The sequence below is a fragment of the Osmerus eperlanus genome, chromosome 26, assembly GCF_963692335.1.
Source record: "Osmerus eperlanus chromosome 26, fOsmEpe2.1, whole genome shotgun sequence".
Lineage (NCBI taxonomy): Eukaryota > Metazoa > Chordata > Actinopteri > Osmeriformes > Osmeridae > Osmerus > Osmerus eperlanus.
The window spans coordinates 7,680,306-7,744,144 of record NC_085043.1 but is presented as its reverse complement, the minus strand read 5'-3'; the positions used below and the strand labels follow the sequence as shown (position 1 = coordinate 7,744,144).

At 46.8% G+C, this 63,839-nt stretch overlaps 2 protein-coding genes across 5 annotated transcripts in view; both read right to left on the bottom strand.

The window, feature by feature from the left end:
* The window catches only part of nek7 (NIMA-related kinase 7), a 43,793-nt gene extending 19,538 nt beyond the window's left edge, over nucleotides 1-24,255 (bottom strand). Inside the window, exons 1-4 of the mRNA XM_062452558.1 lie at nucleotides 23,981-24,255; nucleotides 9,187-9,274; nucleotides 3,777-3,917; nucleotides 2,311-2,373 (exon numbers count right to left, since the gene is read on the bottom strand). Of these exons, the coding sequence (XP_062308542.1) occupies nucleotides 2,311-2,373; nucleotides 3,777-3,917; nucleotides 9,187-9,246 (264 nt within the window). The 5' untranslated portion in view covers nucleotides 9,247-9,274; nucleotides 23,981-24,255. The remainder of the gene's footprint in view (nucleotides 1-2,310; nucleotides 2,374-3,776; nucleotides 3,918-9,186; nucleotides 9,275-23,980) is intronic.
* A 4,691-nt stretch (nucleotides 24,256-28,946) lies between these two features.
* Nucleotides 28,947-40,911, bottom strand: lhx9 (LIM homeobox 9). Of its 4 annotated transcripts, XM_062452731.1 has the most exons (6): nucleotides 40,782-40,911; nucleotides 37,631-37,846; nucleotides 36,442-36,644; nucleotides 35,576-35,931; nucleotides 33,218-33,420; nucleotides 30,185-32,598 (listed from the first exon to the last, which is right to left on the bottom strand). In XM_062452731.1, the coding sequence occupies exons 2-6, from the start codon at nucleotides 37,802-37,804 to the stop codon at nucleotides 32,344-32,346; spliced, it is 1,191 nt and encodes a 396-aa protein (XP_062308715.1). In that variant the 5' UTR covers nucleotides 37,805-37,846; nucleotides 40,782-40,911; the 3' UTR covers nucleotides 30,185-32,343. The 4 variants fall into 4 exon arrangements, with proteins under 4 accessions (XP_062308717.1, XP_062308718.1, XP_062308715.1 ...); XM_062452733.1 differs by lacking the exons at nucleotides 30,185-32,598; nucleotides 40,782-40,911 and adding an exon at nucleotides 28,947-30,148 and having other exon boundaries at nucleotides 37,631-38,128; XM_062452734.1 differs by lacking the exon at nucleotides 40,782-40,911 and having other exon boundaries at nucleotides 30,183-32,598; nucleotides 37,631-37,832.
* Between the last annotated feature and the right edge of the window lie 22,928 nt (nucleotides 40,912-63,839).

The following is a 63,839-nucleotide window of genomic DNA, read 5'->3' as shown; positions in this document are numbered from 1 at the left end:
CCTCCCTCCTCTCTCTCCCCCTCCCCCCCTCCCTCCCTCCTCTCTCTCTCTCTCTCTCTCTCTCTCTCCCTCCTCTCTCTCCCCCCCTCCGCCTGTGAAGCCACATGTATTTCTGGCTCAGGGCTGCAGCTCAGTGTCGCAGCTCAGTGTCGCAGCTCAGTGTCGCGTCACACACCAGAGAGCTGGCCGTGGTGTGTTGACACCCCTCCCTTCACATCCAGCTGTCTTGGCCTGCTCCTGAACACACACACATACACACGCTCGCTCACTCACACACAGAGGCTCACACTCACACACACTCCTCACCTATGCCCTATCTCTCACACACACACACACGCACATTCAGAGGCTCGCCCCCACGCTCACACATCCTCACACACACGCTCACACACACACTCCCACCCCCATGCTCACACTCCCAGTAAGGACCCCTGTTGAGGGAGGTGTTGAAGGGGACAAACAGCAGCACTGGCTCATGGAGCGTACACACACACACACACACACACAGCTGTGTCTGGCGGGGTCTCGGGCCGACTTCAGAGAACACCAGGCTGGCCATGCACACACTGCAGCCCCACCAGGATCCAGGAAAATACGACTGAATCTGACTACAGGTCGGGTCTGTTCGTCATCCTTCACCTCAGGTCATTTAGTGGGGAAGCTCCATGGGAACACCTGGGCACACACGGGCAGAAACAGGGGGAGCAGAGCCTCAGGCAGACTGGGGGAGGGGTAACCAACAAGCAACCAGGTAAGAAACAGAGAAGAAAAGAGAGAGAGAGAGAGATAGGACAGAGACAGGAACGAGAAAGAGAGGATATCCTCCACGAGAGAGAGAGAGAGAGAGAGAGAGAGAGAGAGAGAGAGAGAGAGAGAGAGAGAGAGAGAGAGAGAGAGAGAGAGAGAGAGAGAGAGAGGAGAGGAGGACAGTGTGACAAGGAGAGAGAGGATTGAAAACGCTCCAGTTTCTGTGCCACAGTCAGCACAGATGGATGAACAGACAGACAGAGACAGACAGACAAATAAACAAACAGACCGATGCAGGGTCCTCTGTCAGTGTGTGTGTGTGTGTGTGTGTGTGTCTCATTATTCTGATTTGGTGCTGTGTCGCGTTGGAAGAACTCCATCACTCTCGGAGCCAGTGAGCTGGTCCAGCACAGCCATCAGCACTGAGCTAGAAGACATTGCTCAGCACACGAAAGAAACCAACATCCCACACTGAGAAGACGAGAAGAGGAGAAGGATGGAGGGGCATGACTTGGAGAGAGTTGGTATGGTGGGGTGTGGGGGTGGGGGGGTTGGAGAATGGGGTCAAGAAAGACACTACAGCACCCCCACCCCCCTCCCATCCCTGACCCCTCCTGTGGACACGCACACACACTGTCATACTCACACATTGTCACTCACACACACCCTGTCACACTCCCCATCATACTGACACCCTCCCCTCTCTCTCACACACACACCCCCACACAAACACACACCCACACACACCCACACTGTGTTGTTGTTGTTGGCATTAGTAGCAGATCCCTGTCTGAACACCCAGGGTCTCCCTGTCTCTGATTGGCTGGTCCAGCTCTCTGAGGCCCTCACTGAGGTGTCACAGTACTGAGGGTTTACAAGTAGCAGCATCTCCCTGTGTGTGTGTGTGTTCACATGGGCACACACACAACCTGAAGCATATGCAAACCTCTGATCTGTCTCTCACACACACACAGCACAGTCAGACACGCACACACTCACAGTCAGACACACACAACACCCTCCGATTTCAGAGACATGGATCACAGTTATTGAACCTGTCATTAATTTGTTCATTAGCATTTGAGGGCAGCAAAACCAAAGCGTGTTAAAGACAGTTTGATGAATCACAAAACGCTTCATTTGAAGACTAAAGGGGGGGGGGGGGTAGAAACAAAACATCAGAAAACACACAGGGGAAACTGCTACATTTCCATGGCGATGCACTGTTACCCCCCTCCCCCCCAGAACATTACCGAGATGAAAAATTGTTTAAAAAGAGGCTTTAAAAAAAAAAAAAAAAATTAAAAGTCAATGTGAGCCTGGAGGAATGACAGAGAAGCAAGGGATGTGTTTTGCTCACACACACACACACACACACACACCCACATACACCTTCTACACACACACACACACACACCTTCACACACCCGCACACACGACACCTTCACACACCCGCACACACATCCGTCTGGTACAGATCAATTGTTTTCCTGTGGTAGAAGGTCTCAGCTGAGCCGTGGTTAGCAGGAGCACGTGATGGCGCTCCCCCCCCCTGGTCTTTACCTTGAGGAGATCTATCTCTTTGATGCAATCTTGGCGAGCCTTGGCATCCATCAAGTCGAATATCTATCAGCAGATCAAAAGGAGAGAGAGGGACGGAGAGAGAGAGAGAGAGAGAGAGAGAGAGAGAGAGAGAGAGAGAGAGAGAGAGAGAGAGAGAGAGAGAGAGAGAGAGAGAGAGAGAGAGAGAGAGAGAGAGAGAGAGAAGAAAGAGAGGGAGGGAGGGAGAGAGAGAGAGGGAGAAAGAGAGAGGGAGGTAGAGAGGGGAGGGAGAAAGAGAGAGAGGGAGAGAGGAGGAGAGAGAGAGAGAGGAAGGAGAGAGAGAGAGAGAGAGAGAGAGAGAGAGAGAGAGAGAGAGAGAGAGAGAGAGAGAGAGGGGAAAGGGAAAGGAGAGAGACGGAGAGAGAAAGGGAGGGAGAAAGAGAGAGGGATGTTATGGTCTTTTTTATAAGAGAACAGTAGAGAGTTAGAAGAGACACAGCCCTCCCAGAAAGACAACAGAATACATGCTGGCTGAGCCACTAGCTGACAGTGTGTCCCTTTTTACATCTGAGTAGCACACACACACACCTACACACACCTGTGTGAGTGCCAGAAGAAGGGTGGCATACTTCCTTCCCATTAAAATGAAACAGAAATTCACTCTGAGACTTTTAGAAAAAAATATATGGTTAGGTTCCACTGAGCAACGATCCACAACCTGGTGAGCCTGTATTCCATCTGCGTGTGTGCGTGTGTGTGCGGGCGTGTGTGTGTGCGCGTCGGAGCATTGCAGAGTCTTCGTCTCTTCGGTCCTGTGAATCTGGCAGCAGCTCTTCCCTGTCAGACGATTCATTAGTGGTAATGAAGCATTGGGCTACCAATGATACAGACTAGTGTCTGTGTTTGTGTGTGTGTGTGTGTGAGTGTGTTTGTAGGGGGGGGGGGGGAATGTATTCATGACACTGTAAATGATCACACTGAAAATGTCCTTGGCCAGTTATAATTGTCTGTGATCTATTTTGCTTACACATACATAAACATACTACATGTACAGTATATACAAAACCTTTGTGTAACAAATGTTGTATTCAGCTCAGTAGTAATCTGAACTACTGATTTGTGGGGGCCATTCAAGTTAAAAGTATGTAAAAAATAAATGCCTGGCATTTAAATCAGACTTAAATCAGATTTAAATGTATTAAAATACAGCGTAATAAATTATATCCATCTTTTCTACAACTGGAAGTGTAGCAAAAATACAGATTTTGCATCTTCACATACTTATTGACAACTTTGAAACAATTCAAGTACATTTGGTCAGACAACCCCACCAGCTGAGCCTGGTTCAGCTGAGCCTGGTTCAGCTGAGCCCGGTTCAGCTGAGCCCGGTTCAGCTGAGCCCGGTTCAGCTGAGCCCGGTTCAGCTGAGCCCGGTTCAGCTGAGCCCGTTTCAGCTGAGCCCGGTTCAGGAGGGAGGCCATTCTCACCTGGACTTTCTTCAGAGCCATGGAGGTGTTGTCCAGCAGGTATCTGGCCCGGTACACCTCGCTGAACTGACCCCGGCCGATCTTCTTCTCGATCTGGAAGTTGGCCAGGGTGTTGTGGCCCATGTCCGGTTGCAGTGGCTTCTGGGAGATAGAGAGCGCACGCACACAACACAACGAGGGTCGTCAGTTGAGAAACCACAAGAAAAGCACATTTTCGCGATTTTCTGTTGTGTTTTTTCCCCCACGGAAGTGAGGGTGTTGATTACGAAAGGCAGGGAGAGCTTCTATCTGTTATGACAGGCTACCAATGAAGACAAACCAGCCGTGCACTCTTGAGGGATGAGCTTGACACCTGACTGAAAGTGTAAGACTAAAAGCTAGTCGTTTTCCAAACTGCCACACAAACACCTTGAAGTACAGTTCACCCTCATGAAATCAAAACAAAAGAGCATAATAGCAGAGAGAAAAAAACACAGTCTGCCAATCTACATGCATCCAGACCTCATAAGATCACGGGTTCTTTGTTGTTGGGAACGACATCTTGTTAGGTTCCTGGTTCTACAGACTTGAGAGAATCCTGTGGTTACACCCCCTCCCCCAACTCCCACTTCCCAGAATGCACTTCTCCCCCCCCCCCCCCACCTCCAACGCAGGGCTCCGTGTGCCCCGTGACACGCGGCGTCTAAAATTAAAAGCTAAGACGCAGCCTGGAATGAGCCCCTGGGATACGGGTGAAAAACACGCACGGAGCACGCCCTGACCTTTCCAGCCCTTTGGTAAACTCCCATCGCACTTGGGCGAAAGGAGAGGGGGTTGGGGGGGGGGGAGGGGAACAGGAAGTGACAGATATCAGAATGCCACATGTCACCAGCGCCCAGGGCCAGGGGGCGGGGAGCCACCGGGGGGCGTATGACTGAGGACTGTGCGCGGGAGAGGAAACGGGAGCGAGCCACGCTGGAGCACAAGAGACATGTTTGGTCCCCCCCCCACCCCCCGCCCCTCAGGGTCAGGGGTGAATAAAGGCAGCTTGAGAGCAGCAGAGGGAATGGGAAGGACAGTCCTGTGGGGGGGGAGCAGAGACCTCATCCCTGCAGCCACCTCCCAAGCTTTGATCCCCAGACCACAGCTGGAATCTGGGATCCTGCACATCGACGACAACTCGGCGGACAGGAGAAGGGGCCGCAATTTACCTCAGAGATACACGACGCGCCATTCACCTCAGGAGGTACACAACTCCCCATTCACCTCAGGAGGTACACAACTCCCCATTTACCTCAGGAGGTACACAACTCCCCATTTACCTCAGGAGGTACACAACTCCCCATTTACCTCAGGAGGTACACAACTCCCCATTTACCTCAGGAGGTACACAACTCCCCATTTACCTCAGGAGGTACACAACTCCCCATTTACCTCAGGAGGTACACAACTCCCCATTTACCTCAGGAGGTACACAACTCCCCATTTACCTCAGGAGGTACACAACTCCCCATTTACCTCAGGAGGTACACAACTCCCCATTTACCTCAGGAGGTACACAACTTCCCATTTACCTCAGGAGGTACACAACTCCCCATTTACCTCAGGAGGTACACAACTCCCCATTTACCTCAGGAGGTACACAACTCCTATTCCCAAACGAGGTCACCGGGTCGGCTCGCCGCCACAACAATGACAATGCTCCGCGCACTTCCCTCTGCGGTGAGTGACAAGAGAGGGGACAGGAGTAGAACCTAGAACCCTGCCGAACGCCATGGCGACGGTGCTGGGTACAGCCTAGCCTGGCGCGGGGGGCAGGAGGGGAGGGAGGGGGAAGGGGGTGTGGGCAGATCAGGGGGCCAGCCAATTTAAGCGTTTCATTGTTTTTTAAGCTGACAGCCCAGAGAGAGGAGGCGTGAGGCGGAGAGATGCCCCATCCAATTAACACCACGGAGGTGTGCGCTCGCCAGCGTGACACGACGATCAGCCGGAGAGGTCTGACACCGCTCGTGACATACTGCTGCAGTTACCGTTGTTCTGTGTCATTCTGGATATACGGGGAGAAGGAAGGAGGGGGGGGGGAGGGATGGAATGGGAAAAACCACAACGTAAAAATGTCTATGGCGTGTGCGTTTCGTGTGGCGATTCTGCTTGAAAAGAAAAACAACCATCGTCTTCTGTCTGAAGCTTCTAATGACATTAAGAAGAGAGCGGAGAGGAGGACATGAGACATGGAGGAGAGGAGAGCAGGAGAGAGAGGAAAGAGGAGAGAGAGAAAAGAGGAGAGGAGAGGAGAGGATAGACTAGGAGAGAAAAGCATAGAGCAGAGGAGAGGAGAGCAGGGGAGAGAGGAAAGAGGAGACGAGAGCAGGGGAGAGGAAAGAGGAGAGGAAAGAGGAGAGAGGAAAGAGGAGAGAGGACAGAGAAGAGGAGAGGAGAGAGGATAGACTAGGAGAGAAAAGCATAGAGCAGAGGAGAGGAGAGCAGGGGAGAGGAGAGCAGGGGAGAGAGGAAAGAGGAGAGAGGAAAGATAAGAGGAGAGAGGAAAGAGGAGAGGACGAGGGCATTGCTTTCACTCCCCGCACGGTAGCTTGACAAATGTTAGCATGAGCGCCGTAAAGCGCGGCGACAGCCCCCTGCTGAGAGCACAGTCTCACTAATGTGTTCTGGCACGCCAGCCCCGTAATCACACATTTACATATGCAATGACCTACATTTGCATGTCAGATCGCACACTGGGGGGGGCTTTTTTTTTTTTGGCAGCCGAGGGGCCGGCCTGCCAGGCAGGATTATGTCAGGCGACAGGCCTCAGCATTAGACACTTCATTAGAGCTAATCTGTTTAGCAGTGGGCAGTGGATGTAAACTTCACAGGCCATTTGAGGCACCTTTTCACCCTCCAGCCTGGCCTTCAAAGGGCAGCCGGGCCGCCTTGACTGACAGGCCCTCTCATCCACGGCACTGGGCTGTCACACGATGAGGAGCTTCCAGCTGACACACACGTGCTGACTCGCGCGCACACACACACACACACACACACACACACACACACACAGCACACAATGCCAGTGGGTTCAGAAGGCGAACAGCATAGAGGTGAAGTCTGTACAGATATTAGCTGAGGAAGGATTGTGTGTGTGTGTGTGTGTGTGTGTGTGCATGCGTGTGTGTGTGCGCATCAGGAGGGGAGGCAGGTTGGGCACAGAGAAGAAAGTGACCTAATGTCCATCACATCTCAGCAGAGGGAGAGTGAGATCAGCTAAGCTCCACACCTCCTCCATCCATCCATCTTCCATTCATCCTCCATCCATCCACCCATCCTGGCCTGCCATTGTCAGTGTTGAGCCCACATCATCCAGAGCCACTGGGATAATTCCAGCTCTATGGGAATAGTCTCTAGTAATGTGGTAATATGTGAATTCTCTGGTAATTGTCTCTAACTGTCAGAAAACTACACTTAGTCACATTTTTGAGAGGGAGACTTCAAGAGTGAGAGGGTGAGAATGAGAGAGTGAGAAAGAGACAGCGAGAGAGACAGTGAGAAAAAGAGAAAGAAAGAGAGAGTAAGCTAACGGGGCAGACAGAGGGACAGGAGCCAGAATGGAGGAGAAAGAGAGAGAGAGAGAGAGAGAGAGAGAGAGACAGAGAAAAAGAGACTGAGCAAGAGAGACAGAGAGACAGAGAGACAGAGAGACAGAGAGAGAGAGAGAGAGAGAGAAGAGAGAGAGAGAGAGAGAGAGAGAGAGAGAGAGAGAGAGAGAGAGAGAGAGAGAGAGAGAGAGAGAGAGAGAGAGAGAGACAGAGAAAAAGAGACTGAGCGAGAGAGACAGAGAGAGACACGGAGAGAGACAGAGGGACAGGAGGCAGAGTGGAGGAGTGACGTGGGATGACCAGTGGTGACACGACCACCACGCAGGGCTGACAGACGGAGGAGCACGGAGGGATGGGGGGGAGAAGGAGTGACAGAAGAAGAAAGAGAGGGGGGGAGGAGAGGGGGAGGAGGACGAGGCGTGATATGACAACCCTGCTATGCCAGCGGCTGCCAAGGAAAGGCCAGCGGGAGAGGAGGGAGACAGGAGGAGGGGAGGAAGAGAGGAGGGAGAGGAGATGGGAGGAGGGGAGGAAGAGAGGAGGGAGAGGGGGAGAGGAGATGGGAGGAGGAGAGGAGGGAGGGGGGGATGGGAGAAGACAGGAGGCGGGAGAAGGAGAGGAGAGGAAGAAAGGAGAAGGGGGAGCAGGAGGAGGAGGGAAGGAGAGGCGTCGCCTCCCTCACAGGGGGGCACAGGGGGATTCGAACAGAGGGCTCCCTTGCTCCCTATGCCACCCCTCAACACACCAGGCCCCTGCCAGCTTAGTACCCTTCAATATTCATCATGCCAGCCAGCCAGCCAGTCAACCAGCGAGGCAGCCAGTCAACCAGCCAGGCAACCACACTAGAGCCTCGACCCCAGCACACCCGCAGACCCGACTGTCAAAATCCGCCACGCCGATCAAAATCCCGTCTAAGGGCCTCGCCCTCCCACTCACTCAGAGAGCAAATGCACCATTAAAAATGCACATCTCCCCAGCTCATCTGGGCTCGGGCTAATGCATATGCATGACCCCTCCAGGACTAAGGGATGCGGGATCGCGAGCGCCGAACCCTTCATCGCATGTCCCATTCAGAGTTTTCAAAGGGGTGGGTGGGGTGGGGGTGTCGAGCGGAGGAGAACCTTCAGGAACGTGTGAAAGGGATTCAGGACTTGTTGAAAGGTGTCTATGTGGAAGCTCTTGACGTCGGGCATTACTGCACCCATACACCACCTGTCTCCTCCCGCTGAATAATCTGCGTTGAACGGCGCCCCGAAAATAAGGCTTTAACATGTTTTTCGGGTTAAAAATAAGAAGGCCTAACTAAGGCTTTGCCTAACTGCAATAAACAGTGCATCACAAAAAACTAAAGACAGCACTGGAAGAATGTTTTCATATATCGTTAGTGGTGGTAAAATCAGATCTCACTGGAATATCTATTCAATGTGGGAGACGTTGATAAAAAAACACGCTCAAATTAATCATTAAAACCTTCATCAGGCTTTATTTAATGCACAGCCTAATTATCCTTAATTTCACAATTACAAATCTTCGAATAAATTAACCCCTCTGGCAATTTCAGTGTTAATATTTCATTGCCCTTGTATACAGCGCACTGGGAAACAACAACTAAAGAACTCAGAGGAGTTTTTGTAGCAATGTGTGTGTGTGTGTGTGTGGGGGGGGGCAGCACTCCTTCTCCAGGTTCAGAGTCTAGGAGCCAGATTCATCCTTCCAGAGCACAATCAATGAGGCCCCATCTAGAAAGCTTGGCCCAAGTTGGACCCAACCTGTATGCTCTTATGACACCATGTGAGCTGAGCTTTAGAGTGTGTGTGTGTGTGTGTTGGGGAACACTGTACCTGAGACTGGAACACGGGCACGGCTGCGTGCTGTCCTTGTGGCTGTGCGTCCATGTCCATGGTGACAGGAACTTGATCCCTCACACGCCTGAGAAAATACACACACACAACCTCCGGTCAACATTTCCCTCAATATTCAGTCTTCACTTAACACCTCCTCTCGTCAACCTCCCGTCAACGTGAGCCCTCCAGCCCACACCACAAACCTCAGACAACGCAACTACAACTAATTATCAACGTGGCGTTGCCGTGGTGCTGCTGGAGACCGCTGGGTGCTCGGTAACGGCCTGGCTCGGTGTCATGTGGCTCCAGGACTTGACCCGAGTCACCTGACCCGAGTCACCTGACACCAGGAAGCTGAACAAACAGGGAACGCGTTTCTTAACCCAGGCAAGTCTGGTAGTTCTAAAGGCGTGCGCAGAAACTGAGAAGCGTTCTGGATCTGGTCCGTGACTGGTCTGTATCTGGGTCCATCTCTGGGCCGAGCCACCTGAATCCCCACACCCGAGACCCAGCTTCCAGACACCCTGTAGACCCTGACACCAGACACCCAGGGGAGCCGTCCGGTTTAGCCACTGTCACAGCCCTGGGAGGAATCTCAGGTTTCAAAGCCACACTCGCAGACAGAAGCAGGTAGGACCAGGACACTGTGTAAGAACCCACTCGCAGACAGAACTAGGTATGACCAGGACACTGTGTAAGAACCCACATGCAGACAGAAGCAGGTAGGACCAGGACACTGTGTAAGAACCCACATGCAGACAGAAGCAGGTAGGACCAGGACACTGTGTAAGAACCCACTCTCAGACAGAAGCAGGTAGGACCAGGACACTGTGTAAGAACCCACTCGCAGACAGAAGCAGGTAGGACCAGGACACTGTGTAAGAACCCACTCGCAGACAGAAGCAGGTAGGACCAGGACACTGTGTAAGAACCCACTCGCAGACAGAAGCAGGTAGGACCAGGACACTGTGTAAGAACCCACTCGCAGACAGAAGCAGGTAGGACCAGGACACTGTGTAAGAACCCACTCGCAGACAGAAGCAGGTAGGACCAGGACACTGTGTAAGAACCCACTCGCAGACAGAAGCAGGTAGGACCAGGACACTGTGTAAGAACCCACTCGCAGACAGAAGCAGGTATGACCAGGACACTGTGTAAGAACCCACTCGCAGACAGAAGCAGGTAGGACCAGGACACTGTGTAAGAACCCACTCTCAGACAGAAGCAGGTAGGACCAGGACACTGTGTAAGAACCCACATGCAGACAGAAGCAGGTAGGACCAGGACACTGTGTAAGAACCCACTCGCAGACAGAAGCAGGTAGGACCAGGACACTGTGTAAGAACCCACATGCAGACAGAAGCAGGTAGGACCAGGACACTGTGTAAGAACCCACTCGCAGACAGAAGCAGGTAGGACCAGGACACTGTGTAAGAACCCACATGCAGACAGAAGCAGGTAGGACCAGGACACTGTAAGAACCCACATGCAGACAGAAGCAGGTAGGACCAGGACACTGTAAGAACCCACATGCAGACAGAAGCAGGTAGGACCAGGACACTGTGTAAGAACCCACATGCAGACAGAAGCAGGTAGGACCAGGACACTGTATAAGAACCCACATGCAGACAGAAGCAGGTAGGACCAGGACACTGTGTAAGAACCCACTCGCAGACGGCGTCAGGCCCCTTCTGACAGGCGGTGTGTGCCCAGGAGGCTGTGTTCGTTTACACAGGCAACTCGGCTCGCTCTAAAAGACCTGAGGAAGCCGTGTATCCTGTCCCGGCTTGTTTGCGGGTGATTGCGTAAGATGTTCCGCTGGTGGCTCCTGGTGTTGCCTCCACGACACAGCCGGAGAAATGGGAACTATTGCCAAAAGGAATATTCTAAGATCCGTGTTGAGAGAATTGGAGGAAATCGGGGTATGATGCAAAAGTCCTGTTCAGTACCGCAATTACATTCGAATTCCAGTCTCACAACCTCCACCCATGTTCTCACATCCACGTTCTCACATCCACGTTCTCACATCCACGTTCTCACATCCACGTTCTCACATCCACGTTCTCACATCCACGTTCCCACATCCACGTTCTCACATCCACGTTCTCACATCCACGTTCCCACATCCACGTTCTCACATCCACGTTCTCACATCCACGTTCTCACATCCACGTTCTCACATCCACGTTCTCACATCCACGTTCTCGCAGTACATGATGGGACATCTTCATCCCACCTCACACAGACATGTCGTCGGGGGGACAGGATGGAGATACACACACAAACACACACCCCGAAGGGGCACAGGAAGAAGGATAATAAGTAGTTGTACTGTGACAGAGCCAACAAACCTTAAAAGGCTTATGTTCTTTTCCATCAGGTACAGTAGCATGGAGGTGGGGCAGGGTGATAGAAAAAGATGGAGAGATAGAGAGGGAGGTGAGATAGAGAGGGAGGGATAAATAGAGAGGGAGGGAGAGATAGAGAGGGGGGTGATAGAGGGAAGCATTTTAATGATTCAGTCACACACTGCATGGGTTTCACCAGCTCAATTACTGACTAAGAAATACACACACACACAGACACGTTTACGTCCTGAAAATCACAGTAACTGCTGCTTTTTTTCACCTCCCTCCTTATCTTTCTGCCCATCTGACCGTCTGTCTGTCTGCCTGTCCACCACCTCTGTCTCCCTGCCTGCCTGCCTGCCTGCCTGCCTGCCTGCCTGCCTGCCTGCCTGTCCGTCACCTTGTCAGACTGAGGGGACTACTCACGGCGTCTTGCTTCCCCAGCCAATTAAAACTCCCAGACAGTGCAGGAGAGCGGAATGACAAACGGGAAGCCATCTCCATGGCGACATAATCAGTCTGATTTAGCAAAGGTTAATAATGCTAATGAGACCGATGCGGTGTGTGTGTATGCGCATGTGTGTCCTCTGTGTGTGTCCATGAGCGTGCACGCATGTGTGTCTGTGCGCGTGCATGTGAGAGACAGAAAGAGACAGAGACAGACAGAGACAGAGACAGAGACAGAGACAGAGACAGAGACAGAGAGAGAGAGAGAGAGAGAGAGAGAGAGAGAGAGAGAGAGAGAGAGAGAGAGAGAGAGAAGAGAGAGAAGGCCAAGTCAGGCTGACTGACAGTGTCTCTAGCGCTCCCAGACGAAGCGCTTCTGTCTCCCAGCATCGCAAGGCTGACTGGCCGACCAACTCTGAAACTTAGGTCAAAAGCTCAGTAGGTTAGTTAGCTTATGGGCTAAATGTTTCTATTAGCGGATAGTTTTCTATTTGATGTTCCTCTTAGAGGCGAGGGAGTCCGAGAGTGAGGGGGGGGAGAAGGAATCAGAGAAACAGAGAGAAGAAGAGAGAGACACAGAGAGAGAGAGAGAGAGAGAGAGAGAGAGAGAGAGAGAGAGAGAGAGAGAGAGAGAGAGAGAGAGAGAGAGAGAGAGAGAGAGAGAGGGCGCCGTATGTTTGCTGGTTGCCATGGCGTTCGCACAGGAGGTTGTGATGGGGGTCCAAGCAGCCTCTGCAGCAGTTCATCGCATTTCATTCTCCAGCTCTGGAGATGGAGCCTGGCTCTCTCCCTGCCCCTTCTCTCCCCTGCCCCCTCTCACCGCCCCATGTCACAATACCCAGGGGGCATCTGGGCCCGCGCCCTGTCTTTGGCCCTCCCACACCCTCATTAACAGGATCAATTAAGACTGCCACATTCCATCAGCGCCCCGGTGACCACGGAGAAGAGACCAAGAGCTGCCTCAGACTGGGGTGACTAACCAAGCAGAAGGCACCAAGCCAGCAGTCACACTCTCAAGTCACACAAGCACGTACACACACACACTCGCACCTCAGACACACACAAACTCAAGACTCACAGTCACACACACACACACACTCACTCACTCACTCACAGGAAGCCGGTTAGAACAACATCCTTTTAAAAATGATTAAAATCATTCCTAAACGTTCCTAAAGGAGAAACTTGTTTCCGGTTTAAGACTCTAGGCTCGGCCGTTGTTGTTCGGACATGACAGTTTCCTTCCCAGGCTGGTCAGCAGCATAGCTAAACTTCATTTTCTCATATGCTTAGAAGTATAGGAGTATGCTTCTCTGCGATGTTTTGTTGCCCCCGCTGAGCTAAGTCAAAACAGGCCAGTCTAGACCGCCCCAGCGTAAACAAACACTGGGTTCTGACTGGGCTCCAGCTGGGCCCGCAGCCGAGCCAGACGGAGCCAATCACAGGCTGCCATAATCAGCTGTGGTGGTGCTCTTCCTGTGTGCGAACAGAACGGAGCTGGATCGAGTTGGGTCAGACTGGGTAGGGTAGAGTAGGGCAGGGCAGGGTAGGGAGGGAGAAGGAGGGGGATAGGAGAGAAGGAGAGGGGAAAAGAGAGAGGATGGGGGGGAGGGAGGGAGGGAGGGTGTGTGGGTGTTAACCAGCCTGGTAGAGTGGAGTGCAACATCAGCAGTACAACCAAGGACAGCCGACATGAAGAGACTGATGAGTCTGGCCGTCCTCAGATGGTGTTTAGAGAGAGAGGGAGAGGGGGGGAGAGATGGAGGGAGAGGGGGGGAGAGATGGAGGGAGAGGGGGTGAGAGATGGAGGGAGAGGGGGGGAGAGATGGAGGGAGAGGGGGGGGAGAGATGGAGGGAGAGGTAGAGGGAGAGGGGGGGAGAGATGGAGGGAAAGGGGGGGAGAGATGGAAGGAGAGGGGGAGAGGGGGAGAGATGGAGGGAAAGGGGGGAGAGATGGAAGGAGAGGTGGGAGGGGGAGAGATGGAGGGAGGAGAGATGGGGAGAGATGGGGGATCGACAGAGACAGAATAAAAGAAAAAGAGACTCAGACTGACAGAAAGAAAGGAGAAAGAAACAGAAAGTGAGACATGAGAGAGAGAGAGAGAGAGAGGTAGAGAGAGAGGTAGAGAGAGAGGTAGAGAGAGAGGTAGAGAGAGAGGTAGAGGTAGAGAGAGAGGTAGAGAGAGAGGTAGAGAGAGAGAGAGAGGTAGAGAGAGAGGTAGAGAGAGAGGTAGAGAGAGAGAGAGAGAGAGAGAGAGAGAGAGAGAGAGAGAGTCGATGGAGGGGGAGAGATATAGCAGTCTGAGACTGGGATGTGTGCTGTGTGGGAATCAAAGGCACCTTTGAGCAGGCCGAGACAGCCAGAGCGCTGGACGTGGTGTCCATGATTACAAGAAGCAGGGAAACCTTTGAGTTTGCTCTCATGAAAGCCAAGCAGGGCCCTTCTGATGGCTTTGCCGGGCCTGCGCAGGCAACACGAGCACACTAATGATGGAGTCGATCTGGAGAGGAACCCCAAGAAGCTCCAATTTATTTTAATCACTATTAAAAATCATTAGTTCTCGATCCGCGCGCGTGCAGTGGGGCCGTGTCTTTAAGCGGGAGTCTTAAACGGAACGGGAAATGGAGATGTGTTGTCACCGAGGCCCAGGGTGGAGGACAAACCTTTGAAAGCGTCTTTCAACAGCTCGCCGAACAAAAGTCAAACCTTTTTTTTCTTTCTTTCTTCACCCCGTCTCATCGCAAAAAGTTCAAACGGGGAACGAAAGGAAAACGCTGAACGCATCTCAGCGAGAGATCGCTCCCTGATCCTGCCCCGTCTACAAAGAGGGACAACAACAGGCGCTCGAATCAAATGCACCTTCCTACAATCAACAGACGCAGTTTGGCCTGCTAATTACCATCAGCCCACTTCACAACAGAACACCCATGTGTGTGTGTGTGTGTGTGTGTGTGTGTGTGTGTGTCTGAAGAACACACCCAACTTCAATCCCCCGGCCTTCCACTCTCATATAGATCCAGAACAACAAGACCTTCAGCCTCTGACGAGGCGATGGGAGCAGAGTGCAGAGGATGATGAAGAAGAGAAATGCTGAGGCCTTCAGGGAGCCCAGCCAGCGATCCATAGTCCTTCTCCCTCACTATTTATATCCTCCTTTACATCTTTCGCTTTCATATTTTATAGGCTAATGATTATTTCTAGAAGTAAACAGCACAGCACAATTGGCTGTGGCTGTATGTGAGGGCCTGCTTGATTTATACCTCCGTGCCCACACAAACTAGCTCACCGCTTCAGTGTGTGCGTGTGTGTGTCCACTGTCTTTTGTTGCAGCTTGTGAACTGTCTCTCCCGGTCCTGTCATAACCAAACAGTCCATTAACAACAGCTGGCCACGCCTGTTTCAAACCCGATTTCTGCTCCATCCACAGCCCAAATCTTGTGTGTGTGGTGCGTGTTTGTATGCGTGGTGCGTGTTTGTATGCGTGTTGGTGTGTGTGTGGTGCGTGTTTGTATGCGTGTTGGTGTGTGTGTGGTGCGTGTTTGTATGCGTGTTGGTGTGTGTGTGCGTGTGTTGGTGTGTGTGTGTCTTACTCCACCCCCCCCCCACACACACACACACACACACTTTCCAACCCAACTCTCCTCCCACCTCATCCTCCCACATGCAGTACAAATGTCTGCCATTCACCGAGTGAAAGCCTGAAGTACATGCAGGTGTCAGGCTCTCGTCTCCACCTCCTCCATCCTCTCCTCCTCATCCTCCTCTCCCCCTCCTCCTTCTCCTCCTACTCTCCTGCTCTCGAAGGGCTGTGCTCTGAGGAGCTGGCGCGAGGCTAAAGGCCCAGGCCACCTCTCCCTCCATTGTCCTCGCCCTCTCCACGCCAGCGTTGATGACTCACTTGAGGAAGCCTTTGTGGCGCTGCCGTCACTCCGGCAGGTGCCTCACAGCAGAAGGCACCAGCCAGAGAGGGGGGCGAGAGACAGCGAGAGACAGAGAGCGCCCCCGTGACCGGTACCGTTTGATGTGGTGCTTTCATCCGCGGAGCCAACGTCCATGCAAATAATCACTTGAAGAACAAACACACGCACACAAACACAAACACACACACACACACACAAAAACATTCCACTTGTGCTTGTAAAGATAAAGACGGCAAAGGCGTCCACGTGTTGCCCGTGACGACCCTCCCCCGTCTCCCCCGCCCGTGTTTGGACTGTCAATCACACGGCGCGGGATGCCGCCGATGCCATTCAGACGAACGTTTAACTAAAAGGCCTACTTTGAGATTTGAATCCGAATTGAGATCTGAAAGCCGGCGAACAAAAAGAGACTTCAATCAGGTCTTAAACGTGGTGTTTTGGTTTTTACAGAGAGAGAGAGAGAAAAGGAGAGGAAAAAGAAGGAAAAAAAGCTCGTTTCCCAGGAGAACCAAATTAACCGCAATTATCCACAACGTGGGTCTTATTAATTAGCTTGAAGACAGACACGCTTGTCCTAACAGTCGGCAAGTCTCACAGCCAACATTCAGAGGCCAAGGGGGCATTTTCCCTGGCTAAAAAAAGGTCACAACTTCCGATGTCAAACTAAATTTGCCATCGCCAGACCCCACGGGCATCATCAGATGACCGCCTGGCTGACTGCCTGCTTGGCTTGCTGCCTGCGTACACGGGGTCCATCCCAGCTGACCATGACAGCCCTCCCTGAACCAGTCAGGCAGGAAGTCTCAGCCAGGCTGTGGTGTTGTTCGGTATCGGAAGATCAGTTGAAGAGGTGAACCTGGTTCCCTGGGGAGTGTGGAGGCCAGTACCCCAGGATCTGAGTGCCCCTGGGGGACTGGAAGCCGAAGTCACACACCCCTCTCCCCTTCCCGGCTCCAGCACAGCGGACTGTCCTCCAGGTCTAATGAGGCCTTTGTTCGTTAGCCACGTCACTGACCACCACCCCCGGATTAGCTCCGTCACCTCGGGGACTGAGATGGGATGTGACACGCCGTGGCGCGGGGCTAAGCTAGGGCTCCAGAGTGAGTCAAGGCCACACCCCCCCCCCCCCCACCCCCACCTCCCCCGACTCACGACAGCCTAGCGATCATGCTAACACAAGTCTACAGTCTGAGGCATCCTCTCCTTCCTTCCTTCCCTCCCTCCCTCCCTCCGTCCGCCTCCCCCCTTATCCCTCTTTCTCTTTCTGTCTCTCCGCTCTTTGGGGGAAAGTGGGTGGTGAGGAGAAGGAGGAGGAGGGAGGGGGGCTAGGATAACAACAGTTCCGACACAGAGCGTGGAAGAATCTCAAAGTTGTTCTCGTTTCTTCGCGTCTGAAAACAACATCTGGTGTTCCGGGGGTCTCCCCCCCCCTCGGTTAAAGCGGTGGTTTCCACCGCGCTCCGTCCACGCTGCTGCTTGCTTCCCCCCCCCCCCCCCCTTTACCCTTGACAGTTCCGAGTGGCTCACTTCGCATCAGCGTTCGAGTCTGCATGAAACAGAATGACAAGAGCAAGATGTCCGAACCATTAGTAACACGAGAGGGAGCCGTTCGCAGGCCACGTCTCCGTGCATAGCTGAGCACCGACGCTCGTCTGCGGGCCCCCACCAGGCCTCGCCAGGCCGGGGCCTCGGAGACACTCTGCACCCCCAGAACCCTCACCCCGGCAGGGGTCACGACCCCTGCCCAACCTGACCCTAGACCTGGCCGAAATACTGAGAGAGGACGAGACCAAATAACATGGATACGTAAACGTATAAAACAAACACGCGTATACACCAAGACTCATAGAAAGATATACTGTGTACAAGCGCACACACACACATACAAAACCCCTGGGAACAAAACTGAAATCAAGTCTCAGTCTGGTTATGGTTCTATCCCAGCCTACTGTGGGTTCTGTGGTGGGCCCTGCTGACGGCCACAACACACACGCACACACACACACCCCTAACCAGATGCAGTGCAGAGCTTTACAATCAGAGGTCAAACAAAGTGTGTCTGTGTGCGTGTGCGCGCGCGTGTGTGTGTGTGTGAATTCTCAGACAATCAAAGGAGGAGACCTCGCCTGCTGTCAGAGTGAAGCACAGCGCGGCTACATGACTGGCTTGTTTCTGATGTCAGCAGCTCAGTATCAGTGTGTGGTGTGGCCTACGCATGTGTGTGTGCCAGCATCCTCCTTCTGCTGCTGGAGAAACAACATACGGCACACACACACACACACACAGCAGACACAGTCAAAAAAACGCACAAAAATGGGGACGGACACACATATGTATAAACACACACACACAGGAAAGGCTGCATATTTATTTTTACTCTGCTTTCCAGCCTCCTTCGCATGAGCGCATCTCCCTGTGTTTCTGCACTGCGTGTGTGTGTGTGTGTGTGTGTGTGCGCACGCGTGTGAGGAGCTGATGATCAAGAGGATTACAGTGGCCCTAAGGGGTCACACCTCTCACCCTCCTCCCTCTCCTCCCTCTCCTCCCTCTCCTCATGCCTGCGGGGACTTCCCTTTCCAGCTCTGCAGAGACATGTGCTCAACACCCCACGCTGAGCCCTGACATCCAGACCAACACAGCCCCAGTGTGCCATCAGCTCAGCCAAAACAAGGGCACCTCCAAACTCTGTCTCCCCCATCCTCCTCCTCGCTCTCTGCCCCTGCTCCTCACTCGCTCCCCCTCCTCCTCGCTCTCTCCCCCTCGCTCTCTCCCCCTCGTCCTCGCTCTCTCCCCCTCCTCCTCGCTCTCTCCCCCTCGTCCTCGCTCTCTCCCCCTCCTCCTCGCTCTCTCCCCCTCCTCCTCGCTCTCTCCCCCTCGTCCTCGCTCTCTCCCCCTCGCTCTCTCCCCCTCCTCCTCACTCTCTCTCCCTCCTCCCAAAGAAGATATATCGAGGGCAGATTACGTAGAAGTTACCACCTTATCGGCAAATTCAAACTCTTCTCCCTTTTCTACCCATCTCAAGCACTCATGCCTAGTCATCTCATCCAGTCATCCATTTCTCCTGGTCCCTTTCTCTCCTCATCCTTTCATCCCTTCCTACCTACCTCATCCCTCTCTCTCCATCCCCCATCTTCCTTCCTCCTCCTCCTCCTCCTCCTCCTACGAGTCGTAAACAGCTCTAGTTCACGGGGCTCCATCTCCCTGGATGTCACATGGCACATTGAGGAGCCTGCAGAAGCCAGTTCTGAACCTGGTCGGAGAGGAACACTCAGGCCCTCAACTGTCTATCCAGTGGCCTCTTTTAAAACGGCACCAGATAGTAAGTAAGCAAGCCTAGGCCTAATTACCCCTCTATCAAATAACACTTGACCTACAAGGTTAAAGTTTCTAGTTTCAATTAGCCTAGTATCATATCCAAAAAACACTTCATTAATGCATCATCCACTTAGGAATTTCCCAGGCCAATGAAACAAATTTGCAATATTGACCCGTCTACGTATTATGCTAATCTGGATGTGCTTGTGTTACAGTCGTGCGTTTTATGCCCTTTGGGTAGAGAGAATAAAAATCTTCATCACAAACAATGAGCCAATAATTAGCAACAGGCAGAGAGAGACACGTAATGTAAAACAGAGTTAGGCCTACCAATATGTTACATTCTCCTTAAGATACAAAGGAGAGGCCGATGCCTGAAGGAATTCTCATACACTGATTTGCAGGTTAGGCTATCGTTGTTAACCATGAAACAGACTATAGTGGCATTGTCTGAATCCCCCAAAATGTGAGTTTATTTGGCAGAACTCTCCGTATGCAAACCACTGACAGTTGCTGAGGAGGCAGAGACAAAGGAAGGGGGGGGGGGGGTACTCTTCACAACCAAAGAAAGAGGAAGGCAGGCCTGCTACAGACTAGAAAGATCTTCCCTTCCCACATTAAGATATTAATATTAATGTTTCCTGGGCTTTCTTTTTTGGACGATTTGAAACACGGAAAACTTAAAAAGCGCAAATTCCAGGAGTTCTGTGTGCAGTTTGACCCGGAGTCGCACTGACACCGAGCGTGACAGCATCGCTGTTCAAAGAGACCAAACTGCTTTCATCAGGGGATCCTTTTCTTGCCGAGACTCCGCCAGCCCATGCCATCTGCTTTAGTCTAAAATGGTAACTTCCAGGATGTTCTCTGCGTTTTTCAGGCGCTTCACAGGGCCTGGTAAACAGGCTGCGCTCCGATGTGCGCTCCCTGTTTGCAGACGCGTGTAGCGCTCTTAAATATTCACTGGTAAACTGTCAACCAGGAGCTGGCCTCCTGCCCAGCTTTCACAGTGTGGTGTAAAGGCCCCTCCGAGCCAGGCCCATCCCCAACTACCCCTGAACAACCCTCCAACTACCCCTGAACAACCCCCCAACTACCCCTGAACAACCCTCCAACTATCCCTGAACAACCCTCCAACTACCCCTGAACAACCCTCCAACTACCCCTGAACAACCCTCCAACTAGCCCTGAACAACCCTCCAACTACCCCTGAATTACCCCCCCCCCCCAACTACCCCTGAATAACCCCACAAACTACCCCTCAACAACCCTCCAACAAACCCTGAACAACTGGTTGCCTAGCTCCTTCCAGTGCACCCCCCCCCCCTCCCCCTCCCCAACCACACACACACACACACACAAACTAAAAGAACAGCTAGATAGCCTGCTGACTCCCAGTCCTTCCTTCAGACAGACATCTGTAAAATATTTTTATTCACTGCCCACAACCGCACCACACTTGGCAAAGGTCTCCCAGCGACAGTCTGGCCTCACTTCTGAAGGAGCCAGGCAGAGTTATGGCTGCTGCTGCCTTCTCCAGCTCCCTCCTCCACACCTCCAGGCCCTTACCAGGGCCCCAGGCCAAAGCCAGGACCCGACAGTCAGGCGAAGGCTGCTCTAAGACGGGTCACAACACGCACAGCAGTCCCTGGCACCTCAGTCTGGCACGGAGGTCTGGAACATTCAGACCAAGGGCTTTCGAACACAGTGGAGTGGAGATGAACTCCTGCACTGCTCTCAGCAGATCTGCTTTTCTGCTCCCTTAACTGGCTCGCACTGAGGCAGGAACAAGCGCCCATAGCGCAGCTTTTGCAAGGATTTCTCTCTTCTCTCTCAAAGTACAAATTCATCTTGCTTTTTTTGGTCTCGTCTCATGACAAATGCATACGGTCACTGTCAAGAGATGTGGTGTTTACAGTGGCATACAGCATCTTTCCATGAAAGTGAATTTGTATCCTGGGGGATTTGCGGTTTGTGTGCGGATAATCAAAAGAGATCTGGAGGGGGAGGAAACGACACAACCTCCGATAAATGGAATTCCTGCTTTTGAGCGATCTTTCCAGCACACTTCACAATGTGCCAACAAGGCTTTGTCTGTTTGGAGGACAGGCCAGTACAACGCTTGCAGGCCTGCCCTGTAACATGCACACGCACACCGCAGCTTATAGGCTAAATTCCATTGTATGCCGCATGCACAAATAAACAAAGAAATCAAAAAACACTGGCGACAATAACAAAACCTATACATAACATCCTGTAGCCTAAATCCAGATTTTACTTCCCTTTAAGATTAAGGTCATAAGCACCTGATATTTCACACATTGTGAAAATTATATCTAACATTTTGGTTTACCAACACAAAAAAACTACAGTTTTGTCAAACAAATAACAGGCTGTTATTCCGATATTTTGCCTTGAGACCCTCTGAGTAAACAGATATAGTAGGGTCATGATTGCGACCCCAGGACACCCCAAACACTTCCCAGACATAAGGACAGGTCAGAGGTCAGTTATTGTGTGTTTGCATGACTTTGTAGTGTCTGTCGCCCCCACCCCCCCAGAGCACAGCAGGCCTTGATGAGAGGAGATCAATCTCTCTGAAAATTGAGCACTTTCTTACTAAAGCAAAGGCCGGAAGGCATCCTCTAAGGATAGACGAATCTCTAGATCTCCAGTGACCTTCATAAGATAGAGGAATGAGGAAGATATGAGGAAATATTGATGGGCTGGTTGTTTGAAGGAGAGAAAGAAAGAGTAATGGGAAACCGTATGCGCCATGCTTAACAATACAGGATACAGTAACGGCTTTAAACCAACTCTTCTTTTATCATTTTCTCGTCTTATTAGGGCCATTTGTAGTCCTGTTGTAACACTTAACGATTGCTTACAAAAAAGCCTAACATTATAAATGGTTAGACCTAGCCAATAAGACTAGGTCCTGAACCTATGTCAGTGTCATGTCTTGGGTGTGCTAGACAATCTACTTGACATATACTGCAAAGGGTTTAATGTAGCTGAAGAAATTGAAATTCCCTGCAGCATCCGTACATAAAATGTTGTCTGAGGGGGAAAAAACGAAGAAAAAAAAATAACAAAGAATGTTCTTTGTAAGTCCCTGAGGCACGGTGAGTGTAATATTGGTCAGATGACAAATGTTTCGTTGGATATTGAATCTGGTTCGAGGGTTGGCTGCAGGGCTAAAACAGGAAAGGGTTTTGGCCAATTCTGCTTTGCTTAATCACTTCTCGCGTGATAGAGGTTGGGCATCCAGATACTGCACACAGACAAGTCTGTCACCGCTTCTAGAAATTTAGTTCTAGAAGTTTAGGGCTGAGCCAAAAGCATGCCATTTTAAAACATAACGTAAAAACACAAACAATGGGCATATTAAACGATATACAAAAGACTACATCACTGCTTACACACCTGATGCAATAAAAGAAGCCAGAAACCGGATCATGAAGTTTTGCCAGAGGCGTCAAAACCCATCCATCTCTCATCAGCAATCAAAACCAAGGTTACTGGCAGGGAGTCCTAAGAGCTACAACTGTTGACGATCAGAGCGGCTTGATGAAAGCTTTTGGCAGTCTTTTACTACGCTAATCATTCCTGTTTTTGACAAGTTCCTTGATAATCTTCTTCATAGACCCAATGATCTCAACTGCCTAATACTGTCAGTGTAGTGAACTGTGGTGTTTGACAGACAGTGAATGTTGCAACTTAGGTGAGTAACAACTTGGATGATGAGATATGATCCCTGCCTTCTGAATCACGTGTGGATTCAGGCCAACTGTAACTAAATTAGAACATGAAACACAAGGTCCACGGAAACAATGGAACGAGCTCGCCTTTCCAGTTAAGACTACCTAGCTGAACGGATCCATGTCAAATATTGAGCTATTTCTACAGCTTCTATTTTAAGTCTAAGCTAAAGCCAGTCAAAACGATTGTCAAAGTATAATATGTGATGGACTCTTAACCAGACATTGGAAAATAATCCCATAGTTCTGTTCAGACTGAATAAAAACGAATTTAATTCAAGTCCATATAATAATAAGTTAATTAACATACGTTTTGTTTATTAGGAAAAGTTAAACTGGACCATGGCAACGTGCAAAAGTAGTTACTTAGTACCAGAGTTATGGAAAAAACGACATAAAGATATCAGTATTACATATTTAAAGGTTATTGCAAATTGTACAGTAAAAGTTACACAAGCGATCCTATCAAAGACCATCCCTGTCGTTTCATCTCACGTGGATAGAAAACTAGTTACTGTCACCCTAACGTATCTATAAAGGCCTTCTTAGTCGGGCTAACTGTAGCTAATATCCCAACTGTCAAGTTAAAGCAGGAAGTCATTTGAGTAAAAACGCGTTACATTTTGCTTACAAGCCTAGCAACGAATGAAAGATGGTACGAATGAAACAAACGTAGTGTGGACTAGTTTGGTAGCTTGCTAGCCAACTTTCCGTAACTTTAGCTGAAAAGTTTTGCTAGCCTAGTTGGACTGGCTTAACACTACTAACAGGAAGCTAGTTAGCCAAGTAATGCTACAACTAACTAAAATTAATAGAAACATAAGTAGCTAGCTATAACGTTGGTTGTCAAATATTGTAACTATAGTACCAAGCAAGAAAACAAGCTAGCCAGACAGACGGACAAGCTTAACACATGAAACGTGGCTTAGCACGCTACTAGTAGGTATCGCTACCACAGCTTTCTGCATGCTAACTTGTTAGCAAACGTCGTTAGCTACTTACAAGGAATTGGGAGCCTCTAGCTACTGTACTGTATTCCTTTAAGTTCAATGTCTTCGGATAACGAAGGCGGTTCTCTTTGATATGACTTTCCTTTTCTTCTCAAGGTCGCGCTCAGGTTTAAATGTTCGGCCTCGCGTGGTAACGTATCCTACCACTGGTAAAAGTTATGGAGACGGCCTGTTTTGTAAAACCAGTTGAATGTGTACGTGTTCAGAATCTCGGCCTCTCACCATTCCTGGCCACTGCCAACAATGTAAACAAACCAGCATTCTCGAAGCTAAGGGGCGGAGCAAGTGTCAAAAAGTAGTGCAGGGCTGTCAAATACCGCGGGATTCGTGTAAGAATGTCTGTGTTTCATCAACATGAATTAGTTAACTAGGCATGGCTATCTGTGTTCATTGATATGACATGCCTAGATTTTAGGATCCACATTGAACATGCACGGTACCTTTTTCTCTCCCCACGCACACGCACAGTTACGCACACGGGCGTGCACACACCCACACACTTAGACAACAATTATGTTTTCTCTCTCATTCGATAGGCTATAGTTTTGTGTGACAGTTTGAGGAGGGGAGAAGGGGGTGCACAGAAAGAGAGAGAGAGAGAAGGAGAGAGAGAGAGAGAGAGAGAGAGAGAGAGAGAGAGAGAGAGAGAGAGAGAGAGAGAGAGAGAGAGAGAGAGAGAGAAAGTCAGTGCTGTGTCAATTGATCATTAAGAATAGAATTGCAATCATTCACATGAACGGTTTGGCTGGATGCAATCAAATCGTCTGGTTTAGCTTTGATGCAGCTTTAACATGTGGATTTCACAGAGAATTCATACACCACTAATACAGCAAATACATCTGTCTTCCCATCCCCACTATTAATAATCAACAAGTTAGGTGGAAGGGTATTTTTTCTCCCTACTTCAATAGCCTTTTTGTTAACCTCCCTGCAAATGTGGAAAGAGAAGACGCCTGGAGTGTAGTTTTTTTTTTCCTTGAACAACAGTTGAAGATTAAAAGAAATGTCTGTCAATTCTGTTGGTGAATAATGCTGTGTGGAATTTAATGGCATGAGTTATATTGGGTTCCCTCTACACCCACATTTTCTTTCAATAAGATCAATGACGCTCAGTGACAGATAGGGACGGTCTTTTGTATCTTCAAATTTCAGGTTTCTAAGGGAATAATTAGATGGATGGATGAAAAGTAATGCATCAGTCTTCCAGCGAGCTGCACCGGGAGAGCCGCTGGTTCAACACGCCTGTTTGGTAGAAAGCTGTTTAATAATCGTGTTGAATTTCTATTGTTCTAAAAGTGTCTTAGCACTGATCTGCATTAAACCAATGGCAAACTTTTTTTCCGGTTGATATTGTTTATTTAGCTGTGAGGATTTTGCTTTGATTGGAGGGAATTTTTTTACGGATTGTCTTCTATTTCACTTTCTTTCCCTTGCAAACTTCCAGGTGTCTGTGGCAGAGAACAAGACGAAATATGTTCCGCAGAGAAAAGGGGATTTGTTGGAGGCAACCACTGTAGGCCGACAGGAATTCATAGACATTTTATTAAAAATAAAATTTTATGTTATCTATAATTTTCCTCTCAGCTCTGTTCTGCAAGGTGAAAAATAGATTTGCAGGTGGAAAATAGCCTACATTTTATGTTAAAATGTTAACATTTAATCAGCTCACAAATCTGTCAGGATCTGCCAAATTGAAATTATTGACAACTGAATATCGTATTGGCCTAATGTTTTTGTTGAAATACCAAAATTAATACAATTGTTGAGTTATGGAGATGTGTATGTCATGTGTATTTGTCAAAAGTAAACAAACTTGTGAAACTATTCAAATATAGGCCTACGTTACAGTTTTGTTGAGCTAAAATGTTCTTATTGAAATTAAATATTAATTGCGTTCACAAACACTTGTGATACAGGCCTTTATAACTAATGGCATACTCTAATGAGTGAGTCATTTGTCCATATTGTTTAACGTTTTGAAATATAGCCTAACACAATTGCTTTTTGCATTTCAGTTCAATATAATTTATGTGTTGACAACAACAAAAAATAAACCTAAACCGCAACTGAAAAAGATCTCCATGCTTTCAATAGTGTTTGATTTATTTGTTCTGTCTTACGGTCTCGAGAGTAAAGTGTCATAGCAGTGTTGAACACAGAGAATCTCCAGCGACTCAGAGCAGACTTCACAGAGCCAACAGATGGAGATAAGGAACGTGCGCCCCGGAAGTTTACCCGACAGAGAGGTTAGACTCACCCAGTAGAAAAGTGACCTGTCACGCTCTGGCACGCAAAATCACAGCAAGAACACAGGCACTGGGAACTCGTTTTACCTGACACCCAATAAACGTGGTTGAATATTTCGTGCTCTTATTAAATGACTAATTAATGTGCTGTTGCTCAAAGTATTTAACTGTCAAGTCTTGGTCATCATTCCTCATCAGTTTCCATAGACATTTCCCCCCCAAAAACAATGCATGATAACATCAAATAAAAAGTGTTCCTATTATAGGGATGTGGAAAACACAATAGCCTATTTAATGATATGTAAATACTACACTAAATACTGACAAAGTATTAAAATAATTATGTGTTGAAGGGGTTTGTGAGTAGGGGATAAATATGTGTTTGTGTGTATGTGTTGAAGGGGTTTGTGAGGGGATACATATATGTGTGTACTTTATGTGTACTTTATGTGTGTGTGCCTCCCAGATTTCTCCACCTGTTCCGCATGAGGCAGCAGGACAAGCCATCCACCAGCTTTCAGAATCAGAACCAGAATCAGAATTCGGTTTATTCGCCATGTATATTATACAAACACGGAATTTACTGTGGCAGGGAGGTGCAAAACACTAAACATATACAGATCTTAAATTAAGTAAAAGTACAAAGGTTTAACTATTTCTAAGAACTAAACAATCTAAGAATACAAAAATTTAAATATAAAATATATATAAAAAGAATAGAATGAGCAGCGTGAATGGTCAACATAGTGCAATCGGATACTGAGATAAGCAATCGGATACTGAGATAAATTCCCTGACCTCGGATACTGAGATAGATTCCCTGACCTCCTCCCCTTTCACGGCTGTATCTGGGCAGGCCATGCCGTGTAAGGTTGAACCATGTCTCATCCAGTTCGTCACCTCTCTGACATCTGTGTGTGTGTCTGTGTGAATGTGTGAGCGCCAATGTGTTGAAACTGAATAAACGCCTTGAAATGAGAGGGCGGTAAGCGGGGCGGAACTGGTGTTGTCACTCTCTCTTTCTCTCTCTCTCTCTGTCTATCTCTGTCTATCTCTCTCTCTCATGCTCACACATAGACCCCACTGAATTGACACCCTCACCAACAGAAGTGGTTCACAGTCCTGTGATCATCCATACTTTGTTTGGACCCTGTCACCTGTCACTTTTGGGCATGTCGTGTGTGTGCGTTTCTCTTTGTCCCTGTATACCTTTGCATGCATGCGTACTGTATTGATGTGTTTGTTTGCCATGTGTGTGTTTGTCTTAAGATGAACTATACCTGGCAGCTGTGACATTCTGGCTGTGTGAGGTGTGTACCAGCTGACTGGGTCCTATCGTCAGGTCTCTCCCAGAAATAAAACCTCTGTCTGTGTTCTGTTGTTTGTCATCTGTGGTTTACGACTGGGACATGCTGCATACTGTAATTTAGTATCCTTCCAGGGACATGGGTGTTCCCTCTCACACACACACATGCACATGCACTCTCACACACTCGCGCGCACACACTTTGTTTAGTCCCTATCTTCTGTCACCTGCGTTCATGACGTGTGTGTGTTTCCGTTTTAGCCTCTGTCCTTTCGACTTTTTCCACATCCCGTTTCACTCATCTCCATACAAAGTTGACTTAGTTGTTCTGTAAATCTAGCAAAGAAAAACTCTAAGCTGTCTGAAGCTCTTAGTTGTTTCGCATACAGAACTCATGGAAGAGGACAATGGGGTGTTCCATATCAACAGTATACATACGGCATTTTCCTGGTACCTGCTGAGGTTCCTGGAGACAGCTTTGACCTACCTGTCCCAGCTTGTTGTGGAGCATAGTTTCATTGTCTAACGCATCAGATTGGGTTCCAACTATATGTTCTCATTTAATAACAGAAGTGAATCCTTTGTGTGGCAATGCTGCTGTTTACGATTGCAACATGTACTGTAGTTGGGAACGTTGAAAATGTTTCCACAAACGCACACACACACACACCCCCATGACCGCAAATATTTTGCGATAAGATGCATTCCAGTCCCTCAGAGTTGCTGTCAGCACAATGGTTTGATGAGGTCCAGAATCCTGAAGATCTGTGATGGCGAAGTCCTGTTTGTTTGTGCTTGGTTGCAATCCCGGTTCCCGCTGCTCACTAGCTTAAACCGCCCACCATCCGGGAAAGGAAAGACTGCATGGCTCCCTAGTGTGTGAGGTTTAGGCTTGGACTGGTGTGTTTGCTGTTTCCCACGTTGTTGGAATTCAACACTCTGCTGTTTACTGATCCCCATGTGGCCTCTGCTTCCCCTGACTCAGCCCCCTGTCCCACTCTCAACACCAACATGCAGCATTTACATTTAGTCATTTAGCGGACGCTCTTATCCAGAGCGACTTACAGTAAGTACAGGGTCATTCCCCCCGAGGCAAGTAGGGTGAAGTGCCTTGGACACAACATTATTTGTCACTGTCGGGGAATCGAACCAGCAACCTTCTGATTACTAGCCCGATTCCCTAACCGCTCAGCCACCTGACTCCCTACCTGCACGGGACACAAACTGCCAATGAATAAATAGATCAAATTGTGTTGCTATCTAATCTGTTACCACATTGTGATTTGGGATGCTAGAACACACGGAAGGCAAATACTTAATCGTTTGTATGTTTTTCTTTATGGAAATGTGCCCTTATTTGAAAGAAGTCTAAAATGTGCCAATCCATTTCAATAATAATATAAAGATGAGAATGAAAAGTTTTAATTCAAAATACTTTTGCCATAACAGATGTACTCCCCCTCCATTGTCTCCACCTGTAATCCTACACTTACTGGGCAAATGTTTTGTAATGTCATGCACTGCTAATGAAATTTCATGTACTTGTCATTCGGCACACTGCATGCATAAATCATCGCTTCTAAAAATAACTCCAATGTTGAAATAAGCAAGTAGTCTGGTAGTTAACGTGCTGCACTGTCGGTTGACAAAGCAATCCTCTTGACACAAATCAATCCATGTCCTTGTGACTCTGGACTGCAAGCTTTACTGTACGGCCATCAAGGACTGAGTTTTCATAATCTTTTATTTTACAGCTGACAGTGACGATACAATGCATAAAACTAAAGAACACATCTCAAGGAAAATGCTACCAAGTTGATGAGGTGCATGCAAAATTTGAATTTTCTTCATCTTTCTATTTCATTTTTGTTTTTGTTTACTTCCTTCCATCGGTACAGCCAGATGGCAGAGCGAGAACCCTGCAGTCCTCTTCCTCCTCCTCCTCTTCATCGACTCACATTTGATGGGCATCCTGCTACCGAGTTTTAAGGAGGCCGTGTGTTTACAAAATGACATTTGCGACAAAATAAATGTTTCTAATAGCAAGCTGATATTCTGATAGGGATGAGTGTCACAATAATGTATATTTATAGTGTTTGTAGTGTGTGTAAGTGTATCTGTGTGTGTGTGTGTGTGTGTGTGTGTGTGTGTGTAAGTGTGTGAGTGTGTATTTCTAGTGTAATCTTATTAAATGACGGCTGTCCTTTAATCACAGCGTATTCCCTTCTGCGAGGTTGCTCTGCTTCATACAGTTATATTACAATACAGATATGTTTTCACTGTGAAAACGATTTCAATACAAATGGCAATGTCAAGACTTTTTCACAATGCGATCTGAAATATCCCACTTTATGTTTTTCCCACCGTGTGTGAATTCAAACAGGAAGGACAAACCTGTTGTACATTTTGGATTGAAACAGGTTTTTTTGTCAGTTAATTTTTTTGTCAGTTTTTTTTTCTGTCTCTCAATTTTCTATCATCTTATCCTAATATTGTCTTTGTCTTCAATGATGAGGAATTCCGATCAAAGTTTTCCCCTTCTGATAATACTTTAGGGAATTTTCAAACGTCGGGAAGTATGGCTGTAATGCCCCAAGATTTGTTCTCCCTGAAAGAAATCATAGAGTAAGAATATATTAACTACAGAGCAACCTGGCTTTACGGGGTCTGCAATTACTCTTATTTCACTTTAGGTGTACTAAAATAATATGCATATATCACTGTATGCTCAGAAGCATTCCTTCGATTTCAATTTTAAAAAGTATCCATGTTCATGCATTAAAAAGCCATTTTCATGTTGTTGTTTTGACTACAGGGTTTAGATGCAAATCCATGGGGCATTACATTACAACTAAAAACATCAGAAAATAGGAAATTTAAATTAAAAATGGAAGCAAAAATGTGGAAAGTTTTTAATCGCTCATCAATAATTGAATGCTAATTCATTTGCTGATGTGATAAAATAAAACGTAGTATTTAGGAAACAAACACAAAAATGGCAAGTGTAATGAAAAATAAAACTCAGTTAAAGCAAAGTATTTTTATTCACACAAATTTAATAAGATATATAACAACCGTTTGGTCCATAAATATTTAAGGAGAAATAGCTTCTATACACCATCTTTATCAAGAAACAGGGAAACATGGACAATCTTGATAGAACACTTACTGTACTCAACTATCAACACGATGATCAATATATAAGATTCTTGGATTTACCAACTATATCTCAAAGAGTGCACAAATGCTTTCTATGACATCGCTGCCCCCTTTGAACAGGATACACCATAAAAAGATCTTCAGATATAAGATGCAAAACAGTACAAAACTAGTGTGGCGTCGAGAGGATGTGAGTCAGTCAACAAACAACACATAAATCCTGAATTTCACAACCTTTCTTCCAAGTTATAGCATAAGGCACATAGTAGAACTGAGTTAGGCATCCACTTTTTGAAGCAGATCTAGAGTAACACTTTGTTCTACAATAGAACAAACTGTGACACAACAAAATGTTTTTAGCCACCCCAGTAAAGATTTGCTCACTATCTCTCCTCTCCTCTCCACTTCCAGCCAAAAGAATAATGGTTTTGGTGTGTTCAGTGGCAATTGTCTGTTAAGAAAGGATAAAAATGGCCCAAAACGATAGAAACAGGGAGATTGATGTATCTTCTTACTGGCTACCTGTAACAGCTTGACTTGGTCTGAGGTCAGCTGACAGGCCTGCTGCTCTACTCTGAAGCATCTCTCTTCCTCCCTCCAGTCTTCTCCAAAATTACATTGTTACCCTGAGCAACGTGATAATAATGCACTTTCGCTGGGCGGCTTGTTGTCACTGTGCAATTGAATTGATCCGTAATTCCACGGGCACACTGATTTGAATATCGTGAATCAATGAACAGATTTGTAAAAGTGCTCGTATGATGTAAACAATCTATTAAATAGTGCCCCGCTCACTGTGGTCCAATCAGAATTTCTGTTTCGTTTTCTTGTTGAAAGCTGTCTCTAATATCTATGTGACTCCACTGCAGGTTGAACAGTTACCACTGTACAGATGGACAGATTTACTCAGCTCTTAAAAATTCTATCACAGTTGAGGTGTCAAAACAAAATGCATGTTGAAGTTGTAGCATTTACTTAGCATATGAGTTGTAATGTTTGGGTTCATTTTTTAAGTTTAACATTTATCTCGGTGTAATAGGTCTGTGGCCTATTACATCTGGGCCTAAAGGCTGAAACAGTCTGAAGATAGATCTGGGTTTTCAGTTACATTTAATAGCACATTCTGCAAAATCTTTCAATATTTCCCCCGTGTAAGGAAAGATACGGATTTGCACATACACAAATTACTTAGGGTAAAAATTCAAATGATTTGAAATCAACTTGTAAATGATACAGAAAGTATTTGAAACTGCTAAACTGTATCTCTTTCAAATCATGACGACAAATGAAATAAAATGAGGTACAATGATCCGATTTCTTCAACAAAATAGTTCCACTTGGGGTCTGTCCAAGATTGTTGAACCGTTTTAGTTAAATTTTCAACACCGTCCACATCCAAATGTCCCATTCGCAAATCAATCACTGCTCTCTGTATTTCACTACAGACTCAGCTGCCAAGCGTTTGCAAATGCTACACATCAAAATAATTTCTTTGTATTTAAATGTTCTTGTTGTGTGTACAGCACAGTACTCTCTATTCCAATGAGCTGTCTCTGGTTTCTTAAAGGTGTCATTTCAACAACAAAAAGAAAAATCCAAAATCGAGTCGAGAACAAAAACAATGAATCTGCTAGAGCTGACGTGTTAGAAAAGGTTTGTCAGGGTAGTTTGTGAAGGGCTCCCCGAATCATGGCTGTCCAAGCTAGAGGTCACGGAGGTCACTACTGTGATTGAGGGATTGGTCAGGTCTGTAAGAGTGGCCGCGCTGGAGGGGGGGCTCAGTGCTCCGCTGTCGGATGAGGGTGGAGGGAGAGAGGAGCCGTCTGCCTTATCAACACCCCCATTCTCCTGTCGCAAAACGTTCCTTCTGAATTTGGCTCTTGCGTTTTGGAACCAAACCTGCAAACCAATTCCCAATGGCTTTACTTTTGTTTATGTCTTAGTCTTAAAGAAAATAATTATCAAATTATGCCTCTCCTGCTTTTCTCTACAATACAATGGTTACGTATTTGGTTGATATCACAATGTGCTTAATTAACTACAAGATTCTCCACAGTTCAGTACAATAGGTAGATTAAAATGAAATAGGCTGCTGGTTTTCTCCCCACAATTTTGGTCTTAAAGAGTAGTATTTTTATTTAAACAATAGCAATAATTACCAACTGTGCTTGCTAGTCGGATATTTGACCTGTGGGAATGATTGTGAAAATGTTGCTTTCACCACAGCATTTTTTGTTTGAACACTATTTTTTTGTGCACTCTCTAACTGCGCTAATCACCCTCCAAGAGTTTTGGAAGTCCCCCATCCTGTCCTTCATAAACACCCCTGGCCTTCAACCCCCTTCAGATCTGCACAGAAGACCAAACACCCCCTAGATACAAAACCAATGGAAACGGAGGACCAAACTAAGCAGAAAAGATGACTTAGATGGATTTGAATGTCATGATCAAATAAGAGTGTCATGAAACAGGGGGGACAGGGGTGACAGTGACGAGACGGTCAGCAATGGCTGCTTACCTGCAGAACTCTTTTGGTGAGGCCCGTCTTCTGGGCCAGCTGCTTCAGGTCCTTGGCGTCAGGGTTGTGGTTGATGGCAAAGTAAGACTTCATGGTGCGGAGCTGGTGGTGCTTGAAGGAGGTACGCATGCGCTTGGTCTTCTGTGAGGGAGGGTAGGCCTGCTGGTCACGGTCCAGATGATCGGCCTCGTTCTCGTTACAACCTGGGAGAGGGAACGCCAAGAGGTTTGTCAGGAAAACAAGCCAGTAAGGAGCAAACCAACTGCTTGTTAAGGGTTAGGGTTCAAGGTGCGGGGGGGGGGGGGGGCTTCATAAATGAATGGGACCCCATTGTGATTTAGTATTTTACAATAGTGTTTGATTAATTTCCTTCATCTTATTAATTATTTTAAGCCATCGATGAATTTAGGACTGTTTGAAGTGGAATTTAGGGGAAAGGCCATCATGCTCCATATTTTAAACAGATTAGTTTTGTTTATAAGATAACTTTTATAAGCTTAAAGAGAACACAAAATATTAGAAATTTGTAGTGAAAAAAAAGGAAAACAAGCACAAAATAAAACTTTTCAAAACATATCAAGACATATTAATAAAATTTATTAAACAATAGTAATTGTTATAGCTCTATTTTTTTGCCTATTTTAAACAAAGTATAAGTTATGGTAGGGGTCAAACCTGTGCTAGATGGATGTGTCAGCTTATATTTTGGACATACAATTTCTGTTTCTGTCCAAGCGTCTGCTGTGTGTCTAAAATTATATTTCCACGATGTCCACGTTAGCAAATGAACACTGATTTGTATCAAAAAGTCATTTTTGAGCAGTTGACAGTGCGTTACTTCCATTCCGAAACAATCCACCAGGGGTCTCTACAAGTAAGCAAGCAAGCACGGAAAAGACAGCAGGGTTGGAATTGAGCTCTGGAGTTAAAGCCTCATGAAAACATAAGGAAACGTTGTCGTTCTCAGTGGCAAGAAACACAGGATATGCTCAATGCTGCTACCATAAAAACAGCCATTTTAAGCAGATAAATAAGATAAATTATGTAGGATGTATATAGACCATAATGTTTATGAACAATGTCAGAACTAGAACCAATAAAACGATGTTTTATTGGAGAAATAATCCATAACCACAGATCACTTGATCAGATAGGTTGTTCGGTCGGTAGATTAATTGAACACCCAGTTGTTTTAAACTATTCATTGGGTGGGGTAATATGGTGATGTGTCCCTGGCCTTTTATAGTTGTGCTATATCATTATTTTGACGAACGAACTTGAACAAAATGTTCAGCTTGAAAAAAATAACTTGTATATGTTTGACTACTGACCTATATTAATATATGATAAATAAAATGCATTGCCCCGACAATTACAAAGTGTAGGCCTATAATCATAATTAAATATTATACATAATTTGAACGTGTGAGTCGTTCAGAATCATTTTGTTCTCCTAAATAATTTAGCGACATTTGACAAACACCCCGTGTTCATTTGAGATCGGATTCATTGTAGGCTAATCCTTTGCCTCGGCGTCTGAGAACTGTGCTGAGAACTGAGTATGATTCAGAACTAGTTGGAGGCCAGGGATTCCAACGTCACCTTTAATTAACGAGAAACAATTAACACGCAGATTGCCCTTATTCGTCTCTATTCATGAAGAACAGAAGGAACTTGGCACACAATGCCAAACTTTCTCAACCGGATAGTAATTGTAAAAAGGAGCAACAAAAGAGACGCTGCTGGGCTGGATTCTAACCTTCAGCGTCTGAATGCCATTTTCAACCTAAAATTAACAGTAATGTAGGCTATATAACGAGTATTTGTGCCGAGGCAATTTTCCCCATAGACAGACAATCGAAAGATTACAAGTTTAGCGGCGGTGCATTTAAGCAACGATAGCAAATTACCGTTGTACCCCCTGCACGTGCGTAGGTCACCAGTTCACGTTCATGTGTATAGCCATGTTACGCATTCGATGACCTAATATGACTCTTAATTATAAACGCCGATCGAAAGGCTGTGGAAATTAGGTCAGTTTTCGATTGAAGTAAAGCTATTCCTGCTGGTAGAGATGGTGGAGATAGGTTTTACTAAAGTCCAGGCCTGGACATTTTTAGCGACGCATAATGACGCTGACATGTTTTCACCTCAACATAGGCCAAAGACAGCCTATAGCTTATTTCAGACAGTTCTTAAATTTTAACAATGCACAGAACTAAGCAACATCTGTAGTTTGACATTCCCAAATGATGCTCGCTGTATCGCGTATAAGCCTACATTTTGAGCTGTTAGGAAACATTGCCTTGAGTGTACAGATTGTTCACAGCATCTCAATTCCTCAACCAAGGCCCTCACCTGAGTTGTAGCTGGCAATATCTATCCCCATGGCGGGACTTTTCCTTTTCCGCGGCCTTCCTTTCTGGGCTGTGCCGGTACCATTGAAGTAAGGCAGAGACAGGCCTGCGCCCTTCCCAGCCAGCTCAGCGTAGTTGAGTTGCGGATGGTAGTCCCCCTGGACCAGAGTCTCGAAGTGGACTCGGCAGTACACCAGGCTATCCTTCATACCGAAGTGGTCGCCCGTGGTGAGGGTCTTGTTGCACGTGGTGCATGTGAAGCAGCTGAGATGGTACACCGAATCCCGCGCCCGCATAACCATCTCCGACGCAGATATCCCGAGATGGCAACGTGCGCACCTTTGCACGGAGAACCTTCTGAAACAATGACACAACTGTTTAAAATTAAGCTTAGAGAATCTTTAGACCGCATCCGTAATCTAGACGCACACATAGCCTATATTTGTATTTTAATCTGTTAATGATTAACCTATACTCCACACACTGTGGTTTATTTTTCAATAGCCTGGAAGGACATCTGGCAAACAATTTCCTATAGGTCTTTTTTGTTGTTGTTTAAGTAGGCCTATTCACTGGATTAAACAATGACCAAAATAATATATGCCTACATTGCCTAAAAAAATTAGCTTTTGGATGTATTTTGCAGTATGTGAGTGTCTGTCGGAGAGAGAGAGAGAGAGAGAGAGAGAGAGAGAGAGAGAGAGAGAGAGAGAGAGAGAGAGAGAGAGAGAGAGAGAGAGAGAATGTGTGTGTGTGTGTCAGCGTGTGTATCATGTGTTTGTGCCAGAATGTGTTTGTGTCAGTGTGTATGCTATATGTTGTTAAATAAGCTACATGATAACATAAACATAACATTATTTTTCTTACCTGTAGTAATCCTCTTTGCAATAGATGCTCCCATCCTTTGCAAAACACGTTAGCTCCGACTCCAGAGCCAGTTTACATTCACAGCATTTGAGACACCGTAGGTGCCACTGTTTATCCACGGCAAGGAGGTAGTATCTATCCGAGATTTTACCCCCGCAACCGGCACACAAGGCGGGCTTCTCTGGGCTCATAGAAGGCATTGTCTGGGAAACAGACACGAAAAAATTAAATATAATGTAAGACTCTACACATACATATTGTTAGGCCGTTGAATTGTAGCTGTCATAATTCAATAGTCAAATTGTACAGGCCTGGTATAAATGTATTAGTCTTATAAATTTGGTAAACGGTACAGACAATTGTGTACCTGAGAGACTCATCCTATCTGACAAAGTTAGGCAAACCCACATAAATTACGTTTTGCTGAAAAATTATGTATCCAGAGAAATCCAATGAAACATAGCCTAAGCTACTTCTACAGGGCCCAATTGCAGAGATTATGCCTACATTTCCTTACAGTTATGTGTTCTCTAAAAGTACCATAAGGATCTTACAAATAATATCGGTCTAATACAAGAACAAACAACAGTTATACATTAGGCCTACTGTCGTATTAATAATACAAATTGTCTAGTGTTGATTATACTCACAACAATTGCATAGGCCTATCTGGCTCATAACTAAGACTAAAACTGCAAAAAAGTTAAACTGAATTTTTTTTAAATTAATACCATTAGACCTAGGCCTACCACTAAGCATACTAATATTAACACCATTACTATTAATAGTAACAATATTACGGTGCTGTTGTCTTTTTTTTAGCATTGATCTAATTCGTAATTTGTTTTAATGAGATATCTAATACATTTCATAGACAGTTAGTAGCGAACTTAATCAGAAATGTAATTAGAGGAAATATAGGCTATACCAAATAAGGTCAATTTTTTTGACCTTTTTTATAACATGCAGAATCTGATTCTGAAAATATTGTTCGGCTATGAGACGTAATTGTTGACATACTCCCTATAGCCTCAGTGAAAACTAAAATGAAATACAACTTATATGAACTGGCAAAAACTGGCCTTAGACGTCCACTGAAAACAGTAGCCTATCTCTAGGCTTTTCTGATTTATTTGCAAATCAACAATTATCTTGGAGGCGATAAAATGCAAGTCTGCTTTACTCTTACCGATTCTCTACCATTTAGCTGCACGCCTTTAGCCAGACGCGAGTCCGTTTTAGACCTCCTCTCCATCTCCTCCATGATTCCTTGGATATGATCCCCGGAGATCCCGTGGAAAAGCATGACTCCTGGATGCAATGTGCAACTGCTCGCTTCTGCCTTGCAGCCCACAACTTCCATAAACAGCGTTGCGCCCCGGACTCTCAGCGCATCCGACTGACTCTGAGGCGAAAGAGGCACACACACACTAGTTCTCAACTCAGCTCCCCTCAAATGCCAAACTAAAAAAGGTTACAACTCGGTGGAAGAAAAGTGGGAACACCGTGGTGACTAGGACAGCTTTCCCCTCCGTAGTCAAAAAGGTAGTCCAAATGGTACGACAGTCAGTAAAAACGTTGTAATGGTTAAAACTGCAAAAAATATATGTTTTTGTTTTCTCTAGACAGTCCCACCGATGTCTCGTTAGGGTTCCGTGTGCTTGAAGGTCAGGTTGTGACTGCCTGAATTTGAGAGCCGTGTCCTATTTGTGAAGAGAGCAAAAGCCTGCCCAGTTTGGATAATTTGGTAGGAGGAGTTCTCCCTCTCTCTATTGCCACTGATTTCTATTCACCAACAAAGAGCTGTCACTCTTCTTTCAAACCCCCGGTGCTGGCTGCGCGAGCATGGAGAAGCACTTTTTGGTATTGACATTTTCATTATTTTTAATTCCATTTGGTTAAAAAAGAACTAAGAAACCAGTCAGGTAGGAGTGGTCGAATTAGCAGAGCTTGTATTTAACGGTTTTATAAATATAGTTTGAAACATTTTCGATTTATGAACATGATGATATTCGTTTTTCCTATGTTTGGATTATAGTTTTCAGTATTGGGTTAGCCTATGTTCACCTGTAAGTGATAGGATACATTTCCCAAACGTTTCAATGTATTTAGAATGTAATCGTTGCTGCAGTTGGTTTGAACTTGCATGTTAGCCCATAACGTCCTTAGAATTAAACTATTACTTGCAAAATTAAATACAGTGTGCTGTGTCACTCCATATAGAGTTTGATAACGTATAAAAACTCTTGTTTGTGTGTGTGTGTGTATGAGTGTGCGTATGTATGTGTGATGGATAGGCTGTTGGGTGGGGCAGTTCAGTTTACATTAACCCAGAAATAATGTAGCATTGGTTTACAAAACATGGCCTCAATTAATTAAAACTCAACGCATAAGCATATACAATTGCAATAGACACTTCAGACAACGTTATGTAAAATGAGTAGGCTATATGCCTTTTTTAGTATATTTTTTTAAAAACTGAAGACCAACACTCTGGTGTCGTGTTAATCTATCTGTAAACGAGACGCATGCTTCCATTCAATCCGTTAGAGCTGTAATTAGGGTAAAACTAGATCAATGCTTTCAATGAATAGGCCTATACTCTAGTAGACACTAATGGATACCGACTGTCTGTTAATTAACATATACCTGGTATTTTATTGAAGAGGTTATTGGATAATAAAGTAAAGGACTTGATTATTGCTTAGCGTTGCAATGGCAATTGATTAGCTTTACAAAATTAAATACATAATTTTGCTCAATTTTCTCCATAGTCTGTATAGGCAAAAAAATCTGGATGTTGTGACTGAATTACAGTAGCCTAGGCCTAGGCCTTTTTTAGGATTTTTACCAAATCCGTACAGACAATAAAAAAGTCATTAAGAAATAAAAGTTTATGTTGGTTTGCCTTAAAAAATAACAAAAGATGACTTGTTCGTTTATGCCCCGATAGAAAAAAATAGGCAATTATGGTGCCGGAGGTGATAATACTATCGTCAAATCCAATAATTTTAGAATGTGTTACATGTTCATTTGTTCCCAAGGTCAGAAGTCGTGTATTTAATTGGGTCCTCTAGATAACGCCATTTGGAAACTGCTAAACTTTCGTCAAGGTGGATCCGCTGACAGCACTAGACTTCATTTGCGCTCCGTCAGTTTCTTACCACCAACCACTGAGTGGAAACAAGACACACAGGATTTCTTTTTACTTAGACAAAGAAAACAGAAGCGCCAGAGGAAAGTGATTCCAGCTCACTCCATGTGACATTTGCGAGTATATTTCGTGCAAGACACATGCATACAGCCGAGGCTACGACCCCAGTCCACTTTGATACGTATTTTATCATGTTTGTACTGGTAGGCCTACTGTGTAGGCTAATTACATCGTGAGCTGATTTTTTTACTCAGAAAGGTTTGACTTCAGAATTCAAAATGTTCCCTAAACCCTAGAAGCGTTTGCCTCTGTAGCCTGCAGCAATGACATTTCATTGAAATGAAGAGGGATTAAAACGTGTCAGTGTGTGCACGCGCGTTCCATGTGTTTAGACGAGAAGGTAGCCTAAATTAACGTATTTAAATGTAAATGTACAATGTTTTGTACACACCTAACAATAGGAGAATATAAAATATAGACTTGTCATTTGCCTTGTTAGATTGCGGTTTCTAACTTTTAGGTTTAGGACATTAAATTGAGCAGTTAACCCTAATTTAATGCATAATGTCGTCTTGATTTTTTAGAAAATGCCCATTGACCGTGCAGTATCAGTCATATTCTGTCTAATATATTCTTATCAGTTGCCCATTTTTGTTTTGATTGAGCCTATGACAGTAGAACTAGAGGCTCGTGTGTCATAGTGTTTTATCAGGGGGAAAAAACGTCATTTTCATTTTAAAATGGTTCCTTCAGTTAAATTTGGGTTGAAGTCGGAAGCAATTTAAAATATTCCGACAAGTTCTATTCTCGTCCGCTGTCATTGCCTTTCCTCTGCAGCCTGCTATAGGCCATACTTTGCAGAAAATCAGATGCACTAGCTTACAGTCCACTGTAGGCAAACCGTGCAGTGTCTTATCAATTCCAACCTTGATTTTCTTCCAAAACAAAATGTTGACCATGAACACTGTATTCAAAACAACACCGGATAAAATCCATGACGCGCCTCAAAAGTGACTTTCTGCCTTAATCCTTCATATGTCTGAGTGGGCTACATCATGTAGATCATCCTAACTTTGTTGTTTTTCTATCACTTTCTATTTCTTCTATTTCTTGCCCGTGTTTATCAATCTATTATTTGTCATCGTGTGACAGAAAAGATGCAAATTAAGCCTAAAATGTTGCTTACCTGTAACTGAAGTCACGTCGTCCGTGTAGCCTAAAACGTCAGTCGAGAAAGGCGGTTGAACTGTTGACTGGGAAGAGAGGAGATAGCAGAGATTCTGCCGGTAGATGGGGGTTGCTCCTTGTTTTTTTTTGCAGTCCCAGTGAGTGTCAATTAAAACAAACCCGCCGCTTGGCGAGAATATAAATATTCTACTCCCTGGCAAAAAAAACTCACACTCACGAATAATGAGAAGGTGTTTGCGTCGATGTTCATAATAGGAGAACAAGCATAGGCGCTTCATTATAAATGTGTCTCTGTTAATATAAACTCAAATATAATTTTCAAGTTTAATACCTTTTTATAGCCCAAGCTTTATAACGTGAATCAAATCGTCTATGGATGATCATTTTAAAGGAAAAAGAAAGGAATCCGTCGATTGACAATCAGAGTGTATCCTGATCCAACACACACACACTAATACATTGACTGTGATTAAATCAAATATTTGAATTTATGATTATGTTCCATTAACGTGGGATGTCTGTGCAGATAATTTCATGTAGTTCCGTTATTAAATGGTTAGGCTACTGAAACGAAAAACATACGAAAAACGTACCTGCACTCTGCAATTGAATGAGTTAGTTGCAAACATGGATAATGTGTTTTCCATGAAAAGATGCGTTCTACAACATCAATACAGTTCTTTGCCTCCAAACAGAAACAGGCTACTTGAAATCAGTTAACAATACGGCCCTAATAGAAACGGTGTTGATAAGTGACGATACGGAAACAGTTGGGTGTATCATGTCGGTGTCCCTGAACGCAGAGGTGTGTGTCACCTGCAGCATCCCAATTATGAAATGTCATATTATGTGTGTCGCACAGCCCTCGGGCAAAGTGCTCCACGACTGTGGCAATTTCACTCTAGGTCGTTTTATTCTAAGGTTACGGTGACTGAAAACATAGGATACTGTACATACCACAGATGGAAAACGATATTTCCTCAAAGAAAACGGTTTACATCGGGCCTATTATCTGTGTATTTACAGGAGTATGAACCTACGGCATGCTTAGCTCATCCAACTGAATTTGGAAGAAGTAGGCCTAGGCCTACAATGTCCTTGTGCAGTTTCCTTTGTAAATACATATTTAGGTCTTTATCAAATTATTATACAGGGCCTACATACGTTTACTGTTTTCCCAGAATTGCAAAGGCCTGCTTGCAACACAATTGCAAATGCGAAAGCGTAATATCATTTTAATTTAAAAGTAGAATCTTAGTAGAATTTTTCATGAAAATAGACAGTATGTTCTTCTAATTATTGATTTGATTTCCCCATGCTAAAGAATATGTCCTTATTGTGGGGGTAAAAGTAACAAGCTTGTAGGCGTATCCAGCAGTTGTTGCCCCACATTTGCAATCAGTTGAAATGTGATCGGCCGGCGTTTGCGGTTTCGCGAGCCAGCACCGCAACAAGAACCAAAGACTGACACTACATACATTTAATATTATCATATTTGATGGTGTATTATTCTGCTAACAGATTTATCTCTGCTTATTCCGCTTGGTTGACATCGCAATGTATCTCATCAATAATGCAACGACATGGATCCATTTAGCTGGGTACCACAACATGAGCTGCACGCGCTGCCTTTCAGAGCATGATACTCAGCCTGCGGAGCGTGGGGTCTTGAACAGCCTGTCTTGTCTAGATATTTCTGTGGGGCACAGAGCAGTACCACACGGCTAGGCTTACTTTGGAGGCATCATTTCGGGGTCACTTCAAGTGACACACCACCTCATCGAGCAGCCATCCCATAGTAAGGACGAAGAGGAGAGGATGAGGAGTGGAGAGAGGGGGAAGAGAGGCGCGAAGGGGCTCTCCCTCCACCACAGCGCGGGGACATACACAGGGTAAACACTGGCGAAGAGGAGGGGAATGAAGGAGAGATGGAGAATGAGGAGTGGAGAGGGGAGGGGAAGTTGCTCACTGCACAGCTCCCCTCTGTCACATGAGGCGGTCTGGGTGGATGATGAACTATCCTGGAAATATTTACAAACACAGAGAGGATATGGCTGCCTTATTCAAACAAAAAAAAATAAAAATAAAGAATACTATACAGTGACTCTGATTCGATATTACTTCTCTCAGTTCCTCTCTCTCTCTCTCTCTCTCTCTCTCTCTCTCTCTCTCTCTCTCTCTCTCTCTCTCTCTGTCTGTCTGTCTGTCTGTCTGTCTGTCTCTCTCTCTCTCTCTCTCTCTCTCTCTCTCTCTCTCTCTCTCTCTCTCTCTCTCTCTCTCTTCTGTCTCTTTCTCTCTCTCTCCTTTCCACTCTCACATCCCCCCTCCCCCCTTCCTTCTTCACTCTCCTCCCTGCTCTGCTCTGCTGGAGCTCAAATCACAACCCCCTGTTCCCTGGCAGATGGAGGATAGCAGAGCGAGCTCTTAACTAGCCAGCCTGAGTCTCTGCACACCAACTGCTGCCTGCCTGCCTCCCGAACAGGTCCGGCACACCGCCACATCTACCCCCCTCCCCACCGCGCCCCTCCCAGCCCCAAGCTCTCAACCCTCAGCCCCCCCACCACTACACCCCCCACCCTCTCCTCTGGGACTCCTATGAAGGAGTCTCGGCCCCCCCTGTGGGGATGGCTTGGTAGTCACTATCCAGCCACACTGGCAAGGACAGAAGCATTGTGAATACCCGTCCTTCATTTCTTGTCTCAAGGGCGAAAAAAAAAAAAGAGCTCACATTTAGATATATTCCCTCTAACAGACAACCGAGTCAAATACGTTTTTTTTCCAAAGCCGTTCCGTTCGACGCACAAGCCCCATGTCTGAAGCCCCTTGTGTTTCGGCTCATCTGTACAGCCCAAGATGTAACCTGGCACAGTGGTGACCACCAGTTGAGAACTGGGGAAGAGGAGCCCTACTGGTCCGGTGTGCTATTCACAGCTCTGTCCAAAGGAATCTGGCGCGCTGACTGTCACTCAGTAGCTGTGTGTTTTTTTTGTTGTTCTTAATTCTACCACAGGGAGCTGGTTGTCCATCTGACCAGTGTGGAAGCTCTGCCCTCGGGCCAGATGACATTGTCTCTGTTGCACGACCAGTCGTTGATGTGGGGGATGCTCAGCTGCTGCTGTAGTGTAAACACACACACACCCGCACGTACAAAGACACACACAACACACACACACGTACAAAGACACACACAACACACACACACACACACGTACAAAGACACACACAACACACGCACGTACAAAGACACACACAACACACACACACATGTACTAAGACACACACAAACGGACACACACACACACACACATGCACGATGACAAACAAAATACCCCCCCCCCTCTCTCTGCTATCTCTTTCTCTCAGACCCACACACACACACACACACTGGGCCAGATGCTAAGACTGATGTTCCTTTCAGCCATCACAGGGCTGACACTCAAGTCTTCCCCGCCAACCCCATGTCAGTTTTTGCTGGCCAGCTCAGACAGAGCCTGTGACTGGCTGTGGCTGGGCTGCAGGGCAGGGGCACAGGGGGGCAGAGGGGCGGAGGGTGGTGGTGGGGGCACGGACTGCTTGGCCTGTCAGCTCGTGAGGAGGATGGCAGCCTGTCAGGACACAGCTCCAAACTGGACAGCTCATATTCTGCCATCATGCAGCCTGTGTATGATACACACTTTGCTCTAGCACGGCGACAGCATATGCTGCAGATGAAGGTCAGAGGAACTCCGTCCAAAGGGGGGCTGAAATAAAAACGCACTAATAGAGGGGGCATCCACTAAAATAAGGAATGGCGATTTCTCCTCGTTTGTTTAAATGGTAGGTCTACTTAAGATGTTTCAAACACATTCCTTTTCAGAGAAGGTATTGCAAGACACACATCAAAAACACGACTTCAACTGAACAGGTGTGACACCAATTTGATGACCAAAATTCTAAAACGTATTATTAGATATTCAAAGTTACCACATGCGTGACTTCAACAAAGATTTCCGAGACCTTAAAAATATTTACTTGTCAGCAAATTCAACAGGGCCCTATATAGCACATGACAAGCACGGTGACATTTTCTGCTTCTTGCAAGTGAGTTTCCCCAGAAATCTAGTAGGACTGTGCTGTGCTGACGTGTTTGTGTCTCAGTCACCAACTGCTGGAGAGAGTGAAAAAAACCCAACCGTGCTCAAACTGTGCCATCACTGGAGTGGGAAGACGTGGATGAAAGTTGGCCTATTTCATGGTCAGGCGGCGGGACCGCGGAGGCCCTGAATGGCAATGCATCAGCTTTAATGTGACAGACAAGTCCCTAGGCAAAACTCGCAGACCCGCAGCATGCAGGCGGGCCCAGGTACTTGATGAGTGTGACACCTTCGCCATTCCAGTAGAAATGTTGTTGCCGCACGCTCCGCTGCCTCGGTTCAGAATTCGCCCAAATAAATTCGCCTCTCATCCTGCTTGACGACGCGTCCCCGCGAACCTGTCCTTCCCAGCACTGTTGGGATCATGAATCTCCTTGTAGCCGCTCACAAGGCTTTGCTCCTGATCACTAGGCGCTTGCCTTTGGGACTCACCTGCCGAGGAAAATTGCGCTCGCGCCAGTAGGCGACTGCGACAGAATTCTGCGGCAGACACATTCACTCATCCCGACGCTGTTTACCCGATCAAGCGGAGACAGCCAAGTATGTGTGGCAGGTTCGGAGCGAACGCCCAGGGGCACTGAGCTGCCTCTTGCCCACAATGCCATACCAAAAAAATAATATATATATATATAACTCGCTGTTTAAAACATCGCTTGTACAAGCTGAGGCAGACCTATACTCAGGTTTAGGGTGACCTTATAGTTTACTCTCAGGGCTCTCAACTTAAAATCCTTTCAAAAAATGGTGATATGCTGTGTGCGTGTTTGTGTGTGGTCGTCTACTACTGAACAGTGTTGTGATGAGTTCATTAGGCTGAGACTCAGGAGAGGAGCCAGGGGGGAGATATGAGAAGCTCAAGGTTTGCCAGGAGGCTGAGATGCAGGCCCAGTGGGAAGGGGGCCCGTTGATGTCCATGGCATGTTTGTTAACAGACTGATTCTATCAAGTGATGTAAAGCCAAGCCTGAACTGTAACCTTTGACCTTAAGTATTCTTTACTCTACTTCATACAGGCAAGGGGTTCACAGTTCAGAAGACAGTTTTTTTTCTTTCTAATGAAAATAATTCAAAAAATATACATTTCTGTAAGCCTGTTTGCACATTTGAAGAAGAAGAAGAAAAAAAATGAAGAAAAATCAAAGATCACATTCCTTGCCTACAGTGCACTGCTTATGTGGCTATGGCTTCTACGACTTGTATCTTCCGGGCAGACCCAAATGAACTCTGTATTTCCATCCACAACATATACTCCCACAACAGCAGTAAACAACCAATAGTTTCAAAATCAGGCATTTAGGCTACTGTGGAAAGAAACACCATTGTACTTGAATCGTCAGAGATATTCAGAAAATACATTTCACAATGAAACAAACACAAATGGCTCAGGCTTAAGAGGATCCAGCAAGTAAAGCGTTCGCCAGAACAGCCTCTTTTGAGACGTAAATCACCCTGAGCTTCACAGGAGGTGCTATTGCACACACAAGACTCTGTATTTCATCATGTTTATGCAGTCTGAAATGACTCTGAAAGTAGTCCAAAATAACAGGAGCAGTACACAGACTACACCGACTCTGATGCACGATTCTCAAAACAGGCAGAAGTCATCTCAAGTATCTCTCAACAATCTCTCTAGACATAAAATAAAGAATTGAAGTGTTTCTTCATCGCGGGGTCTTTCACGTTTACTTGGCCGTACGGACACTGGGGGGAAAAGGAAGTGATACAAGCGGTTGATTAAAACACATGAAGAAGAAGCCACAGGCAGATGATGGAGGGCAGCTCTAACAGGGGTCCGACAGTGGCGGCTGGACGGTTTATTACCGGTTATGTGTGTGGACTGGAGCAGAACGTGAACCCAGAACTCACATGTCGGCAGGCGGTGCCACAGCACTTTCCCCTCTGAAGGTGGGCATACTCGGTGAACACCTTGTACCCACTGGACGAGTCAATGTACGTCCGCTTCTTAGCCTGGATGCGCACGCACGCACACACACACACACACACACACACACACACACACACACACACACACACACACACACACACACATGCCCACACACCGGTCCAGACACGCATGCACACAGACAGAAACATATTAACAGATTGTGTTGGGTCATGAGTGGAGAGAAGACATGGCCCTTAGCATGGAAACAGATGTAAAAAACGGTCTTTGTTGTCAATTCTGTATTGTTAACATTACTGAAAGATGATACTGTGCCAGATGCAATTATTACATTTTCATGCATTTAACCTTCATTTATTCAGTTCACTCAAAATATTATACATACGTCAACATGACTAGCTTTAGGTTCGGTTGTGGTAGAACTCACCAATATGAGAACATACCCCTCACTGTGTGAAAGTACAATGAACTAAAGCCAAGCATTTTGAAGTTTTGAAAATGCCACCTCTCAGTCTGTTTCCGACAGAGAGCCCACTAGTTAGGGCTTTGACAGGCCACAAAGGGAGAACGGCCTGAGGCACTTGGGTGACAAGGCCTGTCATTTCGCATGGCGTTTGAGGGGCACATAGTGAGGCTGGCTGGCTGCTCTCCCTCTTGGCCTCTTCCACCCAGGCCCACTGCACTCTTCAAGTCTGGCCCAACCTGCATATCTCGCACTACAGCATGGTCAAATATTTACTACAGAGACAACCCCAAAGGCATTCACCAATGACACCTTGTACCAGCCCAGGATGTAGACTGTGAGAGGGTGAGCGAAGGGCTTAGAAGGCTTGGGAAGTAACTAGTTTCCCCACAAATTTTTCACGATTGCGTTTTTACAACGCAAATGTGTATACAAATTTGAAAGGTTTCATGATAACCCATTCAAAACTCCCAACTTGTATAAGGCATTTATAGACGATGTGCAGGGTATTTTGTCACATTGAAAGTTATTTTAATGTATTATCTATAGCTTATAGGAAAAATATGTGTGCAATGACAGCCTGCATTAATTCAACTCGAAGTTACACTAATGGGGAACGAAAGAGTAGGAACCAATTCTTGATAAGAATTGGTTCGTGAGCGAAGGAAGAATGTATACAGTAGCACGATCTCTTAGCTGTGTCACGGGCAGTGTCTCCGAGTCTTACCTCACATGCTTCTCGGTGTCGTTTATGTATTGTCATATGTTCCTCTGACAACTCTGTGCTTGTGAAGTCGTTTAATGTTGTGTTGCTGTTTGCCACTGATTCTCTGTCTGGTTCATTGTTGCCACTTTTAGCTTGTAATGCTCCGCTAGTGCATACCAGACGCTTGGAGATGTGTTGCGAGATCTGTTGTGACATGGCTGCAACAGTTCGTTCAAAACGTGTGCAAATGTTCAATCCGGAGGTTAATATTTTAAACTTGACCTCAGCCACATAACGTTGCGTAAAAAAAGCTAACATATCACATGTAGAAGGCACTTACTGTAAGCTAAACAGTGTAAGTTCTCTAAATCCATCGAGTTCAAGGCATTGCGTGAAAAAACTTCAAAGCCGATTTCCCAGTAACCAGTAAGAATAACCACACTATAACAGGCTACTTGATGAATTAATACACCTAGACTCGTATGCAAGTTATATCAAATCGTAGCCTGCTTCCTCTGTCCTTGTCTGTCACGCACAGAATGTAACCAACCAAAGTCGTGTGATTTACTATTGCGCCCCTACTGTTTCAGATGGTGTGTTGCGGTTATGGCTGGTTCATAATTATCAATGTAACATTACCTCAAATTAAACTTAATTTGGGGGTAATGTTGATGTCAGGTCAGTGGCTCAAAATGTGATATGGTAGTATGAATAGTTCTAATAACCTTAGAGTGAAAGCGAATAGTAGCCTATGGGAACGATACAAAATTAACAAGTGTAAACTGATTAATATAGCCTAAATTGATAGAAACGGTTTCAAATATGTTCACTGCAGCCATGTAGCCCAGTGGATAGAGGGGACATCAGTATGGTAGCTTGAACCGACCAAAGGGTTGGTAAATGGACATGTGTAGATGATTAGTCCTTTCAAGGTTATCTACCGCTTTAAGCCATACATGTTGGAGTGGCTATCTGACTAATGAAATATGACACGTACACTAGAGTGACGATGTTGGGTTAATTCACCCTCAGACCAATTACACACTGGGCAAAATTTGAATTAGCCTAATGTTGCTCATGGCACCGTCAGATATGAGTCATTGACAAAATAGTTACACTTAATTCACGATATTAGCCTATTAATATGTAGAGTATCCTGTCGGTGAAAGACAAAGTTTGGATAGACTAGCTGAACTTCAACCAACATAACAGTGACGTGTAAATAACCCCTTGGAACTCTTGATATCATAATATCGTTGCATTAATATAACTCCGTGATATCCTCCGTTTTATAAGCTACATAAGAAAACAACACATGAAGACAGTGGCTTAACGTTTGTGTCCTGCAGAAAACGAGCCAGGTGCAAACCCAAGTCAAAATACATAGCCGTTACTCCAACAATTAAGGCATGCCAGTCTGAGGTCCGTTCGTCTATGTTGTCTTGACATTATCGTTTCGTATGAGAGCCTGCAATAGCAATTCCCAGTCTGCTGTCACTTAATTACCTTCCAGTTTGCCTGAAGCAGATTGGCCTTTCTCCAGTAAAAGCCCCAGGAGAGGAGAGGCACATTACATTGAGATGTTGGTTTTTATTTACCGGAGGACAAATATAGACTACAGCCTACCCAAGAAATGTATTTGTGAATAAATCACACATTTTCAAATGTGTAGGTATGTGTATGCAATTAAGAATACTTCACTACATTTATGACTAGGAACTAAAGGGCTAGTAATAAATAGCGATACAACATCAGTCTTGCCTGGAATGGGCTACTTCATCTGATGGCGGTTGCCAGCGTAGGCTATGCATTGCTCCTGGAGTTCAAGTCTTAACCAGAACATCAATATTTCATAGAAACAGTTATGGAGATCATCCATGAAAGCTCCTTTTCTAAAGATGCCCCACACGGAGGTCTAGTATTCGCGACTTTGTAAATATTCCTAAACCCACAAGAAAGCAGCCAGCAAAGGAATCTTGCAAGCAAGGTGCTTGTCAAGTAATATGACGTCACCAAATCTTTCACAGCACTTCCTGGTGGTGTTTGTTGTGAAAATACAGTGGACCTCAAGCGGTCAGCTGCTAACATCAGAAATAAGGAAGACGCGTTTGACTGAAACGCCATTCAAGAATGTCGGTGCTATCGACAGGTATCAGATAGGTCGGGTGAAGTTACGGAACGCACGCTGCTTCGGAACGCAAGATTTGTCTCGGACAGCAAACCCACCGGCGCGAGCTGTCGCAATGTTGTAAACGATGGACTGCAGGATAAAGTAAGCTCAGGAGTTTTTTGCTTGGCTAGCTAGCTAGCTAGCATACCTCCACCACTTAAACTATTGGAAATACTAAACCTCTGTAAAATTAGCTTTGAAATGTTCAACATATCGTCATATAATTTGAAATATATAGCTATACATCAGTGGAATTAACAGGCCAGCTGGATAGACCGTTAGTCCACATTTAGGTCAGTCTGCTACACTGTCTCGTATTAGCTGACCAATTGACTACATATTGTAACCACATTTAGCTTTCTGGAAAGGGGGCTTTTTGCAGACACTACAGGACAAATATCCCGGTGACCACTACAAAGTACCAGAATTTGAGATGAATGGCTTTTGATTCCATAGCGCAATACATTCAATTAGTAACAACAATGAGCGTAAACAATGCTTTGATGTTTTGTTAGTAGTAGGCTTGTGACAATGAGTTAGTAAATCAGCTTAGATCTTTACGTTGTTGATGATGCAGTTGAATAGATCATGCCTTAAGTTATATAACCAAGACGTGTCAGACTAGAACCGTATATTATTAAGAAGGACTAAATGTTTAATGTTTTTCATCCTATGTTTCTAATCTTTTTCAGAGAGTACCCAGAGAGAACATTTGATCTGGTTCTACAGGTGGCATGCCCAACATCTGAAAATGCAGGTATGTCAAATCTTATCCCTACAAGTGGACGGCCATGTCCATTGTATTGGTATGCATGGAGATGTGGTTTGATAGGAAATTAAGACATTTCCTTGCCATAAAATAAGAAGACATTTCTTGGTGAAATATGTCTTTATTTCCACTGGCCGTTTTACTAGACCATTAGTCAGTCGTGAGACATGAGCTGACATGTCCAATTGGCTGTCGTAAGGTGGTAATTAAGTGTTTGTGTGGTGTGATTAGATGGTTCCTTTCTCAAGAAGTCTGCTGTTAAATGGAAGCAAATAAACGGTTACCGACAATTAAGTCTATGATTGCACTGTTATGCTGGGTGAGGTATTTTGGTACCTAGACCAATGGATCCCATACGTCTCACAATGTTTCACTGTTCTCACCGTGTTGGGAGGGGACATTTGGAGGATATTTTCAAGACATGAACCGGACAGCAAACCTCAGTTTAGCCTCTTACTGCAATGGTCAAACATGCCAGGATGAACTGAACAATAAAAAAAACGAGCCAAGGAAATAACATCTTGGAAATAACTCCGGCCATTGAATAACATATTCCAACTTTAGTATATGGGAATCACAACAACCTATATTTCACATGGATATCCGGTGTCTCCACCCCAAGTCAAATATCATGTAAAAACAGTTGTTCTGTACGTGACACTGCCTCTCGTTTATGTCTCGGTTTTGACGTTAAAGAGGTGCTTTGGATGGTTCACTTTGCAGCTGCGTAGCTGACCAGACAGGAGGGAAAGTTATCCTTGGACGTAGTTCTGATATTAGATTTAAACCCAAGTCATAAACCTCAGAGCCTGTACTGTAATAACTGATTTTCCCCTTCAATGATCCCTGGGTCAGATTCATATCCTGACTGTTCTCCCCAGAGCTCAACTCCATTACACACCCCTCAGGACCCGTGGAGCAGATACTGCTCTCTCATTGGACTAGAGGGCTGCTACTGCCGGGCACCGCCTCGTTATTGGTCAGGAATTCTCCGTAGCACAGGAAGTGGTTTTGATGTGAATGGACGGTCAGAATCTCATAGGAGAGCCAGAGATGTATTTACTGGCAGTTGAATCGTATGATTTGGACAGGTTGTTGTTTTAAAGAAATGGTTTCAGCTGACAAACGGGGAATCGGCTACTTCTCCCAATTTGATCCATTTCCCTTTCTGTAAATGAGTTTCAGTCTGGGGGGAACACAGTCTCTGGTGAGGCTGAGCGATAGCCTGTATGCAACTTGTTCATGAAACGGATGGCATTGTGTCAATGTAGCCTAAACAGGTTGAATGGATGGATTGTGTGTTAATATTGATATGTTGACCCACATAGATTTGTCTGGCTGTCATTATGCTTTACCTCTCCCAACAGGCCGTGTGCCTTCTGACTCAGTTCCTCTTGCTGTGTTTGAGCTGTACCGGTTGTCGTTTTGTGCGGTATTAAGACACTCTGATGACTCATAACAGACAGGATTTGGCCCCGGATGTGAAATCCAACCAAAACCCAACCCTGCGTCTCTGTTCATAAATGGATCTTTTACAACTCTGTGTTAGAGAGGCAGGCCAAAAATTCCCAGAAATAAACCCTATCATGATTCATCTATGATGGCAGGATTCATGATCATAGAACGTGGAGCTCAGGCTCCAGGCTTACACTCATAATGTCTCCTAAGCCCCCTGGTTATATTTCTCTCGTAACGTAGCATACCGTAGTTTACTTTTAGCACTGTATCAAACTTACTTCACTAACCATCTACTTCAAATCTGTCTTAAATGGTCTAAAAATAATGTAGACAGACAAAATGTTATATAGTTTGGATGTAACGGCACTGTTATGTTGATGGCACCCCTATGGCAAGCCCTAACCACATCCTGGCTGAAGGAAACGTGTGCCATACTGCATGTGGAGTCAGTGCCTTTGTGGCAGCACGTATAACGTTTTCCCTCTTCCGAGGTTAAATGGCTGACTTATTAATAATGCATTTATTTAACAGCTGCTTTCGACCTGCTGCCTCTTGACCTACAGTCAAACGCTCTGAGCTACACCCAAACCGTTCACCCCGAAGTGTGATGGGCGGCTGACAGGCAGCTTCTCGACCCCCTTCCTCCTCCTCCTGTCTGCTCGGTCTCACGTGGACTCGCCGTTGCCCAGACGACGGCAGGGCAGGAACCGAGACGACTCTGCTGTGAAGTTTCACTTTGACAGAGCTCGTCCCCTGTCCCGGTGTTTGGACGAAGCTGAAGGTGTTTGCGGTGGCGGGGAGACCTGCCCCTGTTGTGAACTCGTTGTGTTCTCGCAGCTTGTATCAAGCTGCGTATGGAGGTTGACCGGACTGGTCGGTTACTTCCTTCCTACAGGCGCTGATGCACACAGGACAGGGGGGGAGGCAAACCAGTAGTGCTGACTAATATGTTTAATCAATAGCCTTGAACACACACACACAAACACACACACACACACACACACACACACACAATCTATCAGACACCTAGTGCCCCACACTCAAAAATGCTGTTTCATTCAGTCCTTCACGAAGAACCACACTGCTGACAAGGTTTCATGAGAAGAGCTTAGCTTCTCTAAAATGAGGACGGACAGGGTCAGTAACTCCCTATGAAACTGGAGTACTGTTGAACCACAGCCAGTGACGCCCCACGTGACTTTAACACTCAAGTGGAAAGCCTGTCTTGCACGCATCTCGATGAAGCGACGGATTTGTTCCGGTATCTGTACGTTGTGTAGCTAAGGTCACGATTTGGATGTTCAATACGAAAAATGTGTTTGTGGATTCAGAGCAATGGCATATTAATGGTGCGTAGATGCCAACTGTTTGTAGAAGGAAGTCTGTTTGAGTCTGTGGCAGGTGAACAGGCCACTTTTCTAGTTTGGCCTGTTTTTAATGCAGGCTGACATCTCAGTTTAATTTGGTCTCAAAATGGATTACACTCCTATAACACCGGCAACAGAGCCATTCCTTCGGGGGAAAAAAAACAATCTTGTTTCATTACAGAAAATGGTACTTTGTGCCCCCACCCAGAATAGAGATGAGGCGTCAAGGCCCATACTTGGCCCGTCCTCCTCTACTGAGGAACAGGAAACCCAAGCCCCCCTATTCCCTGGGTTTACTGAGAGCAACCCTCCGTGTTTAGCTTGTCTCACTTGGCTCTCCGCAGCCTGGATGCTCAGGCAGGGAGAAGGCTCGCTGCTTCCGAGCGTGACTGGCATGCTAGCTAGCGCCCAGCTACATAGAGCCATATTGATGTGCTTCCAAGAGGCTGCCAAAGCTAGCAGATGACGCTAACCGTGCCAAGGCTGTAGGTGGAGACAGATGCTACCTGTCCTCTTGCTCTCTCTAGCCAGATTGCTGCCTGGTAACAAAGCAGTAAAGTTAATAGATACGCCTGTTTTTACAACTGCAATCGTGTGACAATTAGGGCAACGATTTGCGGGGAGGGGGTGGTTGCGAGGGGGGTGTCAATGACTTTATCTACGTTGGATGTTATGTGTGGATGAGTCTGTTCTGCCGTGTGTCCATATATCAGTTTCACTCCATTGAGAAAGAGGCACGTTTATTGAGTTTATCGACCGCTCCCCACGGTAGGCTCTCAAAGGAGACCGGCTGAGCTCTCAGCCTGATTGGTGGCCGTCCGCTCCCATGCTATACAGGAAGTAGGCGGGGCCCTCTGTCCTCACGATCCCTTCTGTTGACATCCATGCACCAATTATGAGTTGAAACTTTTGTTCTTTCTCGAGGACGTTCTCGCTTCGACTCCGGGGGTCTCTGGTGTCACACCTCCTGCCGGCTCGCTGGTTATAGGCCTCCGTTTTACTCCTCCGTGGCCACCTCGAGCAGGGATGTGATAATCCAACTTTCAAAAGTCTCCTTTTTCAAAAAGAAATTATCTCTCCTTGCAGGCGAGAGAACGGTCTGTGTGATAGACTGAGCTTTTAGAAAAAGGTCGAATGGTGAGATTCTGCGAAATGTCACTTTTGCTCCTTGACCCCCGCGCGCGGGATCTGTTGTCTGATTGGCTATCGGTGGCGTATCAAGGTTGTTGGAGCTCACACTCAGGCGGGAGGCCATTGGACCAGCAGATGCCACGGCAACTAGGAGGGTGTTGATTGGTCATTAGAGAGACCACACTCCCGCTCACACTCCGAGTAAACCTCTGGGTCTCACACTTTCTCTCTCTCCCTCTCTCTCTCTCTCTCTCTCTCTCTCTCTCTCTCTCTCTCTCCCTCCCATCCCCCTATTATCTCCCTCAGTCTTCGATTTAACTTAAGATCAATTGGCCCCCTTACAGAGATCAAAATATCATCTGGCTCATTTAGTGTATATATATATATATAAGGTAAGTTAGTTTTCTTTGTCTGAAGAGGAAAATTGAGGAAGTATTCTAACTTCCCTGCTATGAAATCTAATGACCGCAACTTTGAGTAGCGTTCCGCGTCCTCCATCCTGTTTCTGAGTCCAGCTTCTCGGAAAGCCAATCTTTTCCGTAGCGTGGCGGTGCTCGAGTGGGCACCACAGCTCCCGCATTCAAATAATTTGTTGCCCCCTTTTATCCGTTCGTCAGCCATTTGTTAGTGGCCGGGGTGCATGTGGTGCATCCTGCTGTTTTGTTTTGTTGGATCCGGTTCAGTTGTGCTGGAGAGACACAGACACCGTGGTGGTCATTACTGGGCAGGGGGCTGCTGAGAACAGGAGGTCTTGCCAGCGTTCCTGTTCGTCTGGACCCAAGGGTTCGCTGTCCAGACGTCTGTCTGTCTTGTCTGTCTAGTTATTCATTCGGTTCTCGCTCTACCTGTTTCCCCCTTCGTGTTGCCTATGTGTTTCTCTCTCTCTCTCTCTCTCTCTCTCTCTCTCTCTCTCTCTCTCTCTCTCTCTCTCTCTCTCTCTCTCTCTCTCTCTCTCTCTCTCTCTCTCTCTCTCTCTCTCTCTCTCTCTCTCTCTCTCTCTCAAAATTCTGGACACACCTGGAGACGGGGGGGGACAGGACAGGGAGTCCCAGCTGGGAGACAGTTGGAGGGAGGACAGGACCTAGCAGCTCCAGGGGTGGGCTGAGGGTGAGGGTGGGTGGGTGTGAGGCAGGGTCGGTGGAGATATGCCGATGGTAGAAGTCTGTAACCGGAGAGGTGACATACTGAGGGGGCCACTGGCTCTCCTTCTCACTGACGCACCACTGCAACTCTCTGTGCGCGTGTGCTGGAAGTGTAGGTTGTCGAGCTTTCTTAGTGAGTGGTGTGTGTGTGTGTGTGTGTGTTTTTGCTGTATGTGTGTGTCACTGAGCTGTCTTTTTGTGTGTGTGTCCAGAAGAAAGTGCGAGCGTGTGTGTGTGTCTCTGTGCTGCAGAAGACTCATCTGAATACACTTATGCCGCCAGTCTGGCAGAACACACAAAGACTTCTAGGCACAGACGCTCCGAGATTATTTTTAGTCTTCCTATGCATCAGAGAGACGAGGGGAAAGCAGGCACCTGATCAATTATTAAAACAAAATGATTTTTGACGAATTCAGAGTTGCTGAGAATTCTCCCTTCATCGCCTCCCCATCATCACAGTCTGTTGGGTTTTTCAGCTTTCGTTTCATTCAGCCTCTATAACCAGAAACCAGTTGAATCATCATGAATGAAGGCTTGGTCCAACAGGAGACTTGCTGTTCAGTAGCAGATGGCAGTCCTCTAGGTTGTCCTACCACCACTAATCCTGCCTAAAGAACAGTGATTGGCCAGCTCTTATCATATAACGCTGATGTGGCCTATTTTATGAGCAGGATTACATCTTGTTTGAATGTGGAGCCTTCTAATCTGCCAATGGGATTTAGGGAAACAGCCATGGGAAAAAGATGTTGTCGCTGTCATATTAGGCAGATGACGTTGAGAGGATTGTGAGATTTTGACAGGATTTTGCGTAGATGGGATTTCAACTGTCTACTCAACCATAAAAACACCCAGAAACCACCCACCAGCATTTTGTTGGATTTTAAGCTAACTAGTTACCCATCTGTTGCAAACAATTAGACATATACCAGTAGTTACAAAGTGTATATTTACAGTGAGTCTCCATACTGATGAAGTGTGATTGAATCATTTCAGTCAAAACACAGCAATGTTGAAAGAGCTATGCCTGTGGTGTTGTGGTTCGGTGTCTATCTGGCATGAATCTGTTCAGCGACCGTACCCTCCGGAGACTCCTCGTCACCGATGCTCTCGCGCAGACTGACGTCCCACACTTACTGTGAATATGGTGGCGTTTATCCAGGACTGTCGCCTCCTTGTTTGGGATACGGCCCATTTTTCACCACAGTATGTAGGTCATCGTCAATGGATGCCTTTGTGAGGGCTGAGCGTCGACATTTGTCACCGCAGATCACGTGACTCGTCCATGAGGTCTTTTGTTGTCACACATGCTGCGGGGGTAACTCTCCTACCTGATTGACCGAGGGGCACTACCCCGCAGTGTCGTACAGGATTAGCATGTACAGTGTTGTCGATGTACACAAGTGGATGATTAGACGCCCCCCCTTCCCACTCACACACACTCTCTTTCTCTCTCACACACACACACGCACGCACGGACAGTCACACACACACACACGCACGCACGGACAGTCACACACACACACACACACACACACACACACTCACAGCCCCTCTCCCCCACTTCTATCCAAGCTACTTTGCAGCTTCAGATCAATGGCTTCAGGGAATATGACAATGATCTCAAGAGGAAGTTTTCAAGGTGAGGGAAAGAGATTTGAAGTCTTGGTTTCTCAGCTAAACTGGCTTGCAGGATATCCCAGCGATAACACCAGAATGACTGGACCGGCTGACCTCTCACCGCACCACACACACACACACACACACACACATACACCTTACCCTGGACTGTCCTTTACAAGGCCCCCACAAACACACACTCAACCTTGTTTTCTTGTCCTTCCACGGTTAAGTCATCGTTTGGTGATGTTTTGTTCTTGAACCATCATTGAATCATCAGACGCTCCTCTACTGTCTGTGTTTGTTTGTTCGGGAGCCGTCACAAAACATCTTGTTCCCATGAAATATCGAGTCCCTCTATTGATGATTCAACAGACGTCCCCCCTCCCCCCCTCCTCCGCTGTCACCTCACGCTTGTCGTCTCCGTGGAGACGGAGATCTGTCAGTCAGGCGGGAACTTTAAACCGCCGCGGCGCGTCGCCAGCATGTCGCTGCCAAAGGCAGCGTCTTTTACCCCTGTCTAGTCGTCAGATAGCTGCCTCCGGCTGCCTCCGTCGCTGGAGCTCGGCTCTCTCTGTACCACGCACGCCGGCCCCAGATGAAGAGGGCCGTGGCTGCCTTCACCTCCTCAAAGTCCCCACATGGAACCAGAAGCAGAACCCCTCGCACACAGCCCTGGTTAGCTTAGCTTAGCTTGGTTTAGAATAACTGTAGCTTAGCGTGGTTTAGCTTCGCTTAGCTGCGATCATGGCTGTCACAGCTAACGATAACATGATCTGGGTGGCGACTGAGGCAGATGGTTGGAGCATATGGGGAGGAATGTGTGTAGTTTCTTCTATAGTAACCTCGCCGTGAGAAGAAGGATGTTGGGGGAAAGGTAAAGCTCAGTGATGCTGTATTTGACTGCAGATCAAGAGGTAGTGGGTTCAAACCCCCCCCGTGCTTTGGATAAAAGCATCTGCAAAATGAATTCTTTCGTAAGAGGAATCCTGTCTGAATCCCACCAGGTCAGTCTAGATGTTGAAGGTTGTCTCAAGCTAGATAAGGTGGTTTCGACCGCGTGAGACCACAGCTAGTTACTGGCGCCACCACAATATCATGAGTCAATGAGGTAGAGAGGCAAAGACCAGAGACAAACTCTTGTGTTTATGTTTCTGTGATATCAGTTTGCTTATGCTCCCCCACCCTTCACACACACACCCCACACAAACACACACACCCTATACACAAACACCCCTCACACACACACACCCCTCACACACATACACATCCCCCTCACCCTCCCCGGCATGCATAAGAGTGTGGAGGGGGAGGCAGTGATGCGATGCCAGTGTTTGACATAATGTTGGACCAGTATGGAAGCTGACTGGGAACATCAGTGCTGATATGGCTAATACTCTGAGGCTGTCACGAAACTTGGGTCCATATGCTGCGTCGCTCAATCGTGAAGCTGTGAAATTGGGTTGCGTCCCAACTAGCCTGGAGACAGTTTTCTCTCTCTCTCTCTCTCTCTCCCTCTCCTCTCCTCTCCTCTCCTCTCCTCTCCTCTCCTCTCCTCCCCTCTCCTCCCCTCCCCTCCTCTCCTCTCCTCTCCTCTCCTCCTCTCCTCTCCTCCCCTCCCCATCTCTATCTCTCCCCCCCCCCCTTCTGTCTAGCTTTTTCTTTCTGTATTTATATCTCTCACATCCTACATAGCTGTGAATATGATGCATCTAATGTGGCATTAATAGGGCCACATCTCTCCATGATGCTGGGTGTTCATCTGGTATGGTAGCTGAGGTCGACGCTCTGCCCTGGGCTGAAAGCTCCCCCATCCCACAGGGCGGCTCCGCGCCCGCTACTTCTGTCTGCGATAAGGGGATACGCCACCTCAGCCACTGTCGTTTAATCTCGTCCGTTTTACCGAGAGGGAGTTTCAGTGAAGTAGTAAGAGGAACCGTTGATTAGGTGTGTTTGTGAACGGCCGTGTTTTGTGTTACAGTCGAGTACAAATTCCTCTTCTGAAAATCGAGTCGTTTATAGTGGTGTGACGGGGTCAGTTTAACTCCCTTTTACTCTTTGCCGTGTGTTTAACCCAGCCTCACACGAAGGGTTACCCAGCATGACCAATCTGCACTGGTCGCTTTAAGGACCATATCATCGTGGAGGACTTTCTCCTTTCTTGGACTCTGTGCTAACGAAATCGGCATGAAATGTAATGCCATTTGCCATGTGCGATTTGAGAGTAGAAAGAGAGAGAGAGAGAAAAAAAAAAGAAAGAAAAAAACGGTTTTAAACGTCGGTGAGTGTTTTCTTTCAGTTGGGGCTTGAAAGATGCGAGTTAATCTGCTTACTCTTTTAATTGTGGACTCTGGAGATGGGGCTCCTTCCAGCCAGAATAAAGTTAGTGATCCAGAAGTAAAACGACGACCACATTTATCCCCTCCTTGCGGCTTGCCCTCCTCAACCCTCCTTTAGCGAGGAAACACCCCCCCCCCACCCGAAACAGGCTCGTTCCGTCAATAGACATTTCTTACCATATGTTGCGTTGACATCTTCACCAAGTTCACAGCAGGTTAGCTTAGTTAACTTTCACTTCACTGATTCACTGACTGATGGGATTTTCTCCCTGCTCCTTGTGCCCCCGCTCGCTCAAAGTCTAGACCGGCCTCTGAAGCAGGCCGACCCGGCGCTCACAAAGGCCCGTATTGTGGCGTCTAAATAGAGGCAGCTTCCTCCGCTCCTCTCACTCGTAGCCTCCGACGAGCCGGGCGCTAAGGCCCTGCCTTTGTCCCGGGGCATAGAGAGGGACGTAATCTGGACCCCCGAAAACACACGGCGAAATAAATCTCCTCAAAAGATGAGAGGGAGAGAGGGGGGGGGGGGGGGGGGGAGAGGGAGAGAAAGAAATCGTTGCCGAGGAGGAGGTTAGAGTTCAGCAGTTTAACCTCTGGCCGAGAAGGAGAGAGAGAGGAGCAGGAGGAGGGAGGGAGAGAAGGGAGGGATGAGGAGAGGAAGGCACTACAAGGGGTGGAGGAGGAGAGAAGAGGAGAGGTCTGACACCGTATGGGATTTGGCCTTTCTTAACAAACGGGGCCCCTATTTAATCCAAACAGATATTCAGTAGTTCCTCGAATGGGAGCTGTGTGTGTGTGTGTGTGTGTGTGTGCGCGTGTTTTGAGAGTTGTGGTATTTGAGGACATGTGAAGGGTTTGTGCGGGACTGTTGGGTCGTCGTTTGGCTCCGCCCACACAAGCTCCTCTTCACTTCACGTAGGGAGTGGATGTGCGTACGCTGGCTCCTGTGGCCAAGGGTTCCAGATGTGTAACACTGTTAGTGTCGGGCGTTCGAGGCAGACACAACCCGGCGCTGGGCCGCTCGCCTGGGGGATGGGGCTTCCTGTCGATCGTCACCTAGCATTCTGTTTTTAAAAGGTGTTAGTACCCAGAAAGTTAGAGGAAGCTCTGTTTGTGGTTTTAACGAGTAGGCTAGACTGAGACTACGCAAGGCTGGCCTATCTGATCTCTCTTTTTTTCTCATGATTGATCTCTATTTATGCCGCTCATTGTATCTTTTTGTTGTTGCAATTCAATTGTTTGAAACAAAGTCCTATGCGAACAGTCTATCGTTACGCTGTAGATGACGTTGATAAACACATGAACTGAGAATCCAGTACATAGGATTACAGGTAGGTGTTAATAGATGTTTTGTCCTGTGTTGTAGGCCTCAAATGAGTCAAGGGGAAGAAGAGATGTCAGCAGAGAGAGAGAGGCCCAGCCCCTCCTTCCCTCTCCCGTCTCACCCCTTGTCTCACCCCTCGTCTCACCCCTCGTGCCCCTCGCACCCCTCCAGCCCCTATCAAAGCTCGGCGTATCGACTTTTAAAGACAGGCATCCCTGGGACGCCCAAAACATTGATTTGTGACTGACCCTCGCTGGCGGTGCTGGGCGGGGGGGGGGGGGCTGACTTGCGGCCCCCTCCACCTCCACCCCGTTGCCTCAGCCAGAGATTAGCAACGCTTGAAGCCTACAGGATCAATGGACGCGCGCGTGCACGGCCCCACACACACACACACCCCCACACACTTGTCTCTGTGTTTTTCTAAATGCATACATAGCGAACATGCTAAAGCACACGGATGCATGTAACTACACACGTGTTAAACACGCGTGTTAAACACACACTCACACACACACACACACACACACAGGGATCAGCGGTCACCCGAGAGCCAGGCCCTGGGTGTGAAGAGTGGCGTAGGAGCCATGATAGGTGATTTCAATTCAATTCTCACCCACTGGATGCGTTTGCACTTCTCCTTACATATGAAATATGCTCCTGCTTGTGTCCTAGTTGTCACCCGAGCTGTCACCACTAAGATGTTTTCACCGATCTGTCCGAGATTTGTTTTGGGGTGCAGGGAGGTTTTTTCTCTCTGTAGTGTGAACAGGAGGGTGTTGTTTGTGGTGTCATATGGGCTGTATTAATATACTTGGCAGCCAGGCAGTTTAGTGCATACAGCCCATATATGTGATTGCTAGGAGACAGTTGGCTGATCTGATGTTGGCCCACATGTGTCCCTCATAGAGGAGGATGAACTGAAGTGGAGGACTGGTGTGGGTTTGTTTGTGTGTGAGGGCAGGCTGGAGATTGGTGTGTGTGTGTCTGTGAGAGAGAGGGGTTGATCGTCGAGCTGTGTGTGTGTGTGAGTGTGAGAGAGGGGTTGGTCGCAGAATGAGGTGTGTGTGTTTGTGTGTGTGAGCAGGGACAGGTCAGGGAGCGGGTAGTGTGAGTGTATTAGGGCCGGGTTGGTGTGTGTGTGTGAGAGGGGTTTCAGAGTGAGGTGTGTGTGTGGAGGATTAGGCAGGCCGGGTCTGTCATGGTGACATGTCTGTCCCCTGGTAGAACAGCAGGGGACCCCCCTCTAACCTTCAACTTTCAGCCTTAACCCTTTCAGCCTCTCAATATGTCTAACCCACTGACTACCACACACTCACAATGCAGCAGCAGGGGGGGGCGTATCTGTGGGTGTGTGTGTGTTGGGGGTGTGTGTGTGTGTGTTGGGGGTGTGTGTGTGTGTGTTGGGGGTGTGTGTGTGTGTGTTGTGGGTGTGTGTGTGTGAGTTGGGGGTGTGTGTGTTGTGGGTGTGTGTGTGTGTGAGTTGTGGGTGTGTGTGTGTGTGTTGGGGGTGTGTGTGTGTGTGTTGTGGGTGTGTGTGTGTGAGTTGGGGGTGTGTGTGTGTGTGTTGTGGGTGTGTGTGGGTGTGTGTGTGTTTGAGTTGTGGGTGTGTGTGTTGTGGGTGTGTGTGTGTGTGTTGTGGGTGTGTGTGTTGTGGGTGTGTGTGTTGTGGGTGTGTGTGTGTGTGTTGTGGGTGTGTGTGTGTGTGTTGTGGGTGTGTGTGTGTGTGTTGTGGGTGTGTGTGTGTGTGTTGTGGGTGTGTGTGTGTGTGTTGGGGGTGTGTGTGTGTGAGTTGTGGGTGTGTGTGTGTGTGTTGGGTGTGTGTGTGTGTGTGTGTGTGAGTTGTGTGTGTGTGTGTGTGAGTTGTGTGTGTGTGTGTGTGTTGTGTGTGTGTGTGTGAGTTGTGGGTGTGTGTGTGTGTGTGTTGTGGATGTGTGTGTGTGTGAGTTGTGGGTGTGTGTGTGTGTGTTGGGGGTGTTGTGTGTGTGTGTTGTGGGTGTGTGTGTGTGAGTTGTGGGTGTGTGTGTGTGTGTTGTGGGTGTGTGTGTGTGTGTTGTGGGTGTTGTGTGTGTGTGTTGTGGGTGTGTGTGTGTGAGTTGTGGGTGTGTGTGTTGTGGGTGTGTGTGTGTGTGTTGTGGGTGTCTGTGTGTGTGTGTTGTGGGTGTGTGTGTGTTGGGGGTGTGTGTGTGTGTGTTGTGGGTGTGTGTGTGTGTGTTGGGGGTGTGTGTGTGTGTGTTGTGGGTGTGTGTGTGTGTGTTGTGGGTGTGTGTGTGTGTGTTGGGGGTGTGTGTGTATGTGTTGAGGGTGTGTGTGTGTTGTGGGTGTGTGTGTGTGTTGTGGGTGTGTGTGTGTGTGTTGTGGGTGTGTGTGTGTGTGTTGTGAGTGTGTGTGTGTGTGTTGTGGGTGTGTGTGTGTGTGTTGGGGGTGTGTGTGTGTGTGTGAGTTGTGGGTGTGTGTGTGTGTGTTGTGTGTGTGTTGTGGGTGTGTGTGTGTTGTGTGTGTGTGTTTGTGTGTTGTGGGTGTGGGTGTGTGTGTTGGGGG

Excerpts from the sequence above, each read along its gene's own strand:
- lhx9 (XM_062452731.1), bottom strand. The coding sequence starts at position 37,804 with ATGGAAGTTGTGGGCTGCAAGGCAGAAGCGAGCAGTTGCACATTGCAT. Across the intron at positions 35,932-36,441 it reads TGCAAAGAGGATTACTACAG|AAGGTTCTCCGTGCAAAGGT; the intron begins GTAAGAAAAATA and ends TCATTGTTTCAG. Across the intron at positions 33,421-35,575 it reads TATTGCCAGCTACAACTCAG|GTTGTAACGAGAACGAGGCC; the intron begins GTGAGGGCCTTG and ends TCCCTCTCCCAG.